Raw genomic sequence first — 72089 nt, forward strand, 5'->3', positions numbered from 1 at the left:
TAATTAAAAGTCTTGTGGGTGTGCAGGGCGCCCGGGCCTCTGCTCTGCAGGAAATTATGATCGCAAACGTCTTCCTGTCGAGTCCTGCACTTGGCACTACAAAGTGACGCGGGCCGCCATTACCTGAATGGGCTGGAATCAGAGCAGACAGCCGCATCATCCCGGCTCTTAGTCTATCAGGCCGTGCACAAGTGGCCATTGTTGACGCCAAAAACGGGATTAAGGAGGGTCTTCAAGGGAATTGATTTTCATGTGAGAACAATAGTGGGGCGCAGAACACTGGGGCCTGGGTCTGAATCACACGGCCAAAGAGCTTTATGAAAAGGGGTGCGCCGCGAGCACTGAGATTAAAGCAATCAGGTTCTTTACCCCCACTCTTTTTTGGATAACCCTCCACCCCTCCTCCTCCTCCCTCCCTCCCTCTGTCCTCGTCCGCTCGGCACAGTAATTTCAGCCCAAATAATGACCGCAGAGGGGAAGGCCTGTTCAGAAAGTGTGGAGAAAGACAAGTTGTTTACTTTTCCACAGATTTCCTTTTCCACTTTGGTCTGACAAAGGTTCAAGAGCCATCGACAGGGCGGAGGTATGCAGAATCACTATGCAGAATGTCTGAGCAGATTCTGGACGCTCCGTCCAACGCTCCTCAGAGCCGGGCCAAAGGCTCATCTGTGTGTATAGAGAAAAGCTGTGGGGAGCGGGTATCGGGGCTGGGAGGCGACATGGTTCTTTGGCGGGGACCAGTGTTGGGGTGAACATGACGTGTCACTGAGAGGGGATCAGGGGTTACGGATGAAAGGGACGGCCGCCTTGTCCTCTGTCTTTGGCCGACTGCGTGCAGCTGTGGGCACCATTGTGGACATGCTCATTTGCATACGTTTGGCAGGAGCTCCGGGAGGCAGCGCAGGCCAAGAGAGGAGCGGCCCTGTTTAAAATGGAGGCGAAAGGGCGGGCAAGTAGACACCCAGTGTATGCAGATACATACCCATACATTATCTGCACTGCGGCGCACACAACCGCACTGGCCAAGAGAGAAAAAAAGGCTTGTTATTCCAGTGTCAACATGTAAATATAAACAGCAGCGAGGGCGAGTGTAAGTTGTATTTCAGCGGGTGATAAGGCCATGTCACCCTGATGTCATAATGACAGAGTGAGCGACTGAAGGAGTGTGCTGTGTGGGGCTCTTGGCTGGCGGCGGAGGGGTGTGTCCTACCCTGACTAGAGACAGGTTTATTGGGCCTGATGAGTGCTAAGCTCCTGTGCCTAGCCACAATGGAGCCTGTGATCTCCCTTTGTGGCTCATTGGGAAGCACTGGTGCGCTCGGCAGCCCCCGCTCTGTCATTAGACAGATTGTGAACAGGCTGCACAAGGCCCAGCCAGGGATGACGGAGCCACCAGCCACTTCATTAGGGGCATTATGAAGAGGACTGAAGCTTTCTTCTCTCTGCCTGTGTCCAGAATTCACAGGTCTGTTTAATCACATAATTCTCCTCAAGTGCCCCAAGGAGGCTGCAGCACAGCAAGGGCCCTTTAGACCCATGACAACTTGGAGAGATTAATTATATTCATCTTTTGGAATATCTGCAGAATAAGAGGGAATTTGATATTGGCTCGCTTTTATTTTTTTTCCCTCTCGTCTTTTTCCAACCCGCGCTTTGATGTCCTCCTGTTATTGTTGGGGGACGTCTGTGCAACCCTCTGCTGCCGGAGCTTTGATATGCTCCAGCAGGGGTTAAGGGGTTAGCGTCCAGAGGTCCGGGGCCAGGACGTCCTAACTTCTGTCTTGGAGAGGGCTGACCTCTGGACCCGAGGGTTGGTCGTAGAGACTCCAGATTCCGCCTCCCTTTGATGCGCGCTCTTTCACAGCAGTTAATTAGCCAGGGTGGCTAAACGTTTAGCCTGGGCGTGAAAGAGTCTGGGATAGCATGTGTGTCCAAGACATTGCCCGCTTTTTTTTGTGTGTCACAAGGTCTTTTGAAACAATGTGGTTCTTGGACAACTTGTTTGCATAGGATAGTGGGTGAATGCTCGCAGTCTTTTCACAAGAGGCTCATTCACCGGGGGGAAGAGTTCTGAGAGGGCGCTCTCTGGTAATGAAGAGGAGTGCTTGACATTTCACTCATTTCCTCTAATCAACTTACATGATTCCCCTCTTTTTCTGCCTCTTTGTGCGCCGTATGTTAACGGGAGTCTGCCCTTAAGTACGAGTGAAGTGGAAGATCTGATCTGATCTGGCAAGTGGCAAGTTTGCAGCCCGTGAATCATTTCAAGCCACCGCCGCTGCATATCTTCCCCCTAATCTTCACGCAGTCTTTGGGGGGCGTTTATACATATTTCTGAGGATATGGCTTTCATCAAGTTTCCAGTGAGTGGTCAGGCTTTCAAGCGTGATCCAATTTTTTCTCTTCCCTCTCCTCTAACAACTGCTATGTAAGCAGGCATGAGCCAGACTGGTAGCCTCAGCTGTAACATGCTGGATTCATCACCGCCTAAGCGTCAGTTCTTTACTGCTGCACGTCAGGGATAATAATTTCCCTGTGTGTCAGTAGGAAAGGGCAAATAAAGCCTGTTTGTTCGATTTGGAGCGGCAGTAAAACTCCCCTTTGCCTTCTGGCCCCCGAGCAGACAGGCCTACAATAACAATGTAATATACTGACGGTGAACAGCGATCGACCTGAATTAAGACGCGGCCGTATCCTCGCGTGCTTTTTCACCGCAGCACCTGCGAGTACAGTACAGTCAGTCATTAAGCCGCCGTGACGTCCTTAAGTTTTCTTTTCCTTACCGAATCTTCTTTAGCCTAAGGCAAACCTTCAATCATTTGCCCACAGAGCAATATCAAATAAAATTTCATTCCATGTTGTTTGCGCCTCGGATAGTGGGAGGAGGGAGCCAGGTTGGGCCCGGTTGATATTGTAGAGATATTGATCTGCTATTGAGTGCACACTGTGTCCAGACAGTTTCCATCCCCAGGGACCCAAACACTAAATCATTCTCTCATTTTAAAGCTAACTTGTGTGCCTGCAGAGCTGCCAAAGCTGTCGGCGAAGACAAACTTTAAAGTAAAATACTCTCATTCTTCTCCTGTGTTCTGTCTCCGGCTTTGCATCCGTCTCTTACACCATTGCACTTTCTATCGATTCAAACGTGGCGTCTTGCCGCGGCAAACTATGATCTTAAAGGCATGTTCCCAAACAAGAGCCTTTTGTCTTAACAAGCATGAAAGGATTTTAGGAGATTTACACTCCGCCTGTGATTTAAACATCAAGGCTTAACCTATTTTCTTTATGAATAAGGATTCGGGGGGGGGGGCTGCTCTCACCATATAACTTGATGATTCACTCATTTGTGGATACGTGGAGAGAAAGAGCTCGAACCATTTTGCTGCTCATGTGTATGATCAGCCGCAACGCTCCTTCCTCATGTGCGAGGGTGCTGTAGTGTGGCCTGTAGAAGGGGGAAGTTCATCTCCAAAATACAGTATTCATCCATTATGACGAAAAAGGGCATTAATAAACAGACCAGAGCTTTATTATACATCATGAATCCCAGGCATTGATTCATTCTTAAGGGATTTCTGAGCGATTACTGGCCACGAAATGTCATAAATCCCCCCGTTTTATCGACTGTTCCTCCATTATCATGTATGAAGTCATCAAATTATAAACCACTCTGTGCGCGGATCATAATGAGCGACTGAATCAAACAACCTCACATTCTCGTAACTATTTTTCTCGAGTCGGCACGTCCGTCTGATCCGATGATTGCCGGAGCGGAAAGTCCCTCCGATGTGCTGTTTTGTTTGTGTCTGTGTTCCTGCGTAGGCAGTTTGCTTGGTAGTCAGGACAGGTTTCGCCGCCGTTCTCCAGCTTTGCCACCTGCAGCTGGGGATCGATCAGCTCTCTGGTACCCCGACCCATCCCCCCGTCGCCACCACCAGCCCCCACCTCCAGAATCCCAGCCCATCCCATCCCTGGATGAATCAACCAGACCAACAGGGGGGCTGCCTGTTTCTTCATTTCTGTGATGCAAGTCAAGAAGACACTCTCGAGTACATCTACTCAGCTACAGTACTCAAGTACAAATCCAAATCCAAAGAGTAAATCCATTTTATTTCTATTCCACTACATCTCATAGGCAGATATTGTGCATTTTACTCTAAACTACATTTATTTGACATCTTTAGTGACCAGATATTTTTAAGATTACAATTTTTCACACACTTTTGATCGTATAAAAACATTTTTTCTCATAAACTGACGGATGACTTTACACATTGAGAACATTTTACTTCTTCTTAAGATGAATACACGAATAAACCCCTGATGGATCAACTGGAAAACACTACTCACACAGTCAAAAATAAAAAACGTCTGGTTTTTTTTTGTTTTTTTTGACACCTTGAAAAGTTGAGATTCATGATTCTCACAAGACAGCGACTCTACAAACACAATATATCATGAACAGTCTTATAGATGATGATGATGATGCGTAACTGCAACAGTAAACACAGCTGTTCAAAACCAGCTCAACCTTAAACATCTACAGCAGTAAAACACAACGTGCACATGATCGGAGAAGCAGTGATAATAATCCAGGATAATAATAATAATAATATTAATAATAATAATAATAATAATAATAATGTTATAAAGCACTGACAGAGACTTTTACGCCTGATTATTTAAAGGTGCACTATGTGATTTTGGAAGAGAAAATCAGACTCAGAAAGCAGTAATACAGTAATTATACATAAATATTAATTTGATAAATTCATAAAAACAAATCATCCTTGAGGGGAATAAGTTCCCCGGTAGAGTGACTGAAGCCAGAAAAAGGTTCCTGCAGATACAAACGAAGTAAAACAGTATGATGTTTTGTTCTCCTTTCGAGGATAATTTGTATATTTGGTTGATTCAGTCATGAAAATCAATCAGTGAAGATGTTTTCCTCCTCTCTTTCGCTCTTCTCTCTTTCTAATCTCCTAAAATCTCTTCCCCAAATCTACATAGTGTACCTTTAAATAAATTCTGCTGACAACACTCACATACTTTTTAGTTCACTGAGTTTAGGTTTTGAATTCAGGACTTTTGTTTGTTGTGGAATACGTTCAAAGTCTAGCATTGGTGTGTTTCATCAAGTAAAGGATCTCAACGCTTGTTTTACCACTGACCTTCAGCGTCGGCGGTTGTATTACCCATTTGTGTTTACGTATGTCTTCAAGGGAGAGAGCGCAAAAAGAAAAAGAACAAAAGAAGCTTTGGGGTGCTGCGATATCCCGATATTGACGATAACCATGATATAAAAAATACACTCATGATAATAGATTTGTAGATGTTCAGATGTTCAGCTGTATTACAGACTCTCTCGCCACCTCCCTTCACTTGTATTGAGTGTAAAAGGTGAATTTTACCGATAGCATCTTTATTCATTTACATTTTCTGCAGATATCACACGTAATATCGTTACCGTGAATTCATTTGGGGACAACAATCGTGTAGTGGCAGCCCGGCCCTCCTCTGCACCATATTAAACGTGCCATTTGATTTTTGAGTCTCAAATAATGAGCGATGAATGAAGAAAATAACATGTTTTTCTCATTTATAGGACCTTTAGGAATCCTGACGACCTCACTCTGTTTGCGACTGAACATATAAGAAACACTGGACATGAGAAAAAAGAGAACCGTGACACTTGATAACCCTGTAAACATGCTGCGTCTGCTGCCGTTGTGCTGTGTTCCTCGTCTCTCCTTCAAAAAAATGTGTATGATTTCTCTCTTTATGTGTGAAATCACCAAAGTATTATCAAGAAAAATAAGAAGGCACCCACATATACTGTTTTTCCAAAGTGTTGCCTATTTATGTGCTTCCCCCTGCGAAAGATGACATGAAATCAAACGAAATTTGATTGAAAATAAACACACGTGCGCGTGTCCATTGGCAGGCAGTCGCTCGGTCACACGTAAACATTATTACTCATTACTCACAGCCGCTCTGCAGAGCTCAAGTTAACCCTGCCCGTCCTTGTTCATTCCAAACACGGGAACTAAGACGGAGATTTGGAAGGCTGCTCACCCCCAAATCCCTCTTATTTTAGCACTCCTACACCCTCGTCAGCCCCGTCGTGGCACATGGGTTCTGACAAGAACAAACTGGTCCTGCTGGAGAAGGCGAGCTTGTGCCAGACCCTTACAAGGTGCTCCCTGCTGCAGAACCAGAGGAGAGAAGTTTTCTATCATCAAGGACTCTCCCTTAATGATGAAAGTAAACAACGTGAACAAGAGTGTTTAATATTTCATGGCCCACCTACAGGTGCAGCGGGGCACGGGGGGGGATAACGCATACGTCCACACATACCAATGCGGGTCTGATTAAGACGAGGGTAGTGTCCCTGCTGCAATTGGCCGGATCCCGTGTGTGTGTGTGCGTGTGTGTGTACAGTAGGGTCTTGAACATATTTGCTGCCTCAGTCCTTTTTTTTTTTTCTCCCCCCCCACCTCTCCCTGCTCTCCCTCTCTCCCCCGCCCTCTCTCTCTCTCTCTGTGGTGATATATGGAACATATGGGAAATTATTGCGGGGTTATAAAGGGCTGTTGACTTCAGCAGACATGCAATAAATTAAGCTGTTTGTGCAGGGGAGGAAAAACACGAGCTCTTTAGGAACACTTAGTGCTGTTTCCTGTCCTCTCTCCTTTCTCCCTCTCTCCTTTCTCCCTCTCCTCCTTTTTCCCCCCCAGCTCCTCCTCTTACCCTCCAGCCGCTTTCCCTCTGTCTCGTCCCGGCGTCCCTCTCTCGCCGTTGTAACGCAGGCCGCAGCACAATCTCATTCTGTCCTCCTAGTTGGTGGTAACACAGTGGGATATATCCACACAAATTACACACATAAAACTCGTAAAGCCTGGAAAATATTTTAATAGTTTCCGCACCCCCTTAGTGGCAACAAGCTGCATGTGCAGAGCTCGGTGAGCACCACCGGCGTTATTGGTGCAATTAAATGTGAAACACAGGAGAGGAACATGGGGGAGTGGGAGCCCAAAATGGCTGTAAACAAGGAAAATGACACTTGACAAGTTGTAATTTATGGACGTCGTTTCAAAGGCGAGAGACTCACCGTTCCTGCACTGGCAGAGGGGGAAGAATGAGGCACAAGGATCCAGGCATTAGGGGAACTATGCACAGAATGTTAGTGCATCAAAGCCACACAGAGACAAAAAAAGGGAAAGAGAAAGCTGTGACTTCAAAGTGGAAGCATGATGAGCAATGCACAGAGAGAGAGAGAGAGAGAGAGAGAGAGAGAGAGAGAGAGAGAGAGAGAGAGAGGAACTAAGAGAGAGACAGGAAGTGTGTGTGTGTGTGTGTGTGTCAGAGTGAGAGAGAGAGAGAGAGTGCTTTGCGGGATGATAGTACCAAAAGCAAGCACGGTATGGGGGGCTGTGAGGTGGGGGGAGGCCCCTGGATACAGGCGTACTCTGCTCATCTCAAAGAATGCTAAATCACACACACACACACACACACACACACACACACACACACACACACATGCAGGCTGTCTGGGAGAAGCGACATCATTAAACAGAATAGGATAAGACTTGAGCTCATACCCAAAACCCATCTAGAAACAAATCAGCGTCACCATTTACGTGCCTCACTCTTCTCCCCAAAATGAGGACAAAACTGAACCAAAAACAGTCCCCCGAAAATAAGCGCGCCAAGAGGAGCTGAAGACGTCGTCACGCCTGATGAAAGCCTCCGATGCATTCTTCAGCGGCGGCAGCTGGGGCCAGATGTTTAGCGCGATAGCTACACTTTGTGCTTTCGACGCTTAACTTACTCAGCATACAGTACAGGGGTGTAATTTTAGATTCTGCCGCCAACACAGCGGTTTTAGGCGGCCTATTTAATTTGTTTTATGCAACAGTGTTATGAGAAAGTGACATCTGCTTCGAATGTGAGTCATCTGAATCGATTTGAACTACTCTGGAACTTTTTGCAACACAAAGAGGTTCCTTAAAGCTCGTCTTTAAGTCATTATCGTCTGTTATTACGACTGAATCCCTTTTTCCACACGGCACCCGACCACATTATTTAACAGCCCTCCAGTTTCTTATCTAGTAGGAGCGCGGCGTAAGCTTCTTCCTCAAAGATGTCGGACCTGCTGGCGGCAATCGAACAGTGGAAATTGTTTAATTTGAGCAAACTGCAATCACTTTACTTGAAAGCGCTCCTTCTCGCAAATGCGATCCATTTGTTTGCGCTGAATTCCACAGTGGACCGAGGGAAGTGCCGAAGATTAACCAAAATTTGAAAGCCTCCGCAGCAGACATGGAAGCCCCTTTGCCACATAAATACACAAGTTAAATTTGCAGTGTAGATATCCTGTAATTTGCAAAATGACAAGATGCTTGTCTGATGCACCAAGCACCTCCAATTGCAGCTCATTAACTCAGTCAGGGGGAAGCGTTCTACAAGCACGGAGCGAAACTATTAAAATACTTCCATTAACTGGAAGAATAAATATCCCGGTTGCAGCCTAAAGTGTCTTCATTTGGGCTCAAATGTGAGATATGCCGTTGCTATGGCAATATGGCAATGGCTGTAGCCCTCCTCCCAGCTGTTGGTGGGTTTTGTGTGTGTGTGTGTGTGTGTGTGTGTGAGAGAGAGAGAGAGAGAGAGAGAGAGAAAGAAAGAGAGAGCGACTGTGTGACTGTGTGACTGTGTGTTTGTGTGCGTGCACGCATGCATTGATGCTGCCTCCGTGCTGTGTTCCCCCTTTCAGTCTTCAGAATAGTGTCTCTACTAATCCGTGAAAGTTGCGGTGCTCTGAACCAGTGGCCAAGCCTTTTCCCACTGAACCAAGGCCCAGGGTCTGCGCTCTGCTTTACACTTGATTGGTCCCTCCCGTGGCAGAACTCCCCTCCCTGCTGGGCGTGGGCCCGTCCCCCTCGCTGGGCTGCTCAGCACTGCCTAATCGCCTTCTCCCCACCATAATTACCAGTGCTGAGCCCAGGACTCACCACCACACCATTAAAGTCTGGCCAGCCAGTCCTCACCAAGCCTCACACATCCAGCACTTAGCACAGGCCCAGAGACGGGCCTAAAACCAGGCCCAACTCCACCAACAGAGCACCTGTTCATGCCTGCGATGCCCCGCAGCACTGTGGACTTGGCTGGTGCCGCTGCTGGGTCGGAAAAAGAGAGGGGGTTGGCAGCTGTGCTGTTGTCCTCCTCCCCCTGCAGTGGAGGTGATGTGTTTATTTGGGCTGGGATGCTGCAGTGAGAAGCTGTGAGAGGTAACTATCTCCTTGTTGTGCTGTACAGAGTACCAGAGAATCCACCCTGCAGAGACAGAGCCCTTTGATATGTGACCACTTCAAACCCACACATACAATGGAAGCAGTCAGTTGTGGAAATAGCCCAAGTTGATGTTGTGTGGCCAAGGTGAGACAAATTTGCTTTGCTCAAAACCAACCCTGCACTTTATTTTCACCAGCCGCCGTGTTCTTCCAGCAAAGCAAACACAAAACATATTGCACATTCCGAACACCGACAATCCTCGCAATGTGTGTAAAAATCAGAAATAGAAATACGCCCTCTTTCAATTTTGTTTGCCCACGAGGGTTTTTTTTTTAAATTTCAGACTATTGCACCATTGGTGTGAGCATATGGGACAGGCCAGGTGAAACGCAGTGACCTGGCAAACAGTCCAAAGACTGATGAGAGTCGGGTACACGTCAGAAGGCACTGGGAGTGCTGGCACAAACAGTACCCAGAATGTGGATCAGACAGACACCCAGCACTCGTTAGCTTATTACTCTCTTATTAGGAACATTTTTGCCTTGCATGGATTGGCAGAGTCCCGCTAGCCACCCTCTTCACATGGCCCAGGCTCTGTCAGAGCTGATCAAAAGACATTTCTTCACATCTCCAGACGCCAGGGAAAAAAGGAGAAGAAAAGAGGGAGAGAAGAAAAGAGCCAGAAGGGGGCATACTGCTCTCTCTTTACTCTGGTCTTTTGGTGAATGAGGACTTTTCACAATGCCCTCTCCCTTTTTCTTTATTTTTTCATTCTTTCATTGGCAAAAAAAAAAAAAAAAAAAAAGAAAAGAAAGAAAGAAAGAAAAAAAAAAAACAGTATTTCCCATCGCGTTTCGCCAAATTGTTTTTGCCATATCAAAAACAATTCTCCTCAGGTGAAGAATGCGCCTGCAGAATTACAACCATTCCACGGGGGAGAAAGAGGTCTTCACAAATCTGACTGGCTTCCAGGCAGCCAAGACCCCCTCGAAGTGGTAATGAAAAGTGTAACTTTAGCCTCCCAGCTGTACGTCTCAATCCATAATCCTTCCCCAAAAACCTCACCGTAGAGCCGCCTACCACTCCCATGGCGTTCCCAGCCTGTGCCGGGCTGGGCCTGCACTGATTTATGTGGCAGTCCCGTGTCATACTCTCAACCTGAAAGGGATTTGCTCTCTTATATTTACCAGGGTGGTCAGGGCAGCTCTCTGGAAACACAGAAAGCCCAGTCTCCGGGCCTCGCTCCCAGCCAGTCTTTTCTACCCCTCCGTGCCAATAACGTGGACATTTTGGACCTTACCAGAATCAACCGAGGCTCCAGAGTTTCCATAGTGGTGTGTTTCAGCAGTGCAGAGGTGAGTGTCTGTGTGGGCATGTGTGTGTGTGTGTGTGTGTGTGTGTGTGTAGAGCTGACAACATACAGAAGCTTAGTCAGAACCTGGTACGTATTAGCGTTTGCAGTGTTCAGGGCCGATGGCTCGGCCTGTGGAGTGACAGTGGGCCCATAAACCTCTGAAGTGAAGGGGACAGTCAGCACCTCAGCGCTGCGTTTATTCCCCCTGATCTTTGTGTGTTTGTGTGACCACTTTGATAAACACGCTGGTATTTGAAGAGAGTTCGTGCGGGGATGAAAATGGACCGTCTTCCTTCGCAAACACGACTTAGGCGGTCATTTCTGTTCCGGGGCTCAGAAAAAGTGTTTCGCAGTGCTCTCGAATCAACTTCTGCTCGATTAAAAATGGATCGATTTCCAGAGAATTATTCTGCCCCGAGTTGGAAAAAGGAAGACGCTAATTGGTAGAGCTATAACTTATTGATGACGTGTGTGTAAATCAGGGCTTTTTCAAAGAGGTTGAAGGACATTAAGAGAGAGCAGTCTATCAGCAGGTCTGTCCATCACAGTTCGTGTCTCTGTGCTGCAGCCGACTTTGGGTGGAAGAAAAGTACAGATTGTGCTACTTACCAATACAGTGTGACTAAGGATCCAGCGAGAGGGTTGAGAGCTGTGTTGGTTGTGGATGGCGCTGGTGGTCCACTCTGCCACTGTGCATCCACCGCCGTCAAGTAAACAAGCCAAGGTGACCTCTGGATCGCCGGGTTTACACATCCTGTGGTTGGTTGTCTATGTAATGTGGCGGTGGGAGCAGCGGGTGGTTGACGCAGACTCGAAGGAAGGGATCAGCACGTCCTATTCTATGTGTGTGTGTGTTGTGTGCGTGCGTGCGTGCGTGCGTGCGTGCGTGCGTGCGTGCACACGTAATGCGTGCATGACTGTGTCCCGTATGCATGTGCATTTGTGTAACAGCTATGCGGTTGATGCTACAGATCGTCTGCAGCCTTCTGAGCAGGAAATGAAAGCTTTACTGTTCTGAACACGCACGATTTAAGTCACTTCTTCCACCGTACGTCCTGATTACAAAAAAGCACAAATTAAAAGATGTCAGTCCTGCAAAAACACCTCGGAGATCTCGTCGTGAATTTCAAATAAATGCGGCATGACCTGAGAAAGACATTTGGACCAATGCAAATGCAGACAAAATGGCTGCTGTTGCTAAGCTAACTGGGGGTAGGAAGAAGATGGAGCTGAATGCTGTTTGAAAAAGCTGCATGCTCATTTCGCAGCAACCAAAGCGCAAAAACACACACAGACAATCGCAGAATTTCTCACATCTCGTCCGGGTCGCTCGAGCCGCTAAATCTTCACTTTTTGCTTATTTTTTAAAATTCTCCAAGTGCATTTTGTTTCGGATGTGCCGCATTTGCTGTGTTGCGTTGCTCTCAAAGGTGTCCTGACATCACACCTTCAGACTGACTTTTTTTAAAAAGAAAAGTGTGTGATTTGGTTTTATTAGCATCAGCTTGTGTGGAACTCGTGCAACTTCCGCACAACATTTAAGAGCAGAGGTTGTAGCAGATTTCAGCGTCAGAATCAGTGCGAACGTAAATAATTTCAGCCCCGAATCGTGAGTTACGAGTTATATGAGTAAAATGTGACAGCTTCATATGAAAGTCTGTTTGAATCGTTTGCAGTTGAAAGCCCTCATAGTAGGACACAAGGAAAGCCTTCACATTTTTTTGCTTTTTTTTTTTTTTTTTCTCTCCCTATGTGTTAACTTTGGGAAACCATGTGAGAGATAGATAAGACTGATAACTTTCCCTCCAAGTATACTTTCCCCACTGATCTCAGATTTTGAAAGTTTAGATGAGGTGAATATATTCAGCTTTTCTTTTTTTTTTTTTTTTACAGTATTCCCCATAATGTTTAAAGTTTCTTTGACAGTTTCTTCGGGCGTAAAGAAAAAGAAAACAAAAGGAAAGAAAAGAAAAGAAAAGAAATCAAGAGAAAAAGGTTTTAGAAAATAGTAGATACTAAAGTTATTATTTTGCACATAATATTATAAATATTATAAATGATAATATAAATAAAATCTGAACAATACTTTCAGAAAAAAAGCACATGTGTATTGTTTGCACTTTCAGCACAGTTGACCTCCTGATGTAAATAGAAGCACAGAAGGTTGCTGAAGAACTGAATATATGTGTTGTGAGGATGTGTGAGTGTCCTGATGAGTAGGAGGGACTCTGCTGACGGTTCAATGTCCTCCCAACATGAGCACCACGAAAAACAGATGGTGGCCTTTCATTCTGCAAACTGAGAGAGAAAGTTTCACATTTCCGTCTAAGAGCAAACAACTGATTTGACTCACAGTTTTCTGATCAAAAAACCCTGCTTCTTATTTATCGTCGCATATTATTAGATTATGATGAGAGCCTCGCGGTCCCCTTGAAGAAAAACAAAAAAGACTTGCAGTAAAAAAAGAATCTTCTGCCGGTTAGATACCACCTTGAAATAGAGAGCTAATGAATTTCATTGTCTTTTGATGCGGCACACAAAGTTCCAGCAAATGTAGAAACAATTAAAAACAAAAAGAATTACAAAGAAAACTTACAAACAGATGGCTCCTCCAACAAAACAGCTAAACGAACACAAAGTCTGGCATAATCACTTTTTTCCGATTGTTCCCTCAGATTCCAATTTCTATCTGACATAAGCTGGAAAACTTGAACAATTATCGCGTAACTTTCTTTTTCTCCATCTGCTGGAATTAGAATAAGAAACTTTTACTGTTATTTTACAGCTGCTTCTCGTCAGTGTGAGTGTAATTGGATCAAAATCAAGTTCATGCAAATATGACAAAATACAGGTTTTTTTTATTTCACTACATCTTCACTGGCAGTTCGATTTGTACAATTTAATTTAAATTTAGCGATGTTTTTGATTTTTACGGACATATTTTTTTTTTAACGAGCCCTGTTTCTTAACCTATATATCAATATTGTTTCTTTTTTACTTTATTAATGTATTTTTAAAATGAGAGTAAAAATAACTCACACTTTATTATCACAAAATAGTCTCGCATTTTAAATCCACTTCTAATTATTGAATAAAAATAGTCTTCAATATTGTTAATTCACAAGTTAATTTTTTTGACAGCAATTACAAATAAAATCTGATCAAAACCAAACACGCCGCAACTTTCTGGAATTAAATAACAGCATCAAATGAATTGCCATGTGTCCGCTTAAATTTCACCTTTATTTTAAAATCGATGTTTTTTTTCTCACGTTTCGGAAAAATTAAAAGTTCAACATCGTACAACATTTCGCTCATTCGCGTAAAACAAGCTGTCGTCTTATTTTGGTGTTTTCGTTGATAAATAAACACCCTCAATTTTAACGCTTTGAAAATGATTATTCATCTTTAGTAAAAGTTCAGATTCAGTAAATGGGAAAAATAGAAAAAAATAGGAAAGAGAGGACAATGATGATGATGATGATGATGATGATGATAATGAAGATGATGATGGTGATGATGATGACTGAGAGCATTGTGGCTGAGAGGACACAGTGTGCATTGAAAGGAGGGGGAGGCCTTTGCTTATATCACAGAGGGCCCCCAGTTTTTCATTTAGTCGAGTTAAATTGATTCACCTGAAGGTTCTGGTCACGTATTTCTTTAAAAGCACCTCAAATGAGGCCCGACCATAATTTTAGTGTACAAAAGGGACGTGTCAGAGTCACACCATTGAGGAGAAATAAATAGGCAGTGGGTTTTTGTGGATGTTCTTCAAAGGCGCTCCAATTTCACACCGTCAAATTAAAGCACCCTTATATTTTAGTTCCATGTGTGTTCTTCCTGCTGTTTGGTCTCCAGGCTTTTTTTTTTTTAAATATTATTTATTTTTTCAACCTAATAATTTCAGGCAATCTGAGGTTTGATATTTTGGAGTTAAATGAATCAGAATGATATTTTTTTTATATTTTTTTCAAATTAAATAAATAATTTCACCGTTTTCCTGTATGACATTTAAATACTGTACATCATTTTAACCTACATTCTCACTCGAGTATTGACGGATTGACGCCTCCTCATAACATATCCACTCAACTTTGTCATATCTGGGCTACATCTGGCGTCACCTCTGGCGTCTATCAGCGCCCTGTTTTGACTGCTGATGTATATTTTGGTTATCCATGTTGTTGAGTTACCTGCGCTGCCACCGTGACACATCACATCACGACACTTGTCTGAGCTGAACGCTGCCACGCGTCACTTTTTTTTTTTTTTTTGGTTGTTGTTCTGGGAGTATCTGCTGCATGTCACTCAGTGTTTGCACAGGTGACACACATGATGTGTGACCCGTAGCACATGCGATGCAGACATTTGAGGGACTCTGACAAGCAAGTTTTGAGAGAGGAGCAAGTGCGACTGACAAAGTGAGGAGAGTTCGGTAGCCCTTTTGGCCCGGCTCCTGTTTACCGTAAATCACCTTGGTGCTAGACCTCTGCTGCAAAAGTGATGAAAATTGAATTGTAAAAGCAGTGAAACAAAATGGCAAAAAAAAAAAAAGCGATAATAAGATTGGGGGAAAATTCAGGAATAGCAAACAACATTTGGTTATTTCAGAGTTTAGATTTGTGCGGGACACTTGAGTGGGACAATCTTCTTTTCAGTAAAAAAAAAAAAAAAAAAATAGGTCAGAATTATATAACCAGAAAGAGTTGACTGCCAGCGTCCTGCAGCTTGTTTATGGTGACATCTCATTGCTTAGTCGGCAGGGTCCTACCAGTGTGCATCTTTATTAGTTTCTATGCACTGCTGGCGTGGGCACCCCGGCAGCAGCAGTGACAGCCCTTATCCCTCCTCTGTGCCCCACCTCATACTAAGCCCTGGATTTGAAGGACAGGCAGCTCAGGACAGAACAAGTGCGGCAAAGCGGAGCGCGAGCAAAGCTTTAGAGCGAAAGGCCACGTTCCACTGTACCATTCTTGGACAACAAGCAAGACACACTTCTCTGCTTAAAAAAAAGACATGACACAGTTGATGCTTCATCTATCAGACAGATGGGTTTATCCAACGACAAAAAAAAACAAAAAAAAAACGGTAAAGGCCAAACAGTAGGACTGGATCCTGTTAAGCAACATCAATGCAATTTCAGGACGTTTATATGAAAGAATAATGAATAATAAAAGATTCAGACGCATAGCGAGACAGATCGCTGCTATTACCTTTAAATCTGTCGGCTGAATCCTCACTCCAAAGAGGAAAAGTTTCCTCCTGTGGAGCACCAGGAGGTGCTGTAAAGCAGTTAGCCTTTGATAGCACAAAAACCAGCAAAAACAAACATGGCTGATGAGGAGGGGCTGGGCTGACAGTAACATATACAGGCGCAGAGAGCTAATGCAACATTTATCGTCGGAGGAGCTTTACAAGCCCGGAGAGTATTGACATTATTTAAAAAGATGCCCCCCCCCGCCCTGCCTTCCCCCCTCTTCCCCTGCATGCATGCCTTCTTACCTGAGGCTGGGAGAGGAGGCGCACACCTGCCACGACCTCAGCTGAAAGAAAATCAAAGTCATGGAAAAGCTGCAGTGCTGTGGTTAGCACGGTGGCTAGGAATGCTAAGCACCCCACAATGCTACACTGTGCAGCTTTGTCTATTTTCCAGGGAAGCAGGCGTGCAAACACTCACCACCTGTGCTGCTGAATGTCACAACTTTTTGCACTTCTTTCACTTGAAGCGTCGGCCGGTTACCTGTATCTGTAATTTTCAAGCATTTTAGACGTTTCACCAAAGGGCCTAAAGCGAGGTTACGTTCCAAATCTGCATTTATTACCAACATATCACTGGATCTGCACCGGCTCGATCACAGGTGGATCTCTGCTTAGGAGGAGTGGATTGATTGACATCAGTAAAACTGTGTTAAAGGCTTGTTTCATCGAGTTGCAGATTAGGCCCAGGCGGAAAAAGTGATAAACTAAAAGACGAAGCGAGGCGACCTGGTCCTCCCTCAGTCCTCGTCTGAAGTGCTAAACCTCACCCTGACTTTATAACGCCGAGGCTTGTGAGTCACAACTGTGAAGATATAATGTTGTTTGAACCCAATCTGTCACCAAATGGAGCGAAAAAGAAAACCCTGCTTGCCAAGTGCACAAGTCTGACATCACCACTCATGAGATACACACTCACACAGACACACACACACACACACACACACAACACACACACTCACACACACTACACACACACTCACACACACACACACACCTCCCTATCTCCATGTCATTACACCAGCAAAATCGCCAATTAATAAAAAGTGAATTCATGCAGTTGTCATTAACACGCCGGCTATCAAAGGTCAGCGTAGACATTAAGCAGCGAGTGACAGAAGTATCAACACTATCATGTGACTTATTATGACGCGCTTATGTGAAATAATTAGTCCCCATCACTGCCAGGTCATTTCAGTTGGTAATGAGAAAAAAAAAAAAAAACAAAACGAAAAAAAAAAACCTGAAAACATTTTCTCGCCGCGATAACATACAGTAATGAATAATTTCTCAAGCGACGAAACGTCGCGGCGTCCCTCGTGGGTCTTAAGTTGTTGCCTCGGCGCTTGACCTACTTTTTTTTAAACAAACCAGAAATGTCGCTAATTTTGACAGCTCACTTCACGAGAAAAACCCAACCCTTAGCAAGTCTGCCACCTTGGTGACAGACAGGGAACACTGGCATGTTGGTGCCCTGATGGCGCCCAGGTGGTGCTCATGGTGCTGAAAAGAAAAAAAAAAAAAAAGAAAAAAAAAAAATACGCATGCTGCCACATGCCCAGACTGGATGGACGGACACTCAAGCCAAAAAAGTTAGTTTTTGCTAACTGTTTCCGACCCCGCATGTACATATTGACAGTGGTAGACGAGGTTATCAGATCCTTTAAGAAGCAAAGCTGTAGAAAGACGTTGTTATCTATTTAATTTTTTGTCAAATTTGTATTCAGGAGCAGCGTTTTAACAGTGTACCTGCACATTCAGAACTATGTTTACCTGCCAGGTAGTTAAATCTAGAGCCGTAACAACAGCAGACTAATCGACTGGCCAATCAGAACAACATTTCTCTTTATTGACGCATCTGGTCGGAGCAAAACGCTGCTTCCAGCTACACTTATTTCCTGTTTTTCACCAAATTTGAATGTGAAAACTTTTTTTTTTTTTGGACTGTTTGTTGATGACATATTAAAAAAGCCAATATATGGACGTCACTTCAAGGTCTGGCAAGTTGTGATGGATGTTTTTTTAATACTTTCTTCCGATTCATAGACTAAACTATTTATCTGTTAATTGAGGAAAAAATCAACAGATTAATACATCCATCGTTTTATAAACTGACAGTAACATGGAGAGGAACTAGCAGCTGTAGTTGTAGTAAAGACGTGCGGTATTTTCCTCTGAGATGTCGTGTAGTAAAACAAAATGTAGCATAAAATGAAAATACTCCATCGAATTGCCTCATAATGATACTTAAGCTCTGCACTAATGTCTCCTGTATGTGTGTGGCACATCGAGGCACTGCGATACCGACCATTTATTGAATTAAAGTGCAGCATCACAAGTATCCCTGCTGATAAATTTCACATCATTGTTCGTGCTGTTATCACCGTGTTGATGCAGCACGTTCATCACGAGGACGTTCGCAGATCACCTGAAACCAGACGTCCTAGCTAACGTGACACACTTGGGAAGGTGTGTGTGTGGATATTTTCTAAAACACGAACCTCCTGTTCATTATTCTGCAACACAGAAGAGTTCGCCACAATTTGGAGGCATTGTTACCGCTTTGTGCCCGTGCGGAAGCATTTCAGGGGAGCTTATGATATTATGTAACCGAAACTATTCAGCGACGGTGATCCCTCAAACCTGCTCGGTTGGTCTGACTTTGTCTTTCTGAAGGTCAATGGATTCGGTTGAATTACTTTGCGTCAGTTTGTTTAAATCAGCAGGTCTGCGGTATAATAGAAAGGGACTAACCTAAGTACACTCGGGATATATCGTTCGGGCGCATGAATTCAAATTGCTGAGGGGAGCGGTATTTGCAACCTCAGGCCACTTTGAGAACCCAAATCAACATGGCTGCCGGGCTTTGAGAGAATAATAATAATCTAAAAAGAAAAAAAAAAAAATTATATATTGCCAAAATGAAACTGGCAAAGAATGCAGGGTGTGCACGTGGCAGTGGGCTGCTCTATAAAGACATCTGCTGATTACTCAGTTTGGGGAGGCCTGGTAGAGAAGGAGCCTGGCAGTGAAACGTGTAAAGAGATTGAGACCACACGACGACTGCTGAAAGAACACGGCGCTCAGACCCTCACAGCCAGTCACTCGGAGCATGAAGCCATAAAGACGTGAAGTGGAAAGTTGTCTCCTCTCTATTTTACACAACAAGAGAACCTGGGCTGCCACGGGTGGCAGAATAATATCAGGCCCCCGGAATCCAGTCAAGGGCTTTCTCATTTTGTTCAGGCCCACGACTCGGCAGGCACACAAAATATCCAACATGGGCCGGATTGAATTTTTTCACCGCTATTGTGAAGTGTTAGCAGACACCGGCAAAAAAAAAAAAAAAAAAAAAAAAATCCTCTTTTTTTGATGGTGATGGGGATGGTGCGGTTTGGAACACGCTCTCTGCATACATCAGATGTGTTCACCTCCCCCAACATGGCTGCAAATTGGTGTCTGTCCCGGCTGACGCTGACATGCCTGTAGACAGGTCTGCCTACATGCACCCCTGCGTGGTGTTTTGCTAGGCGCTCTGCGTGGCAGGTGGAGACAGACACTGGCTTCAGGTGCCCCCCCCCCCCCAATGTGCTGCAGCGTGGCTCCCCGGGGGAGCCGTGCTGCAGATGTCTTTTCTAGACGTGGCAGCAGGGGCCACAACGCAGCACCTTCCACCGAGACAGGGGCCAGATCTCCGGACTTAGACAACGCCCACCGCCGTCTGCCACGCTCCTTTTTAGATCCAATGTTGAGTCAGCAACCGCAACTGCCACCTATGTGATACCGCTCGTCAACCCTGGCACGCCATTACGCATCCGAGTTCACTGTGGAGTCAGTAAACAGGGAAACGTTTGGCTCCGAAAAGTGCTGAAAAATGAAAAATACAAAGGGCGGTGCAAATGTTTAAAATGTCAGATCGTAGCTTATGGAATCCAGGATTAAATGCTTACAAAACATTCTTCTATAATGTGAAGTCCACATGTTTATCTGGTAAATTATCGCTGCGGGTGCATTTGAGGAAAGGCTTCATGAGAGGTTTTGTTTGGATATGTTCCTCTGGTTAGTTACACGCAGGCTCTGCAGCTGACATACAGACTCAGAGAAGAAACAGACGGACCGGTGAGAGTCAACTATCTGTTCTTTTATCTTTGTTCTTTTTATCACATGTCTATAAATATTGGCTGGAACAACCCTTTCCTCAGTGGGCTTCAGGTACTTCTGTTCAGCGAGAGGGCTCATTACGATGGAGCTCGGTGTTATTTTGAGAGAGCTTTTTAATTTGTAACTGGGCAAATGTAAGTATTTTTTTTTTTTCCCTCGTCTTTTCTTTTTTTTTTTTTTTTTTTGTATCCGAAGATAACCAGATAAAAACTGTGTTATCGGCTCTTAATTGAAGCTTATCGCTAAATTATGCAGAACTTAAGCGCGGTCCGTACCGAGGCGAGGTGTTTATATTGAGCTCATGTTTCATCAGGACTTCTGAGGGCATCTGGTTCTACCTCAGCCGAGCCATATGTGTCCCTCTGATCGTGTTTAGCCAATGCGTCCTGCGTGTGTTTTCCCTAAGCCTCCTCTCTCCTCCTGACCTCTCACCCGGGCTCTCTCTCTTTGCTTTGTTGTGCAGGTCAGAGTCCGTGCACCCCGCGCCCACACAGCCGCATGACCACGTTTTGGTATGCAGATACGCAGACACAGGTAAGGCCGGTCCAGGTGCACCCCACGGTGGTGCTGACCCGTTCCGAATCACCCTGCAGCTCTCGGGTCAGGCCTCGGGCCCAGCAGGCTCCCAGCGCAGGTCACAGAGGGCCTCCACATCCCAGAGATGAGACTCCAGACTGGCATGAGGAGGAGTGTTTGATGTGGCCCCGAGCCGGGCTGTGTTACCGTGTTACTATGCCTTTAATTAGCTCCAGCAGCTGCCACTTCCTGGTTGACAGGCCCTGGCAAACTCCACTGTCTCTGTAATCTCTTACAGGTGACTGTCAGTTGCATGTCAGCTCGTTGTACAAGTGACAGGCTGTGTGTTCCTCTGTAAGTCAGGTCTTAGAGCTTTGGAAAGTAACACTGATGTTACCAAGCTAATTAACTGTGAAGTGACTGTAGACAAGATTCAAATGAGGAAAGAAAAAAAAAACAAAAAAAAAACAAACAGCTCGCAGTGCTATAATGACCACAGCATGTATCCAAATATGTTATGCAAATATGTCTCCGAGCGCCAATCCTCTGCCCATTGTTTTTTTTTTACAAGTTGCGTGTCTGTTTCCGGAGGATGCAATCACGATAAAGAGACAGCAAAGTTCTCCTGGTGACAGTAAAAGTGCCACTCCGCATTCTTTATCTGGATTTCCAGCTTGCACAAAGACATCTTAACCGCTGGAAATTGCCCTCTGAGGACTGACAGCGAGAAATTGATCTCAGATTAGACGAGCGCACCTCGTTGCCTGCTCCCCTTTGTCACTCCCAAGTTGGTGGATCTTTCCTTAAAACTGCACCAGAGATGAGAAAAGGGAGACTTCACAGCTGGCTATGGCATACTAATACCCTGGACTCATTAAATTAATGGGGGCCAGATTCCCCTTACTGAATGTGCACTGATGCCCTTTGAGTTTGCCGGGGCTAGAGGGTGTGCAGCACTTTGAAAGCCCTGACCGGCATATTGAACGTGTTTTAATAGAACTCTTTTGAGACTCTTGGTAGGATGCACGCTAACTCTTCGCCTTTAAGTTCCCGCACCTCTCCGTGTGATCTTGTCAGATAGCCACTCTATCCTCGGATTCAGGCCTGGAGAGGGGGGAGGGGACCGTGCACGTTAAATGAGGCCAGAGGTGTCCACATCTCAGCAGAGGCCATTCTTTCCTGGAGATGTGAATCTTTGAGACGTGGTGCGCTGCGAGCTTTGATGTGGAAAGGTGCTCGGCGCGGGACTGAAACAGGAGGCTTTGCAGGCCGACGTTCAGCGGGATCCCCCTTCAGGGAGGAGAGTCTGGCCTCTCGCTTGGACAGCCGTCCACACAAGTGTTGATTTAAATGATGTATTCTGCGATTCACCTGGCACTAGAAAATAGATTTGGTCCCACGTATGGCCATTATGACTGTCGTCGCCCATTTAATGTGAAGACACCGCTGCGAATCCCTCCATAATACAGGCAAGCCGCGGGAATTGCGGAGGATCCAGCAAGGAGGTGGTTTCAAAGGAAGCAGTGGCAGGATTTCAAGGTATAAAGAGCACAAAAAGAGATATTGTTTTTAATGACAATAAATTGAATAACTCCCAATATAATGGGAGGAACGGAATATTAATAAATGCCTTTTTGCATATTTGCCCAACAGCAAAAAGATGAATTGATAAGAAAAGAAAGAGGGTGGATTTGCATGACAAAAAAAAAGGAAAAAAAAGTCCCTTTAGAGCACTGATGCGTCACCCTGATGGTTTAAAGAACCCCAAAGTACCAGATGTGAAGATAGGGAGACTTCCTCCTCAATGAAATTAAGACGTGACGCCATGAAGCTGTATGGCTCTCAGTGCTTCTTTATGTCGATATTGTTGTTTTTAGGGGAACAGCGAGACGAAAAAACACGCACACCTCTCTCTGCCCCGAGCCTGAAGGGACGTTGTGATATAATGATAATCTTCCCTTCAGTTCTGCTCTGTCATCTCGCCCATAAGCTCTCGAAACGCCACGAAACAGAGAAAACGCCGCTGACAATGACGAGATTATACGCAGCCAGGAATGAGGCTTGCAGGACTGAAAATACCCTTTAAGACGGAGGTAAATAAGACAAGTGGCTGTCGTCTGCCGTGGGATGCTGACAGGGAGACGGCGGCGACAATGAGGCTCGGGCTGCTGAGCGCGGTGAATAAACAGAAATCCGGTCGAGCTAAAAATGGCTGACTCAGGTGCACAGCAGAGGAAGCATCTCCCTCTCTCTCTCCCTCTCTCTCTCTCCTCTCTCTGCCTCTCCACCTTAGCCTTTGCGTGCGACAAAACAGCGCCATATACCTCTTTCAGAAATCCGTGTCGGGCAATCATTGGATTTTCATAGCTAGCTTTGACAGTAATGATTTCACGAAGCCTTTGATTTTAGCTCGATCACCATGGCTGCAACATCGGCGGGTACCGCTCCTCATTAGCGATTCCATAAGCAGCGAGCAATGCACCGCTGTAGCGCCTGATACTTACATGCCTCCCACTCTAAAGTGTGCTGGTAATTTATTCTCTCCCCGGTGCTCATCATCCTGATGCAACTCACACAGTGACAAGAATCCATCGCTGTGGTACCTGGCAACAAAGTGGGAGGACGGGCAGAGGGAGGGGAGTTTGCTGGTGGTGGTGGTGGTGGTGGGGGATCACATATTTTTGTGATCGCAATCAGAAGGGAGAGGACGGTTATTAGGCAGGTTTCGAACATTCAGAACAAGCACCAGAACATCCCGGGAGCAAAACGAGTGCGAGGAGGTTAAAACAATTCGGCGGCTAAGATCCGATCTGATAGGGGAAAAAAAAAAAACATCCTCTCCTGCCAAAGGTTTTTTTCTCAGAGTATGGCTTAAGCACTTCAAAGTTAAGTACTATATAGAGAGTATGATTCATTTGGCAGCTCATATTGTCCAGCTTCAAAAACCTAAAGCTAGCCAGAGACACACTGTGGGCTGTTTTCAGCTTCAGAGAAGAGAAAGAATTTGGCTTGAGCTTAGGCCGCCCATCCCCATCCAGAGATGGGCTCTTTTTCATCTTATCGTAGTCTTAGCGCATTGGTGTGGTGACTATGTGCTTCACAGGTGGGAGTCTGCCTCTGTCAAATAAGCCAGTTCACTAAGGACGGGATTTGCCGCTGTTATTTTTCTATTAGGGAAGAATTATGCTAAGCCTTTAGAGGCCATCTTTGTGTTGCTATGGCAGCCCATATTTCCTACCGGGTTGAGACCTTGAATGACTACAGTGCAAAGCCAAGTAGCCCCAAAACCCTTTGAGGATTAGAACCCGGGTCTCATAGTTATGCAAAACACCTCTGATATGATTGAACCTTGAATAGTTGAATGACAAAGTTTATTGAGATTGCCTCTCTTTTCATCTGATTATTGTCATTTGATTATTCCCAATCACTTGGCATGGCTTCAAACGCAGCTTTTTTCAAATGGCCATTGTTTAGGACAACACTGAGGGGAGCACGGCCCCCCAAAACCTTCATATCTTTGACCATTATATCAGCGAAAACAAAATAAGGCACGATTCATGGTGGTAGAAATGGCGTACAAAGGCATTCACGCCACACAGGAATACAGTAGAAGCATTACTGCTGTGGGCCGGGCTGCAGCCAGTGGCTCTTTAAGTTTCACCTGTTGATTTCACTGCACAATCTTTTTACATTTTTATGAAAAATTCCCATTTCAAGCTCATATAAACCAAAGCATCATCTAAAAAACGTTTGTTTTGTCCGACAGATAGGATGTTTGATTTTGAATTATACAAGCAAGGGGGGTGACGGGATATCGCGATATTCACGATACAGGTGATATCGTGAAAAAATTGATATCATGTGAATACTACACATTGATATCGTCTTAATAATCCAGAGATGTTCAGCTTTATGCATCTTTTGTTAGTAACTGAGTAGTTGATGGTAATTGTTCTTTTCGTACACGTTTTTAGTGGTTATGGTTACTCGTGCTCATAATTTGACAAGTAAAGAGACAAAATCACAGGGAACTAAGTTTTAAGTAATTTCTCTAGATATCGCGATAATATCATTATCGTGTGAGAATCTGTTATCGTGACAGCTCGACTATGAACGAAGACAAGCAGAAAATACTCAAATATACCAGCGGATGTTTGGTGTTTGTGCCGCCTTGGACAACACTCGATAATCAGTCTCGTCAATACGTTTTCTGTCTAACGACGACTCGATTAACTCGGCAAAATCGTCGATGACGAGCATGACTCTGCAATCTTTTTGGAGCGTCTCCCACCACAGACGTCTGGAGCTCCGGGTGTGATGTGTGCTTCACAGCTGCTTGGGAATTTCCCTTCCTATAGCTCCCACAATGCCTTTCAGCGCGCCCAACTGAAGTTTCCCGCGTTTGCTGTAACCATCAAACGCATTTTTTTCCTGGTCATGAAAGCAATTTCACAAATCTCAGGTCAAATTTCATGTGCAGCCAAATCAATAGGAATACTTTTTCCTCTTTAGATTCCGTCCTAATGCTCCCAACTGTTTCAGACCAGCCATCAAAGCCTCGACTCTATTCGGAGACATGTATAGACAGCTACTCAAAGCTGACACCGAGATGAGGCTTTGAAAGCGCGAGATTGACACTATTGTGGTCACAAAGCACAACAGGAAACTACTTTGAAGGGGAGAGTGCTTTGAGTATCGGATTTCACTTTCGAAATATAGTGGCCGAAGACGAGCTGGAAGTATTAGACGTGTTGAATTGGCGTACATTAAACAACAAGTCGAGACATGTGCACCAGAGGCCACATCCGCGCCTGTAGAGCAAACAGGAACATGGGAAGGTCAAAACTGCCCGAGTTTTTTTTCAAACCGCACGTAAATATGACGATCATTTTTTTTTTTTTTTCCTGTTTTATCTGGATTTTTCTACACACTTCTCTCCTGCTTCAGTATCTTGGGATGTGATGCCGGCTTGTGCTGCAAAAATAAAAAATAAAAAGTTGACAATATATCCAAGTGAACAGTACTTTTTCTTTTTTTTTCACTTCACAAACTAAAGTGCCGCTATCAGAGCCACGTCTCGCTGGCAGTTTGGGAATTGATCAGTCTCAATCCCAAGCTGCATCCTTGTCAACTGGCAGGTCTGCTGAAGATGACACATTTTACTGACAGTGCCTTGTCAATGACTGTGCTTGAGTGAAATCCCCCAGCCATGTTTGCTCGCCGCCAAAGTGATATCTATCAACTTATTTTTGACAAATTCGTCACACCCATCTCTCAATCTAATTGGTCTTTGAAGCCCCCCCTGTAAGACAAAGACTGCTAATCTTAGTGTGCGCGTTTGAACAGCGCTTGCCACCGAATGCTTCTCAAGTCTTTTTGAGCGCCCTCGTGCTCGGCGAAGTTTGAAAAACATGACAGTCACATTTTAGGTGCTCTGATGTCACACAGTCTTTCTGGCTTAAAAGTTCACTCAATATGAGGTTTGGTCTGCTTTGATGTGGGGTCTCTAGTGATGCGATTTTAGCATGCTATCTGCCTCTGCTGTTCTCTGTCACCCACTCCTGCAAAGACTGACATGGGAGCTGCCAGAGCTGAGACTCAGCCTTTTTATTCCCGGTGACTACAAATTAAAGATATGGGATGGGATGGGACGGGGGGGGGAAGGTAAATTCAGGCGGCACCATGACAAGCAGAATGTACAAACTTCTGCCATGGCATTCACTCCTGGCACTCTAGAATTTAGATTTCTGATGCCATCCATCATCTCAACGTATTTATTGTTATTAGAATGATAAAAAAAAAAGTTATTTTCAATGAATGCTGAGCGCCCGATTGCGTGCACAAGGCATGCAAAACAAAGATATCAAGCATCTGAATTACATCCCATGACACTTGTACATGAACGAGCTCACCTGGCTGCTCTGGGACGTTTATTTATAACAAGAGAAGTTTATTTACAGCCATAATGATAATTTTAAAAAAAAAAACTCCAAGATTCCCAACACAACAACTAAGAATTCCTTTTCCCTTCCCTCATTATGCAACAACAGCCCCCCTATTTGAATCTCAGATTGTTGGGAAGTTTGCTTGTTCTTGTTCTGCGATGGTGGGGTGGTGGTGGGGGAGGGTGGAGGGGATAAAGATCTTCGTAATCTTGTTTTATGCTCCTGACGGTGAGAGGAGATCCTCCGCCCCCCTGCGACGCGCCGCTCACCTGAAGAAGCGAACCGGAGCTCCACAGGACTCCTCGCGCTGCTCACATCTCCGTGTCCTGACAATTGGGGTTTTAGGGAGGATTAAAGCAGAATATTTCAATTTAGCGCCGGAATTCACCTGACTGTGCCAAAGTAATTACCTTACCCCTGCTGAAAGAAAGAGAGAGAAAGAAAAAAAAAATGCAATTACGGAAACAGTAAAAAAAAAACAAAAAAAAAAAAAAACAGAAAAACACACACCTACAGACGAGAACACACAAAGAGCTCTAAGACGTCTAAACAGGAAATCTAGGAGTGTTAATGAAAGCAATTTAAAAATCGTCGCAGCAGCCGGGACTCTTAATTTATCGCCTAAATAGTGAATGAGCTGAAAAGACATAAAAATAAGACAAAGCTCCATTCAGAGGCTTCTGCTGTTGGAAGAGAAATAAATTAATTTAGGAACGTTTGGCAGCAGATATTTCACTCGTTTTACTTAGTTTAGTTTTAGTTGTTTTTAGGGGGGAGGTGCGTTCAAGGAAAACAAAAAAGAATCCGAAACGGAAACATCTGTCTTGAATATGTATTTATAATTATCAGGATGTGAATACATGTCATTAAATAACGGTGTAATCACGGGACAGTGAGGAAAAAAAAGAAAAGAAAACAATGCTTTTTTTTTTCTAGCAGAGCCGTGTATTTAGTCTGTCGTGTTTTTGTAAGAAATCCGCTAAAACAGACGCAGAAACGTGCAGAATAATTGCGGGCAGAAGCGTTTTTATCAACAGGGTTTCTCTTCAGACTGGCTGTAAAATGTAGGGTCACGTTTTTTGTTTTCCTGGTGATGCATTTGAAGACCTGCTGGAAAAAATAATTCAACCAGTTTCGCCGTCACTTGAATCTGTGTTGCACACACGAAAAACCAGTAATTTCACCTCACGTGCGTCAAATAACGTGATCCTGTCGGTCAGTTCCTGTTTTGTTCGTCTGCGTGATGCGTTCAGGTGCTTCATCAATAGCTGTGTGTTTGAAGCTGTTGTCTTTTTTTAGAAGAGGGCCTGAACAAGAGGCAGTAAGTGTGTAGTTGTGTCTATTCGTTAGTCGTTTGTTGTTGATGTAAGTGTGTGTGTATGTCTGAGGGAGAGTCGTACACACATATTTGTGAATTTCCAACAATTTCTAGTAGAATTTGATTTATTTTATCCCGGGAAGCCTTTTTTTCTTCCGCTTCTTTGAATTAAACAGGTGAAAACAGGCAGTAGGTGAAAGATGCTGGTTGTGCCTCTTTTTGAAAATAAATCACGCCTGTGTTGTCTGTGCTCTGGTTTTCGCTTCACATTGTGCCAGAGTTGATTCACTTTGCCTTTCAGAGAGAGAAAGCGAGAATGCGCAGCGCTGTCCGGTCTGAAACGCATTGGAAGACGAGGCAGAGGCCCTCTGTGGGTATATCCCATGTAAACAGGGCCCTGTGCATTGTGTAAATTAGGTGGATTAGCCCCTGCTTTTGTTGGACATGGTGTGTACACATGGACACTGATTCAGCTCTCCTTAAAGCCAGTTTGGCCCTCAGAAAACTTTAAGGAAGTCTTACAGCTCCCGAACCTTCAGCCTGGAGATGATCTAAAGGAGCAGGAGGAGGAGGAAGAAGAGGAGGAGGAGAGTCCTTCTTCATTCAGCGTCGTGTTGGTCCAGCTTTTTGTTTCGGGGCGAAATGCAAGAAAACGCAGCTTCTTCTTCTTCCTCTTCTTCTTCTTTTTTTTTTTTAAAGAGAAGAATAGAAAAAAACAACAAAAGAAACATCCTGTTGCTTTTCTCCAAGTCTCCATATGAAAACTCAGGAAATTGTTTAATAACCTCCCGAACCACAGACCTTTTGAGTATCGAGTCAGGGGAAAAATTAAAAAAAAAAAAAGATTTACGCACGCCAGAACAAAAAACGATTTGAGTGACGTGAAATTTTGTCAGGAAATATGGCAAACACCCTCACACAGACACACACACACGCACACATGCACACACACGCACGCTTTCTTGCCACACACTGCATCCCGGCCCACCCGCCGCGTGTGCACGTGTGCGCGCATGCTGTACTTGGAGGTGTAAATATAAACATTTGCACATATTTCTTAATAATTTCAGCATTTGGACCAATTAAGGCGGATAATTTTAACGGCTGCTTTATTAGCTGCGTCTAATTAAAACGTCCCCTGAAAGGATCTTTTTTTTTTTTTTTTTTTTGTATCTTTATATCAATTATCCGTCATGGATGCGTCCAACTCGTTTTTTTAAATTTATTTTTAAAGGAAGCGCGCGTCTCTCGGTCACCTGTCGCTCATCCGCCAGGTGCTTGTGAGAAGGATTTTTATTTTTGATATTTACTCACACTCTAAATTTATGTTCGGTGCTAAAACAGAGAGAAAGAAAACAGCCCCAGCTTCTCTTTCTCTGTGAATCCTTTTCTTTTAGTCGCTTTCCGTGGAAGCGCAACAGATGCCAGAGAAGACAAAGAGGAAACTTTATTTAATCGGACTTTTAATGTCGAACAGGCCCAAAATCTAACTGCGTGACCCTTTTTTATCATTCTAAAATTTAAGCTGCTTGGAAAATAGTTTTAATTTAATTGTATTTCAGCGAGGGGATGAGTAACCAGTGTGGGGGCCGTGAGGAGGCCTGTGGGCCCGACGCACTCCGGGGGGAATGTTTCCAGCTTTGTCCGTCCACCTGTAGCATCCGGCCTGCTGCTGCCTCCGCTCACACGTACAGACGGAAACTTTCCCCTTATATTTAATAGTCATTTGTTGAAGCTACCTCACCTCTGTCAGGTGTTTCGTTCGAGTATTCTTATTATTTGGATAATAACTTTGCTGATTATATATTTCAAGGCGTCTAATTCAGAATAAGAAAAAACATGAAGGCAGCAAAAAGTGTATTCAAACGCTCAGTTTTTATATTAATACCCGTCATAAAGCTTTAGTTATACACGTATTTACAGCTTTATCTTCGTGCCATTATTACGCACAGTGAAAATCAATTACCATCTCCTCATCCAAAGTGTGAGCGTCATAACTCGATTTACAGGAAATCTCCTTTTTCTTCAGTGGCACGTAATTGTCACAAAGAGGATTCAGATCAGTATTAGATTGTGTTGATGTTGTTGATATTGTGGCGTAATTAATGGTGTATGTGTGTGTATGAGTGCGTGTGTGTGTGTTATCTCCTGTAAACTCGCGCTGACAGACTTTGATTCTGCCTGATGGAGAAAATGTGTTTTTGTGTGGAAGCGGATTAGGATTGGAGAGAAGAGCTTCAACATTTGGTGGTGACCTTTTTGAAAAGGGGAGCATTTCAACTTATATTTCATTCAATGCATTGTTTGTTCTTTGTTTGCTGAAAGTTAATTGTTAATTGAGTTATTATTCTTAATAAAGTTTCACACTAATGTTTCTCTTTTTCATGGAGGAACAGGTTTTACAATTCAAACAAAAACAAAAGTCAAACAAAAAATATCTATTTTCGGAGACCCTCTGTAGTTTTCCCAGTTAAATGTACAGGCGTTAAAGAGTTTTTTGTTTTTTTTCATTTATTTTTTTCTCTTGTGAAAACTGATTTCATATGTGCACAGATGGCTTTTCAAAGTAAATCTGCCTCATGTCTTTCCATGTGTTGGAAACATTTTTATTTTACAGCCCTCTCTGGTCCTCAGAGATATACATACTGCTCTCCAACACCCAGGAAAAAAAATCAAAGTATTTTTTTTTTTAAAAAGAGCAAAAAAAAAAAACCCAAGACAAAACAAAGCCAAAAAAAGAAGAAAATTGCATCTTTTGTAGGCCTAAATACTGTTTTCTTACTGTGAAAAGTAACATTTCAAAGTGGGAAAATATTTTTTGTTTTCATGCCATCAGTGCCCGGCTGAGATCTCCACCTCTGTCAACAGATGTGAACAGATGTGGCGAGCAGAAGGAGCCAGGAAAAGAAAAGAAAAAAGCCAAAGTTGCCACAAAAGACTCGTCCTCGTGCCTTCCCTCCTTCTAGAAGCCGCGGTAAGAGAAGTATGATGAGGAGTGTGTCAGATGCCATGTAGGAGTGAGCTGTTGAACTATACAGGGAAGAGCTTTACGTCCAACAGATGACAGGGGACGATGACTCACATGTGTCTGTACGTCTGATAAATGAGTTTGAGTATTTATCAAACCATTTTCCTGCCTCCACATCTTAATGAACTTGTTATTTAAAGGCAGGGTCACTGAATTCGTTAGTGTGCTGAGTCGTTGTGTTTTTTACGCGTCTCGTTTTGCAGCGTACAGTATGTCTTGTGGAGTTAATTGTGCCTAATTGTGTGTGTCCTGGAATGTGTGCGCGCACCATAGTTGTCTTTTTGTCTGTAGCCTCCGTGTGCCCGTGTGCCAACGCAAGTGTGTGCCCATATGTGGGTGTATGAGTGCTCCCCTGTTACTCTGTGTCTGCGTGTGTGCCCATGTGTGTTGTACGCAGCCTATTAGTGGAGTTTAACCCCTGTGTTCAGGGAGTCACATCCCCTCAACACACCAGTCTCCATTCTTACTGCAGCACGTTAACATTTTACTCTCCTCCCTCCCCACCCACCCCCTTCACTTTTGTCCTAAGAGGGCAATTAAGGAAACAAACGTTTTCCCTAAGATAAGCTGGCTGCCAGCTTTGCATACTAATGCAATGCCAAGTGGTTACAAATAGTGAGTGCTCTAATTACCGGCACTGTTTTCAATCAGAAATTGCTCAATTTCCCAGGATGAGGTCTCATGGCTGGAGAAAAAAAGCACAACCTGACAGAGGCAAGAGACAATCATCTCTATGTGGAGTGTGGCTGATTTTGCCTCCCTATGCGTGCGTGTGTGTGTGTGTGTTCCCACATGTGTGCACACGTGTTGGTGCAAATAAGCTCATCTGCTTGTGTGTGTGTGTGTGTGTGTGTGTGTGCGTGTGTGTGGACCCCGGCACAGCCCTCTCTATCACCGCTGCCCTTGACAAGTCAAGAAATGGATCCTGTCAGCCGCTGCAGCATTTAGCACCACAATTATCCCTCCTTTCACAGCCCGGCTGCATTAATGTAAACCACACCAGGCAGTAGTTGCCACTCATTGATGAGCACGATGTGGTGCACCATCTCTGGGTGAGCAATTTGGCGCAATTGTGTTGCTGTGTGATCATCAGTGCAAATCAGGGCCTTGCTCATTTATTAAGCAATTTCTGCTGGAGAAAATTAGAAGGAAGGCTCTTTTTGATTTGGCAGCAGATCTTAATATCTCTCAAAAAGCAACAATAATGCATAATGTGGCTGACATCAAACAAAAAGAAGGGACATTCGGGTGAGTTTTTGCTCCGCGTCAACCCATCAGGGAGGGGTCTACTATTCTGAGAGGAGCGGCCACATCGTCATGTGGCCGCGGGAGCAGGGGGGCGGCACAGACCAAAGTGACAAGGACTCGCTCCCTGGGTCTGAGAATGAGTCGCTCCATAGGATGCGCACGCAGGACCCATCCGTTGGCCTTAGCTGACCTTTAGCTCTGACAGTGGCTAATGGAGGGCTGGCCCTCGATCAATGCACCGAGAGACTGGGCTCCCCATCCCTGCCCTTTCACCGGGCCAGGAAGGGAGGGGCGCTGCCAGAAGCCACGCCACGGAGCCATCGACCCTGCCACTTTCCCATCCTGTGGGTGACAGCTGCAGTGCCAATGAGCCTGGGGACGCCACGCTGCCCTGCCACGTAGGAAGGACAGCCAGCAACTCTATCTCTGTGGTGGTCGGAGAGAAAGTCACTGATGATCCGCTTGTGAATGTCAGATTCATGTAAACAAGCCCAGAAAAACACTTCTAGTGTTGATGATAGCGCGGCCTGAATACCTGCACAGCAAGACGACACTTGATCATAGTTGCCAGATGTGTTATTATGTGGCGGGTGAATTATGTTCTGTTTTCATCTTAAAACGTTTTCTTATTTATTAATTTATTTGTTTCTTTCTTTATTTCTTTGTTTGTTTGTTTGGTTGTTTGTTGCCACCCTCGCCTCAACCTGCTCATGCTGCTGTTTGGCAAAAGATACACAAGTATTCACAGCTGTACCTTCGGACAGGACAGCAGCTTCGCTCCTCAGGTACAGCCGTGAACTCATCCTCCACGTTCCACCATGAAAAGATCATTTTTTTGTGATTTGATTATTTATTCATTTGTTCATATAGTTTTTCTCTTTATGTGAACATATGGAACTACAACTGTGGTTTCCTTACACAGTCTTGAATCCAAAGCTGAGACGGTCAGAGCTCTTCCATTGCGATTTTAACGAGATGTAAAAATGCACAGTGCTGGTTAAGGTTGGTGTTGAACCTACACAGTATCGTGTAAACATAACAAAAGTCGTCATGCTTCGACAGCTTTGTTTATGAAGGCAGGTTGCACGTAACTGCTTTAAACTAAGGCAACACTGTAACTTTTAAAGCAGTTCTGGAAAAAGTTGACGTTTGGGTCCAAAAGCCAACGACCCAATTTGGAATTAGATTTCGCTTTGGTGTTTGACAATCTGGGCATTAGAGAGTGGCGTACCCCGCCACGCGCCCAGCGTTGGCTTGGATCGACTCCATTCCCCTGTGACGCTGCAAAGGATAAGCGATTACAGATGACGGGTGGATGGATGGAAAGAGACTCAACAATCGACTTGAGTTCTGCAGAAAGTTAGATAACATTGCTTTAAACTGAACACAGATGGACCTCCCGTGACCTTCTGTCAGTAAAAAGTTGCACCAATAAAGCCCGACTCCTGCACAACCCTTGTCCAATGTTAGAAGTTGCGTTTGCATTTTTTTTTTAGCCTTCTTTGCATTCACTGTGCACTTAAAATGCTACCGTGGGGAATACGCCTCCTCGTGCAGCACCATGTCTGTAAGATGTGCCTGATGTTGTTCTTGGCGGATAACCCAGATGGTGCACCACTGTATACCTTTTATCAGAGCAGCCTTTTGTCAATACGCAATGCTTGCATAAAAAAAACAACAAAAAAAACCAAACACAGGCAGCAATATTTACTGTGCATTTTAATTGCACGCGCTCCGGTTCAAAAAACATTTAGAGACATTCAAAAACAACAGCAGATAAAACATTACTTCCATATGGGGAGAGAGAGGAGAGGACATCCAAGAGGTTTAGCACAGATTGTTCTTTTTATTATCATTAACAGTAATGTGATTCTGAAGCCCCCTGTGACCTCCTCACAGCAGCACCTCATCTCAGAAGTCATTCATTAGAACAACCAGAAGGCAGGCGGAGAGACAGCGCGAAAGAGACATGGGGAGAGAGCGAAGTGTAAAATAAATTAGACTGTTCTTATGAGCCAGATGAACCTTGATGAACCAGTTTGAGAAGGGGAAAAAGGAAAACGCGTGCCTCGGAAATTCAAAGGAAATCTAATGGCGCGGCGTTTGGGAGATGAAGATGTCACACGAAGCTCCGTGATCCAGTTGTCGGTGCCGCTATGTGTGTAATCACTGCTACACTTACTGTCCACTTTGGATTGTAGGGCCCACGGGGAGTCTCGGAATATGGGTGTGTTTGGACTGAGATTGGGCTGTTTGAGACCACGGGTCTGATGCTGGCTGTGGTGAAACTAATCAAAAAGCTTCTTATGTCTTCTCCCTCTGATATAAATGGATTGTACAGTCTTTCCCCTCCCCATGATTTGTCCCAGTGTTTACTAAATAAGATTTCTTACAGTGGAGGGAGAGTAAAAGGCCACCTCTCTCAATTAAGCCGCTCCGTGAGAGCAGTCGAGGCGGCGTGTCTCCGTATCTGCTCGCCCCGCTGCCGCTTCTTATCTCACCGGGCCTGTAAAGGTCTGAACGACCCACCTCTATACGCGCTATAATGTGCGAAAGTATACGCACGCGAGGATGAAATGGAAGGAATGCGATGCCAAGCGGTCAGAGGCTCATGTTGGGCCAGGGCGGCAGAGGAGAAGCAGGAGATGGGGTGGCGTGGGGGCTCGGAGGGGAGGCGGTGGTGGCGGCAACGGTGGTGGTGGTGGCGGTGGTGGTGGTGGGGAGCCGTGTGGATCCTTGGAGTGGTGTGACAGACTCCCCAGCCTCCTGGTAGGATTTGTTGGAATGTGAGAGAGGAGGATTTTAGCACCAGGCGAGCCACGCCAGAGTGCTGCAGACTTCATGCCATCTGTCTCAGCCTCCATCCTCTCTTTGCCAAACTCGTCAGACCTTTATTTCCTCTCCCTCTATCTCCTTCTCATCCCTGTTCACAAGAGTAGCGGACATACTGAGATCTGCTAATGTATTGGAGGGGGGGGGGGGGGCAAAAAAAAAAAATGGCTGGGCTTAATAAGCAGATTCAGAGAATTTGCGATTGATTAATATGTATTCTTGGAGCTAATTGTCCAACAGCCCTCGTGGAGATAAAATGTGTGTTCGATAGCCCTGCCATTTGTTACTTGACCAACGGGGAAGGAGAGATAGAGATTTTTCATACCATAGCAAATCTGTTGATCAGTTAATAATGAAACATGTTTCAAGTGGGAGCCAGGAAGTTCACTTAATTTAATGCATCATTATAAACAAGCTATTACCTTTATTAACTTTTGTGTCGTGCTGTATGCCGCTACGAATAAATGTCCGATTAAAAAATATGAATGGATAATAATCTGCGTCGAGGTGGCTCTTCTGTCCCTGAACTGAGAACAAACTGATGGAAATCAAAATCACAGATTAAAGTCCACTTGACATCTATCAGAACCATGTAAAATGTGATTTGTAACCTAACTATTAAAGGACCAGATCACCTCCGTATAAGCAGCGATGTGTATCTTAGGCCGTGATTGAATCAAAAAAACGGATTTTCACATCAAATGCGCGTGTGATTGTGCGGCGTCTGAATGGGTCTGATCCCTCACCCTCTCTCCCCGTGTGGGCGACTGGGGAGGAGGCTGAAGGAGATCACAGGGAGGAGCTGAGCCGGCTCCATGTCCTTAACCTGTTCTCGGGAAGGGCAACCGAGGGTGGAGGGAATGGAAAAGGAAATGTACCCTTTGTCCGAAATAGAACACCAGGTGGCAGGAAGTGGGCAGGAGGCCTTTGAAGCTGACCCCCGGACTCTGCGCTGAGATGGCCTCGACGATCGATCGGGGCCAAAGATGGCAGGGAGCGGAGCCAGGTGCCCCCTGAGAGCCTGCAGACCGAGCAGACCTATTAGGGGCGAGGAGGAGGAGAGCGCTCCCATCGTATCGCTGTTCAGACAGCCGGAGTCAACTGGCTGCATCCTAACAAGCAGGCGGACACTGACAACAGTCTGCTGCACAACAAGCTCAACAGGCTTCATATGGAAACTTTAGGGAAGGGCTTCCACTGCAGAATGCTGTCAGATCTGTGTGTAAAACCTGGCAAGGCGCTGATTCACTGGTGTGAGTGTGCAAACATGCTGCGTGACAAATCAAACACACGCAGGTCAACGGAGAGCATGTGGAGACGCGGCCGCAGTGAGCACATCAAATCAACGGCAATGAGTTCGTTTAGTGTATCAATGTATTTATTTCTTTTACAGGAGACAAACCAAACATTGCTTTTTACTGACTAGGGGGGGGGGGGGGGAACTGCTGCAGAAGCTGTGGGCTGAAATTATAATACGGCAGCACATATCGAGATCCAATTACGCCACCTAACAGAAAGAAATATCAAACAGGAACACAAACAAAAGGAGAACACAAAAGCTGGAAAATCAAATCAGCAGATGTTTTTATGCGCACGCATGTACACACACACGCGCGCACGCACACATATGAATGCGGGCAGCTGCTAAGTGATCCAGTAAATTGCCAACATTGCTTTGAAATTGTCGGAAAAAGAAACTATCAGCAAATACTGAACGGCCCATTGTGTGCTCTGGGATACCTTTTTCCCGCAACGCTAATGAAAAATATCCCGTGATGAGGCTGAAATAATGATGGAAATCAGTGAGAAGTCTGACTCTCCTCAGTAGGTTTTAACATGAATCAGGCATCCCATTCACAGGGAACGTGCTAGGTGACAAATCCGCTCCAGCGTTTGTGTTTTTGGCCAGCTTTTTTTGGAGGAGGTGAGTGCTATCGGTGTCTCCAGGCCCCATCCCTCTGTATCTCTGAGATGTTTACTGCATGCAACATGCGAGCAAACACACATGTGCACACACGTTTAAATGCGCAAACAGAAACTCTAATCCTGACCCCCCACCCCTCCTCTCTCTCTCCCTCCCTCCCTCCCTCCCTCTCTCTCATCTCTCTCTCTCTCTCTCTCTCTATCCCTCTCCCTGCTTCCCTCCCCGGGCGTGGAAATGAAAGCTGGGCACTTGGAGAGGATGGTTGGAAGAAATGAAGACGTGTCTGATTTCCAGAGCAGCCAATGATGGTGCAGCGCCCCGCTCTCCCTGCCCTCCGATAGGTCTTTGTCGCTCTCTTCATCTCGAGGCCCGTGTCAGTCCCCCTAATCCCCCCCCCCCCCCCCCCCCCCCCCCACCACCACCACCAACCTCCCGAACGCGAGCTGGCCAATCCCGAGACGAGGCTCAGGGGCTGGGGAGGGATGAAGGAGCCGAGGCATGGAAGGAGTGAGGGATGTAGTTCAGGAGGAGAGAAAAGGAGCACCAGAAGCTGATGTTGGTGTGAGAAGGAGCCAATGTGTTATTATTAATAAAGCATTAAAAAAAAAAGTGAGCACATCAAAGCATACAGGGGCTATGCTATCATACATGAAAGTAATGCACTATGGCTTAATGTTTCCTAAGGCGTGTTATGGTGACGCTGCTTTGATTTGAAATGCATTGTGTGGAAAATGGATTTACAGGAGTGGGGAGAGAAAGCCTGGTGTGGGCGCAGACCATAATTTAAAACCTGACCTCATAGGCTCTTCAAAGTCTCCTTGAGTGTGGATATTTAGGATTTAGGTACAGTATGTGTGAGATCCCGAACCACAGCGGCAGGGGGAAAAAAAAAACACATAAATACATACATACAAGCGAGAGAGAGGGGTGATGAGGACACCTGCCAAAACAGAGAAAAGAGCAATCAGTGTCACAGCAGAATTAGATTCACATTTTGATCATTAGAAATGTTAAGAACTCATCCCTTCTTTCCTTCCCGAGCCAAAGGTGACGCACCTGATTATATTGCACTCCCTCCGATCGGGGAGGGGGCCCGCAGGAAGTGAGACATCTTTCTCGTCGTATCCCCCCGTGGCCAGGTAATTATCCTAATCTACCTTCCTCCTGCGCTCCAGCTCCTGTGCCACACTGGCTCAGACCACCTCTGTGGCTTCATTATCAGTGCTGGGACTCGCTAATGGCTCGGCGGTCTCACTGTGCAGGCTGCTGGCAGAGACAAACCAGGGGGAGAGGAAAAAAGGAAGAAGACGAAGAGGAAGAGAGCAGGAGGAGGAGGAGGAGGAGGAGGAGAAGAGGGGGTGAAAAAATTAGACACTAAAGAGCAAAAGGGCTGCCCTGAAGGTTAACATCTCAATCACGAGGGACAATGCTCTCCAGTCCGACGGCTCCCGGCTCCTTAAAAAAGTCATTGTTCACTGATGGAGGCAAGGCGGCGTCAGAGTCAGGAGATCGGCCCAACGAGGTGTGTGCGCGCTTGAGGTAACAGGTCGCCATGTTTCACGTGTGCGTTCCCCCCCCTACACACACCCGCACCTTGCATGTTCGAAGCAGCAGTAACCTCACAACATACAGAAGGACTGGGGGTGGCAACTCAGTTTCACTTTTTTTTTTTCTGACAAATGACACCCTGACAGTTGGAAAAAATGTTGGGGTCCCTGAACAGATTTCTCAGTTACAAAAATAAAATGTGTTGGAGTAGACAAAGACAGACATTTTGCATTCTACTTTTGAACCCCAATGAGAGCACTGACAAATGCCACCCCACCCCCACTCCGTCTGTGCCATGATTGTTTTTTTTTTCTCTCCAGAAATGTCATAAACTTAAGAGGTGACAAATCTATATGGCACAAACAGACACCGGCTTCTTCCAAGTGTACATAGCATATAGGCTGACACAGATTGAGATGGTGTAACGTGTCTTTGCATCACTCTAAATAGGCATGCAAGGGGCTCCGCTCGGTTCTTTAACGTCTCCGGAGAGTCCAGCCGACTTGCTTTTTTTGTTTTTTTCCGAAGTGGATGAGGGAAACTCAAAACGCAGTGCTCCCGAGGTGAGAAAAAAAAGAATATTCAGAGGTTAAAATGACTGCAAGACCTCCGTAAAGTGCGAAAAATGTATACTACTCCTGTTTCTGTGTAGGCGTTAAGAGCCTACATTTCTGAAAAACTCCAGAAATGCGAAAAAACTGATCGATAAACAGCATATTAAATACGCTCTGTAGCAACACCCAGCACATCCATGTTAAATGCATGTGTAAAAGATGCTGATTGATGCCAGTTTTAGTATCTATGGATGCAGTTCTGCTCCCAGCACTTTGAAGAGAATCTCATTCCCCATTCATGTCATGTCATAGGCTATACTCAACTGGAATTAGCATGTTCGAGTGCGCCGCGCTCCACGCGTAAGGACGAACCGTTCTAAAGAGGTGCTTCAAAAACCACGGCTGCCACCGCGATGGTCCACACTCGTGTTATGATGAATTGGGACAAGTGTAGGTGGGCCTGCACCAGTCGAATGAGCAAAACATTCTCCTTAAACACCTCCACAGTGAAACACGCTCCCTCACAGATGGAAATTAGACGGTGCTCTTTTTGCAATCTGGTCGTCGTGTGACTGGGACCAAATGATCTGCAAATGAGCAGGAACATTAAGGTAACTCACAGGACCGCAGGAACAATACGGACCCTCGCCGAAGATTAATACACTCGTAGGGGTAAAAAACGAGTCCATGAACTTGAAGAGAGAACACAACAAGTTATAAAGCAAGTGAGCTGTTTTTCGGTCAAAGGGTCAGTTCACCCAAAATTACAAACACAAAACCTGTTTACTGACATTCTTCTAGAGGCAATCGGCAGTGAAGATTGTGTTGTTTTAATTTGTCAGATTCATCTCTGAGAGTTCTACCTCCAACCCTACATGCAAACTTCAGCGTATAAATCAAAGGGGATCTGTAATAAGGTAGTAAGTATAAGTAAAAGGTAGATTTTGGTCATATAAACTTGCTTTAGTTTGCTTTTTCGTTTATTGATTACAACAGCTGAATGTCCTATAACTAAATTACATTTAGTAAAGGAGTGTACTTCAGGACAATTCTGAGGTCCTTGACCTTTACTTGAGTATTTCCATTTTTTTTTTGCTACTTTATACTTCCACTTGACTACATTCTGGAGGCATAAATTGTACTTTTTACTCACTACATTAATTTAACTTTAGCTACTAGTTACTTTTCAGATTAAACGCTGCACCAGAGCCAAATGAGTGCATGTTTGAATTAACTTTTTTAATCTGCAATGAGATTAAAAAAAAAAACAAAAAACTCTGATTACTGATAATGAAAAAATGCTCGATATTGGACTTAAAAACTGGCCAGGCTGATAATCAATCAACCTCCACTACACAGTTAATGACCACATGTAAACGTTTACTTATACGTTTTGCTTTTTGTATGAGTGACTTTCACTTTTACCAAAGTAATATTCAAACATGATATCTTTACTTTTACTCATGTAAGATTTCTGGGTACTTTATACAACAACAATAATCTATTTATTATCTATTTACATTGGATATGAGTTGTGTAAATTGAAAATGACCGAAAGTAAGCAACGACCGAAGTGAAACTAAAGCTAAGCTAAGCTTAAATTCGGCTTGTAAACAACGCTTAGTAGAAAAAATCTGGGGGCAATACAAATAAAAACAGTGTGTGGGCGTATTTAATGGTAGTTTTAAAGTCACCGATTCTGCATTCCCTCAGTGCAGCTGGTGGAACAAAATGTGCAGCAAATGTGAAATATTAAGATGTATTGAGAAGGAAAAACCTGAGAAATACAGTTGTACTCACATGATGAAATCTTAGGAATATCCAATGTGCAAACAACATGACCTTATGTAATTGCTGACCTACATTATTTATGAGAATCTCATTATGAAGCTCACCAGAGGCGAAGTGAGGGAAATGTTACAGCGCAACACTCTTCCCAGTTACTATGCGAGTATATTTCAAGTGCCTCCTTCTTTAAAGTGATGTTGTTGTTACTCGGACACACCACATCGCCACAGCGGTGTTATAAACCAGTTACCGGTTTCATTAAAAAGGGCCTGTATGCTCAGCATTAGCGAGATGATGCTGCTTTCAGGCAGCATAAACGTCCTCGTAAAAGGTAGGAGGCCCACTGTGAGTAAGCCGTAAACTGATGAATTAAGGTGACAGTAAATGTGCATGCTTAGGGCTCAGGAGGATATTAATACATTCCACACCCCAGCATTGTTTGTCAGAGTCAGATGGCACATGCAGCCATCAGAGGGGCGCGACTCTGTGTGGCGGCTCGGCGCAGACAACCATGAAGACATGCTTCAGTTTTTTTTTTTGTCAGGGGTAAAATGTGACGATGCTCGGCGCTCAGGAGTACTGAATCAGAAACATGTCTATAAATAAATATGCTAAAAACGGGTTCCGGTGGGTTTTTGGTGGAGAATGAAAAAGGCGCGCTTCAAATGTTTTCTTTTCTTCTTCCGCTTTTAGTCGGAAAGGAGTTCTTGAAGGTTGAGAGGTAAAAGCAGATCTTTTTTGGGGGGGGAGGGGCCCTTTTCAAGGTCACCGACTGCATGAAAGGTGAGGGTCTGCTTATCCGAGCACGTCTTTGTAGTAGATCACAACCTTTTGTTTATAATCCCCGTGCCACGCTGCTAACGGCGTTCCCTTCTGTTTTGGGTCTAGTGCTGAGCAATACAGCGTTGAATATCGTGAGGCAGTAAATGTGCGGCTCCTCGGTGAATGCAGGGGAGGATACAGACGGTTTGAAGGCAGAGGTGGGACCCAATTTTTTCACAGTTCTTTTTACATGTAACAACCCAAAAGCATACACACTTCTATAAAAGGATGATTAAGGGATGTAAAAAAAAAAAAGAATCTCCTTCTGCAGCCTGAAACTAAAATAGGTCCCAGCTAGCGCTCCTCACAAACAAGCATCGGTGTAACGGATGAAATGTGGGGCTTCTTCTCTCCAAAGGGAGACGGGGAAAAAAGACACAAATAGCACTCGAGCAGAATTTACTTAACAAAACACAGTCATTTTGAAATGTTTTGCAGTATTTTGATTAATTGCTGTGCTTTTGTTTACATGTACTTTAACAGAAATGGGACAAAGTTGCTAAATTGCAGCTGAGTGTTAACTAGTGTGCAGGCAGGAGCAACAAAGACAGACAAGAGGAAAAGGCTGTAAAAGTTCATTCTTCAACTTGACCGATAGTTTTACAAACTTATTTCAATCCAAGGTCAACTGATGAGCTTTTTTGGAAAAAGGCGTCAGAGCTTCCAGTCAGAAACAGCCACCTAACAGATGATCCGCATCAATATTATACCAACTCACACGTACCAGCCACCAAAATACATCTTGTTTTTATTCATCAGGATTCATTTAGTTTTTATTCTTCCCTGAGAAATTAATGAAAATGTCTAAAAAACACCGTGAGACGCAATGTTAAAGAAACCGAGGACAATTAACCCGATCCGCACCAAAAGTTAAAGGGGTCCATTCTGGGTTGAGGTCCATCCTCCATCCAAGTTTAGTGGAAATCCATTCAGTAGTGTTTGAGTAATCCGGCCAACAAACCAACAAACACACAATGAACACGGGTAAAAACACAACCTCACAGGCAGACAACATGTGTCCTAAAAGCTCACCTGTTTAGTGAAGGAGGGAAAATTAACCTTGTGTCTTTCTGATCCTACCTGCCCACGTTTTCTTAATGTCTGTTTCTCATCTCTCCGTTTGTTGTTCAGATTTTTACACTCACACGACACACGATCTTGCACCAGTGAATGGGCCCCTCCACACATCTGCTTTATCTCTTGGCTGTGCCAGCTGTAACGTTGGCCTCCTCTGCCATCATCGGATGCTTCAGCTTGGCTGGGAGCAGCTTTCTTGGCTGGCTGACAAAAAGTTGGTCATTATTACTTTTATATTTGGGTCTAAAGCCCCCGCCAGATCCCTCTCTTTCCTTTCCTTTCTTTTCTGGCGTCCCGATTTATGTGCAGTTCCTGGCACAGCAATAAAAGTCGCCCCAGTATAAGCAGTTACTTTGGATCAGCACATTTCTGAGGTCATGTGGCAGCAGTACAGTTCTGACATTTGGATGTAAAGAAACATGGAACAGGCTATGTTTTACTAAAGCAAAAATAAAAATGTTAATGTTATGTTTATTTCATATAAATGTATTTACAAATTCATTAATTTATATATGCATTTTTGCTATTTTATTAAGTAATGGAGAGTTATCTTGTTTTGAATAAAAATGTGGTTTTCATTTTCATACATTCATTTCGTTGCTCCATTCGACAATGTGATTTTCTTCTTGGTACTACAGTTGAATGTTTATGTGTCACTGTGCAGAATGATGTTGATGCTGTTTTCACTTTAATGAAAATGTAAATGTTCTCTGTGCTCTTTGGAATCAGACGTTTAGAGGCGGGATCTGTGACATCACAAATTGTTTGGAAAGCCAATCCTGTGGAAGGTGAAAGCCTCCAATGTTCAAACACTGCTGTGCACAGTTGAACTTGTGAAATGAAAATTCTATTTGCATATTTATATATTCTGGGATCTTTAATAAGAGGGGGAGGGGTTGATGCCATTTTAGGGTTGTCAATGTGGCAATTGTATGCTTTTGTTTTTTTCAAAACCCATGTAAGACACAAGATCTTTAAAATGAACATGATTACTGCTTTTCTGCATGGCCCCCCCGTAACAGCTGGGCCCCCGCAAAGCTTCCCCTCTTATGACCGGCCCTGTGCAGTGGTGGAAAGAAACTGAATACATTGACTGACATGCTATACTTTAATAAAAATGTACAGGTACTTGTATCATATCATAATATGTCAATTTTGTGCAACTTCATACATGTCCTCTGCTACATTTCAGACGGTAATATCATATTTTCTGCTTCACTACATTTATTTCACAGCTGTATCTTCGTAGATATTTAGCATGAATGTGCATATAAACCATATGACGACCTGATTAAATATCTAAAAATGAGCTCCACCTCAACTGGCTACGACATTAAAATGCATCTTACATATTATTGCATCAGTATGAACCATCTATAGCCGGGCGTCGCCATACCAGCGTCGGGTTCACAGGCTCAAATATCTGTCAATATGAAAATACAGTCAGATAACACTCACATGGGCCATTTGTCAGCACATGAAGTATTTTAACCACTTTGGCAGACAATACTGCATGACATGATTATACATGTGATGTTGCTACATAACGTATATTAAAGGATGTGAATACGTCTTCAACCACCGTGAATATGGAATCAAATTAAGCCACTCATATTGATACAGAGGGAATCATTAACTAAATGACTTGGTCTGCCCATGCTGTTCTGTACAGGTCATATCTTAACGAGGTTATTGCATTTCAAAGTCAATATGCTCAATCAAACAGACATTACTTTTTTTTTTCCTTACATAAAACTACAATTAACTCTGAAGTCCACATGAGGAGGGTTTGTGCCTTAAAACAGGATCATAAGCGCAGATAAAGAATCAGATTAGGAAGAACACTCTGACCCATTCACACCAAAAGAAAACTTCTTTATTTCCAGTTCATTGCAACATCGTAAAAAAAAAAAAAAAACATGGACCTGATCCCCATCTTAAGCAGTGTGCAAGGTGTGCTTTTAGCTATACAGAGGAGTGTGTTAGTCAAACAATGGGAGAGCATTAAAACATGCCAATAGAGCAGTATTAGTCAGTAGCCTGAGTCAATACACCCCACTGGGCTGCATGTCTTTCTACAAACACAAGCAATTGCTTTAGAAGGCCTCGGCACCAGATAGAAACATCAATTACAGTAAATTACACCAAAACAGTGTGTAACACTTCAATTTGTTAAATCTCCTGAGCTGTCTGAGCTGTTTTGGATGAAAGCAGAGCAGAGCACTGCAGAAAGATAACATTCAGTAGCTTTAAGATACGTTGCCCTATCTATCTTTGGTCGCGAATATAATGAGGGACTTATGTGTATTTTTGATATTTAGAAAAGCATTATGAAACACGAGAGAAATTAGATTAAAATATTCCATTTCCTGTTTGCTCGAATGTAGAATTCAAAATAAGAGCGCTCTGTGGCAGCCCCTGTGGCTTCATAAGACCCACTGTGTGTGCCCACTGTTCTGTGGGCACGGTGGCTTTTTATGGGATAAAAGTAGTACTTTCACTTCGGTCCAAGTTCATGAAGTTGAAGCCGTTTGTAAAGGCGGGGTTAAAGGCGCTGTTTATTGTGTTTATCAAGGCTTTCATTTGGAAGCTGTGGGACACAGGTTGATAAATTCAACAGCGAGACGACACTGAGACAATGGAAACAAAGGATAAAACACCACCTTGGTTCGCACGCTCACATTTCGCGCACAGAGGAGCCACAAATGACAGCCTGATAAAGGTAGCAACCCTGCTCCGACGAAGACGAAGGAAAAAAAAAAAAAAAAAAACGCTCCAATTTCGACTAAACTTTGTAGTGCTTCAATGACTTCCTTTGCCATGGTTGATTATCCAGGAGGGGTGTTGGTTGCTGGGGACAGATGAAGATTTGGCTGTTTCAGGGAACATTTTGGGAGAGGGACGGGGAGGGGGGCCGGAGTAAATGAAAGACAAATGCGAGTAGTGCCCACTCAGCTATTTTCCCAGTCAAGATCAAAGGCACGCCGGACTGGCCGCTCCACGGGAAACTTGAGATGGGTCCTGCCTTTGTTTGCTGTTGCTAGGAGACCTGCAGAAGGCTGAAAGTGTTTGCAGTGGGGTACAACATCAAAACCATTTCCAATATAAATTTTTAAGACAGCCATGTATTTGTGTCCCGGGCTTTCAATTTACCGAGTACGCTGGAAAACGCTAACAAATAACGGCTCGCCCCTCTCTGTTGGTCGTGGAATAATTTCCTTGCTGTTTGTTTAAGAAAAAGAAGAAGTCGTTACAGACTGTTGTGCATGTGCACACGTAGAAGGGGCACTCGTCAGCAGTGTGAGTACTACGTGTAGCATCGTAGCATGCACACATCGCCACGTTGGCGCGCGAGCTAAAACCACCAAACAGCCGTAAAAGCGGGATTAATTCGCTTTTCCTGGCCCCGTGCAGGAACACACAGCATGCGAACCTGCGCACACAACTTAAATATAGTTTGATATATTTATAAGCTTAGGTTTGGCTTCCCAACGAAGCTAATTATGATGCTGTTATCCATTAATGGGCCCCATGATAGTAAGGGTGGCTAGACATGTGTCACAGAGAGCTCATTACATATCATTAGTTCAACACTCCAATAATGTCTACACCTGCTGAGCAGAAGATAATGACTTGGCCCCTGATATTTGCAGGACTATTGTCTATCGAGCAAAGCACCACCAGGAGGATAGGTCCACAGGCTGGAGAGCTGCGGGAGAACTGATAAAGCTATACAATAAGTAAAGATGCACACGTTTTTTTTTTTTTTTTTATAATGGTCGGAAGCCACGGCGAATGCAGCACGGCGAGGACGAAAGCAGCGTTTGTTTGGTTTGTAGCAGAAGAGGTGAAGAGTTAAACACATACAAATACAAGATCTGCCTGTGAGCAAACATTCGTCCTTACATCTCTATATAATGCCGTTGGAAAAATATCCGGGCGGAATGCGGCGGAAAAATATGTGATCACATATTTACCACTTCTGAATGCGGCTTACATCTTCATAACACACTTGTGCTATTCCTGTTTGCTTGATCATCGGAGAGGATCTGGCTCACCCGGTGTTACATAACACGGCACAACATGTCTGAGTAACTTGACCTCAATCTTTTCTCCTTAATTCAGGAGGAAAAGCGACACTTTAATAGGGCGTACTGGCTGAATCTAGCGCTTAACTCGTGTAAACACACTCGTGATGAAAACGCAGTCAGGCTTCCAATCTAACGTATGTGGTTATATGGATCCGTACGTAGTGCGCGGGGGTCTGACTCGTGACTAATGGGCTGCATGAAAACTGCAATCGCCACAGAAGTGACCTTCGTGTCTGGAACGATGAAGATTAGAATCGTGCTGTGTCTGCCTTGTGTTTTCACTACTTGAGCCAACTGGCACGGCGCTGGCGTCCTCTTCCCCGGCTCCCAGTCTGCCATGATGACAATGGCAACCAGCTACCGCATGGCACGCAGAAATGACAAAGCATGCCAAGGGGATATTTGGAAGATACGAAAGATAATGCAAAAAACAACTGATCAATCGACTCCTGTTACGAAGGAAAAAAATATCCCAAACGCTGCTACCGCTAACCGCTTTTGCGTTTCTAGGACATCCTCCTCGTCATTCAAGTGGAGAATACAGTGTGCCTTCAATGAGCTTTAAAAGAGGCGATTTCCAGCTGGAGAGAAGAAATTAGGTTGTTTGAGGATTCTAAGTTTGTATCCTCTAAAGGGCTCTGAATTTCTTCTAACCAACAAGAACTAAAAATGGCCTACATTCAAGTGTGCCATGAGCTTATGTGCTGTGTCCTGCTGTAACCTGCCACAGTCCTTAACAGTGTGTGTGTGTGTGTTTGTGTGTGTGTGTGTGTGTGCCCTAGCATGCTAAAGGGAAGCTTCAGCAGAGCAGGCAGTGTACGGCAGGCAGACAGTGACAAGACAAAACACATTCAAACATTTGTTTCACCGTTTTTTTGGGGGGTTTTTTTTGAAGCAAAGCTAATTCCTGCTGTTGTCGACTTCAGCGGAGGAAGACGGAGTTGTCTCCTCCTGTCACCGCAGCCCTGCGTGACATCACGGGCGAACACGCCGCTGCCAAATCCCTCATCAGCAGCCTAAATACACTTAAACTGGTGTGTGAAAAGCTGTTGCATTAACTGAACATCGTGCAGATTTGCGACCGCTGAGCACGCGTCTGCACCGCGCTCGCTCGAATTGGTGTTTTTTCATTTTTTATTTTTTTTTTTTGACTGAGAGCGACTTTGTTCATTTGGCTGCCACCTGCCTCTCAGCTATACAAATACTTCACTGCAGCTATCAACACGGACTCGTATTGGGTCTAATTTGTTTGCCAAATCTCCGGCTACATTCATGACTTCACTGCCAGCAGGCTGCTACTGTGGCGGGTTGAAAAGTTGTTTGATTTCGAGACTTGAGTTTTTCCCACCACAACATAAATCTTAAAAACCTATTGTTCTTCGGTTGTCCTTCTCCGCAAGAAGTGAAGAACTGCAATTAATAAAACATCTAGGAGAGAACGTATAAATAATGGAGACTTGTATAGCCATCAGATGTTTGCATGTATAATAAGCATGGAAACACAGAAGGAAAGCTTTGAATAGAGCCATGAAAAAATATGAATAGTACAAATATGTCCTAGTTCTGGGGCCTGGTTAAATCTTAATTCATGGTTCATTTGGCGCTGATTGACAATCAATGCTAACGTTTTTGTCTCGATGACCATGTTTACTCTCTTCATCTCTTCAAGGTGAATATTTTAAACTTCCACCTGAGTAGCATGGTTGGTTCAGCTCTATTCAAAACACTTTATTCGCCCCTCAAGGAGAATTTGTGTTTATTCTGTCTGCACACTAGAATCTACAACTAGTTTACAATGAAGAATCCACCCTGTGTGTGTGTGTGTTTTCTGTCCTCCTTCAAAGCCCCCTCGACAGGACTGAATGATAAGTTAGCACAGTAGTCGAGATGCTTCCCCAAACAGTTCACCTCTGTTTTTTGGGGATGACTGCTGCCTGAACTCTGTACCCCCACTGAGACAATAAAACGGCTGGATGACTGCGGGACTAGCAGGGAAGACAGACAGTTTATAACTCAACAGAGGCGAAGCTATGCAGCCTGTGTGAAGATAAAGATTTAGTAACGGTAAGAGATTGGAATTCTCTCGGCCTGAGGTCAGAGGTCCAACTTTACCTTTCTAAACCCCCTCAGGGCGTATGAAGAGACCCCGGACAGTTACATCCCCTGAGCTGCAGACAAAGGAGGTGTCGCAGTCAATCAGAGGGCTCATCATTCCAGCCAATAATTGCTTACTTTGTTTGTAAATGAGATGTGCTATCTTTGGTTAGAAGGACAGAAGAGTCAGTCTTCTCTCACTCTGCTAATACGAGCACTGTTGTTATGTAAGGAAGGAATAGTTCACGTAAATGAGCAGATAAGCCACAGAGAGCATCTTGATTTGCTTTACATTATTTGTTATTCTGTTGTGAAGAGTATATTCTACCAATAATCACAACTCATAATAATGCCACTGTCTATAATGCATTAAAACCACACTTATAACATGTTATAATGCACCTATGGCACTGTATAATAATAAGCACTGTTGAACATCCAAATAATCATCATATTGTCAATGTTCATTATTATAAACATACTAATAATGTGTCATAGTGCACCTATAGCACTGTATAATCAAAGTTATAAGCACCGATGGATATTCATAATTCTTTATAAAAACAATCACTATCACACCAATGTCTATAAAGCATTACAAACATTTATAATGTGTTATAATGCACACGTAGCACTGAATTATGTTAGTTATAAGCACTCGTGTTTTTTATATAATGCTTTAAACAAATAATCATACTGCCAGTGTCTATGATGCATTATAACACACAATAAACCATCTTACAATGCATTATAGTGTAGCTATAGCACCGTATACTGTTAGTCATAATAGTCATAATACTTTACACAGATAATCATTATATTGCACAAGTCTATAATGCATTAAAACACATAATAAACACACATGTAATGAGTTATAATGATTTTATAGCACAGTATAATGATTGTTATAAGCACTCATGAAAACTAATAATAATAATTTATACGAATAATCATTATAATACCAGTGTCTATAAAGCAGTATAAACATACTTATAATGTGTTATAAGCAATCATTAGTATTCAGATTGCTTTATAACAATCATAATAAAACATTATAACATATCTTATAATGACTTAATAGGTCAGGTATAAATACTTAAATAATTGCTGGTCACTCACTCACTGTTTTGGGTCATTGTGTATATTTATAACTTTTTATAATCACTGTCATAATGTGTTATAAAATGATTGTGATTAAGTGATGAAATAGCCGCGTTATAGGCAGATGTAATATGTTACAAGCTGCTTATGAGTCATTATAAGTGGCCATTGTTTGCTTTAAGTGTCATAAAATTAAATAAGATTAAGTCAATGCAGGAACAGCACACAAAAGGCTGTACAATTATTTATTTTTTTAACAGGCACTAACAAACAATGCACAATGTAAAATCGGATTAATCCATTAACTAATATTATAACACATTATAAACTGTTAATGAGTTATGATTACATAATAAATCATTATGAATAGCCAAGAGTGCTTATAACTGGGATAATACAGCTATAAAGAGGCATTAAAACCCATTATAAGTATGTTCATTATATTCTATAATGAATTATGGACATGGGACAAGGTTACCTTTAATCTAATCTTAATTTGAGGTTAATTTCACTGAGATAATAAAGAAAGTCCTTAACACCTTCAACCTTTCTCCAATCCACTGATGTTCCAAATAATAAACACAACAGAAAATAATCCATTTGTAAGAAGCGAGAAATGAATAGAACCTAAAACTGCAAAGCTTTTTCGAAGGGAGATGCACCAGTTCAGATTTTTACACTGGAGAAATGCAAATAAAGCTTTAATCGCTGCATTCAAGTTACTCCACATCACAAAAACAAACAAGAGCCACTTATTACAGAATGTTTTCACTATTTCACCTTCTAATCTCGACATGAAGGAAACTGATGAGAGTCTTCCAAAATGGACAATGTTTACTCTCAAGTACTGTTTAAATATTCTTAAAAGAATAATATTAAACACTGTAAATATGTAACTTTAAATTGTGTTCAATGCATCCAGCAGTCGTATCTTAAGAGTGACCGGTACATTATAATATAGGAGTATGTTTAAAAGTCTTGATCTTTTCACACTCTCAGAGAGAAGTGTTATTGGAGAGGATTTGCTGTGAGATTCCCTTTTCACTCTAACGGTATTAAAAAGCGTAAAGGCTGGAAGACAGAGGAGTGAGGCTGACGTCACAGTCCAAGAGTCACCCGCCGTGTGTTCGGCGTCTCCAAGTAAAGACTTATCTGCGGAGGAGTTTGGACGGACAATGTGGGTGGACAGGGCGTGAAACTACTATCATCATCAGTTCTGAATGAAAAAAAGAAAACATATCTTCCACAAAAAAGGAGGCTCATTCCAATTCAGCTGCGTTGTTAGGACAACGAGAACCATCCCTCAGATGATTAGTTCCACTTCAAAAGAATTTACTTTCCGCAGTGGAAACGTCCCCCTTTTGTGTCCTTACACAGGGTTTTCTCAGCCCAAAAGAAGAATCGTATGTTTAGTCAGCCTGTTTATTATTCCTTCTGTTCACACTACAATTGTATTAAATAAATAGAGTACTACTAACAAAGGCCTATTAGCCCATAAACATGTCCTGGTACAGACACAAAAAAAGGCTGAATCACAGCCTCTGCATAAGATTTAAGATACTATAAATGCTGGTAAAGGCATAAACTACATAGCATGGGTACGTGGTGCCAACTCCGAATGTCTTGTCGCTGACTTCATGAAACATGCATGTTATGTTGCACATGTTTTGTCTAACCGGGGATTTGATGTGTGGCTCCGTCTCAATCTTGAAAAGAAGCCGCCCCCTTTGCCAACCGGCACTGGTGATGCTGTGAAGCAGCAGTAGGCTGTACTTTTTTGTGGCGCCAATATTTTCAGATGAATGAATGAATTGTGCTCGTTCACTCCCGATAAAACGGCATGACGAGGCCGCGCAAGGCTCATTGTAACGGCTGAAAGTGATAATCTTTGCATAAATAAATAATAATAAACACGGTGCGCACACTTTAAATTCACATGTCGTCTTACCCCTCGTGCTTTTAAGTTACTTTAATGTGTAATATGAAATAATAATCACCCAGATTTTGTCGAATAGTGAAGTGCAGATAAAGAACAAACTTTAATGTTTGGTGCAAATTACAGAGTATTAACGTGTGGCAGATCAAAGAGAGTTACAGCAGTTAGCTTGATTGTTAACCCGACTTCCTTGAGATGTTGGAGACACGATTTTGAATGCCAAACAGGCTCAGCAGAAGTTCTGCCGGTGGTTCAGATAAACAGACATCTTGCCTGAATCAAAATCCCAAATGGGGCGGAGAAAAACACAGTGCGCACACCTTAAACGCAGATGAGTGGAAACAGGATGAAAGTTTCTCCTTTCCTTTTTTTTCTATTTTTTGTTTGACGCAGCCTGCAACTGGCAGCTGTGACATCCTGGTTACTTTTATTGGATTTTTTTTTTTATTTATTTATTTTAATGTGAGGTTTATTTCTGAAGCCGAATCCCCACAAATTCAGCCTGGAATACAAATCTGTCTGCAGGCATTTAGGCAACATGCAGGCAACAGTCTGCCGACAATAAGCAGAGCTCAACTTTTCCAAACAAATAATCTGTATACATGTCAAAACTCGGAGTACAAATCATCTTTTATTTATTTGTTCAGTTGCTGCTGGAATGGATCCCTCAATCAAACTTGCGATGTCTTACTTTTTTCTCTTTTTTTCTTCTCCGTGTGTCTTGTTTTTCTAAAATTCTTCTACTGTAAAATCCTGGTTGAAGAAAAAAAAAAGTCTCACACCACTTCAATCAGTTCAGCGGTCCACTACTGCACTGTCTTTGATGACTGTTATGTTCCAGTATGAATATTGACTGGAATCACGCCTGGCGTGGCTCAGGAGTATCTCCCCTTCCCTTCATGATCAGTGGTGATGAGCCTCCTTGTGACCTACAGTGTATTAATATGCTCAGCAGAAAGAAGCCTCTTGGCACAGGACACACCAGCAGCAGCCCTTTAATGTTGGCAACTGTCAAAGCTTTGATTTCTGATTGATGAGTAAGGTCGGCGCAATAACACAACGACACCACTGGTCATCTCGCCCCACTTTTTTTTTTTTTTTCCCACAACAGGAAACGTATTCTTTAACAGTGCAAAGCAGCCCTGCCCCTCGGACTCCGACAGCCGCCCCATCATCCGTTTGAAACTGTACACCCCTGAAACAAGTGCCTCGCGGCTAGAAGACGTACAGAATAATCAGTGTGGATGCAACACATATATCGACGGAGCAGGACGGAGGCCAACAAGTGGGAAGAAGGTTTCTTTTTTCTGTGCGCTAGCCAGCACGAAGGAGAGAAACTGAAGGGGTTGGCTGTTTATATACGGTGTCATCTATACTGCACTAAGTCCCATGAGATGTCTGAAAATGGAGGACTTCTCACTTCTCGCTAAAACCTGCACTCTAAGTTATCTCAAAAAGGAGCACGCACACTCGGATGTCACTCTGCTAGGTTCAAACTGAAGCAGTAAGACAGCAAGAGATGCAAACTTCACCAAGGTTATGGTGTCCAGTTTTTTAAAAGAGGAGTTGTGGTCGTTTTTGCCGCCTATTTAGAAGACATAAACAGTGTATGAACATTTAAATAAATGGTTCGTAAGCCATCATGCGAGCAGATGTAATGCTGCATTCACATAGATTCAGGCAGACGGTAGACGGCAAACCAGATATCATCTAGGGGATGCCAACAGGACGGGAAAAATGACTGACAGTGAGGCCAGAGGAGAATATAGGCATCGGAAAGAATGACGTTCAACGTTATAATGTGTTATATTTTTGTTGTCCAGGAGGAATCATGGAAAATTGCCCTACGCTAAAGACAGGGAGAAAAAATAGCAAGATCCATCCCTTTTTCTGGATCAGCACCAAAAGCTAGTGGGGTCTATTCTGGGCCGAGACCCATCCTCTATCCAAGATTCATGGAAAACTGGTAGCTTTCGTGTTATCCTGCTGACAAACCAACCAACCAACCAACCAACCAACGCAGGAACGCGGCTGAAGACAGACACAACCTCCTTGGTGGAGGGAATAACACTAATAATAGAACAAAATAACTGTATTTAATAAATTTTATTCCATTCCTCATAAACACTATGACATCAGTATATCGCGATGCCGTCACGCGTGTTACGTTTTGCCGCTCCAGAAGTCGCTGTCCGTCTGCTGTTTACCGCCTGAAATCATGTGACTCATGCATGTATCACTACTCCCACGAGCTCACATGAGTGGATACGGGCGTGTAAACAGATAATGAGCGGCAACACAGTAAACATGGTTGTAAGAGCATCGAATCGCAGGCGAAGGGACAATCGTGAGCAAAGATCTGCTTCTAACTACATCATAGTGTGTTATAAACATTCATTTAACGTTTATATACTGCTTATAACTGCTGCATAAGGTGACTTAGAGGAAACATTAGTGAAATGCATTAGTTTTAGCGAGATGCACCTAATAAACTGTTGCCGGTAAGTTCGTATCTCTGAATCTAAAGCAGCATTGTTTGACCTTCTAACCTCTACAGCACAACAGCAGAGAGATCCATCATCACAATAAGAATAAATACACTTAATGGCTACTTTAACAGACACACCTGTACAGTCTAAAGCAATGGAATACACCTGCACTGCCACAAAGTCGACTCACATGATGCCTATAATGTTCAGGTGTTATTTAAATAATTTTCTCCAGACATTTAAAGGGATATTCTGGAGTAAATTTAATCCATGGTTTAAATCACCGTGAAACTGTGTTAGACTCCCTCTCGAGAGATCGGGTTAACAGACCGCTAATTTACAGAGTTTTATCAACCTCAGAAACGACCGCACGACAACAACACACTGTAGTAAATGGATCCAAATATAAACCGCCACCAAAAAGCCACAAATAATGCTCAGAACAGCACCAAACTTCCAACAGGAAGCTGCTGCAGAAGAGTGGTAAATTTAGTCAGCTTTTCAGTAGAAATCCAGCTAAGATAGCGGAGGTTAGATGCCCCAGACTATGTGCTGAGACCCTATTTGTACTGTTGCTGAAGTTTGGTGCTGTTCTGAGCATTATTTGTTGCTTTTTGGTGGCGGTTTATATTTGGATCCATTCACTGCAGTGTCTTGTTGTCGTGCGGTCGCTTCTGAGGTTGATAAAACTCCGTAAATTAGCGGTCTGCTAACTTGATCTATTGAGAGGGAGTCTAACACAGTTTCACGGTGTGTTAGACCATGGATTAAACTTACACCGGAATATCCCTTTAAGTCATACGTGTGATGGTACCGTACTGTACTGCATTGTATTCGGAGGTGTGTATAATATCAAGGGAGGACAAGAACTAACTGACACTCCTGGTGATACTAACAACCTCTCAGTACGCCATCTTTAACTACGTCAAAGAAAAACATGATTTTCCGTCGGCGTCAGCAAAAACCTGAACATGATAAACTTTGCAGCGGCGGATTTCAGATCTCACAGGTGAACCTAATGAAGTGGCCACATTAGTGCAAATAAAGTAATTTAAGTCAGAAATGTTATGACCGAAGAGAGTATCGTTAAAATGCATTATTATTATTATTTCCCCCTTTTTCATGATAAATGAGGACAAGCTGACTGAGGGAAAAAAAAAAAAAAAAAAAGAACTTAACTCAACTGCAACTAATTGCTCCTTTCATCTATCCAATTAAAAGCAGAATTTTAATCCGAGTACTCTATTTCTTGTTTTGATAGCTCATCACGTGCCGCAGCCTTTTAATCAGCACAAAAAAATGTAAGTATTGCATATTAATTCTGCACGGAGGGATGAGCCGTTATTTACACTGCTGATTTTCATCACTCTCTCCCCGCGCTCCTCCTCCAGGGCCGCTCCCCCACAATGACTGGGCCTAATTGACGACGGTATGTGTGTGCTGGCAAAAAAAAAGAAAAAAACGAAAAAAGAAGCTAGCCGCTAACTGCTAACATTTTCAATCCATACCCGCTCAGGTGTGCATGTGTGAGAGGGTGTGAGGAGGTTGTTAAAATGGTGCGGCGGATCAATAGGGATGTTGTTGTTAGTGAGAGACCTTTCAAGGGAAACATCAGTAAGGTGGCATCACAAGTTGTCATGTGTGATGTTTGTGAAATGCATCCGGAGCGTCTCTACCTTCAGCCGCCCGTATAAACAGTCAGCGGCGACAGCTCAGCCTCCCCACCACCACCACCCTCCATCCCTCCCTGCCTCCATCCCCACCCTCCCCTCCATTTTCTGTGATGAAACAGCTCGGTTGCATGAGGTAATCTCACCCTTACCCAAATGAGATGGTAATGCCTTCACTCAGGGAATTCGGCAAGCACAGAGCAGCACCTAGAAGGAGGCTGTGCACCTCAAATGGGACTAATAATAGAGCCTCCATTCTCTTTACTTGGGAATCTATATTATACGCTTTCAAAAAAAATGAGATCAACTATATGGGTCAGTGGGATTTCTGTGTGTGTGAGAGAGAGAGAGAAAAAAAGAAGAAAATAGAAAAGGAGCAACCAAAAGAAAATACGCTCTGCTGACAACAGATCTGAGGAATGCGGCGGCTAATAAGAAAATTATTTGGGCAGAGTAACAGCTCAGAACTTTAATTAACAGAGCCGGTTTTTAACTGATTGAAAGGGAATACATGTCCGCACTCATGTGCACGCGAGCCTAATTATTTTCAACCCCTTGATTGTCTAAATAGGCTTTATAAATAAAAGCACGAGTGACTTGAAATGTTCAAAGGAAATTATTTTAGAAATGGAAATGATCAAAGAGCAGTCTTTCATAACTTCTGTGATCTGTGAGCCTGAATACACGGGGACTTCAGTCCTCCACGCTGCTGCGGCCTAGGTTTCATTTTAACTTTGGAGGAGATGCACACACACACACTACACACAACACACACGCACACACAACACACCACCACTCCGCCCCCAACATCTGGCTTTCTCAGGGGACTATAAAAGACATTTATTAGCCTCCATCCTTGCTCAGGCTGCCCACTAATTAAACTGAACCAATAAAATAAAACTCCAGCATCAATTAGCATCAGTCTGATCAGATCCGATCGATCGTATCACATCTCATCCATAGGCCTCCTCTTTGATGGATTCGCGACGTGCAACAACAGCGAGGCCTGTTTTATTACCGGGATGAATAATAAAACGTGTTTAGATAATTATGTCGGTGACTTCACGTTGCCTCTGGCATCTTGTTCACATGTGTGTGCTTTACCGACAGCCCACGCTGCCTCCTGATTCGTTTACACTGTGTTTTCCTGTTACATGCTGGTATCTTTACTTTATGTGTTGATAAAAGGAAATAAATGTACAATATTTCAAAACACATGGAGAAAAGAAAAAGAGCGCAGTTTGGTACTTTGCAGTACAGATGTGTGGTAATGAGCTGCGGGGAGGGGGTTTATTCATGGCCTATCAGATGGAGTATATTCTGGATCAAGTTATTGTACAGAGCAAAGTTAATGATGTGTTTGATCAAGCGGTAATAATAGCAGTCAAGTACAGCCTATGTGCAGTTTTAGTGATTAATTTATAGCTGTGGTTTTCATGCTGGTGCTAGTTTATCATTTGAGATGTCACAGTTTCTACAGTAAAGTCTTCTCTCCTCCCCGTCCACACAAACACACAACTGTTTTCTATCTGAGATTAGATCTTGTTTTTGGCATTGACCCGATATGTCTCAGTGCAGAGCGGTGAAGTTGTGTTTGTTACGCTGAAGGCGCTGCATTTCCAAGGGGATGTGTTCTTTTTTGGTTGCAGATTAAGGTTTCTGAGGCACACCCCAGTTGCACAGATGGGTTGCATAATTCTGTCAATTACATAACTGAAGGAAAACAATGGCATCCACAACAGTATCTGCAGTACAGATCATGTATCAGACGCAGGAGTGAAGCTGAGGACAAGAGCTGACTACCTCAGCCGTGTCCCACTTTATTAACGGACCCGGAGGAACTGTAAGAGACACTCTGTGCAGACGGGGTTGGATTTTTGATTCCCTGCCTCCTCCAGATACCTAGAACATAGGATTATTCCCCACGGACTGAAATAGATGCAGGCAGTTGTGACTTTTAGAAAGTGGATGGGTGCAAACTCGACAGGTTTCAGTCGACGCTGATGCCCGTATAGTGCCGGCGCAGCCCCCATGATAAAATGTTAGGAGTTAAAGCAACATTAAGCAAGTTTTTCACCTTAAAATAACAGCTTCAGAATCATGTTGACGGTACAGTGTCTTGTAATTGGGTGGATTCTGTCTCTGTCTCAGCTTCTCTGCCCTCCCATCGCTTGTTTCTGCGCTGTGTAACTTCAGTGAGAGGGTCGGATCACAGCGTTACACACGTTTACTTCAAGATACAAGTTTTCAACACATTGCATTGTTATGATGTCATGAGTCTTGTTGGTCGTTAGCACCTATGTTACGTCAGACAGATTGTTACAAACCTGGGATTTGTATTCACGACAGAGGTGTTGCGCTGAGCTAAAACGCACAAAATGCCAATGTCTACATAATGTTGCTTTAATGTTACAAACCACAGTTCAGATTTGTGCGGGTCGCAGGCTACATGCTGCACTGACTTTTCAGCAAAGCGCGTCACATCACGTTCACATTACATGTTTGTTAATCGGACCGTCATATCGGTATGTGGAGGGGATAGCGGTGGATTTCAGCCAGCGACCACAGTTCGAGTCTGCGTTTCAAGATTAGTAAAGGTGACACCTGTGGGTACTTTTAAGGAGACCTCAGTACAATTTCAAGCCATGTTTGTGGTGCCAAAAAAACGTATATTTCTGACAAAAAGTTGGGCCATCTGCAGCTTAAATGGTTGTTTTTAGACAAAAAAACAATGTTTCACTGAACCTAACCAAGTGTGTTTTGCACTTAAACCTAAAAAGAGCATAAACACAGCACTGTGACAAGAGAAACATCTAAAATTGAACCTTAAGAAGGTTTTAACTTATCTGTGGTTTTGCAGAAACGTACTTTGCCAAAATTTATTCTGGCGATCGGGTTGATCACGGGATTAAAACACTGCAGCTGTTATTGATGCTGAATGTGCGTTACTGCTGGCACACACACACACACACACACACACACACACCTACACAGATACACACACACACACACCTACACAGATACACACATTGTGCATCCCATTACCATATCATCGTATATGTCCAATACAAGGTTACGCTGCCTTATTGATCATGTAAAAGATGAAGGGACCGTCAATCACTTTCCCTTCACCACTCTTAATTCCGTTACCTGGGCTCCTCAAAGACACACCACTGGCTTATTACTCTCTCTCATGCTCCCTTGTGCTCCCTTTAGCTTGCGGCTAATGATAAACTATTTCCATCAATAGCGCTTCAACTTCAGAGGGACCTAAATGACACTTTGGTCTGTTTGGATTATTGGAATTGATGGCTGTAAATAAATAAAGCGACAATGGGTTACCCCGCATTTTCTTCCTGTTGCCGGCGCACCACGAGAGCTCTTCTGTCTGAGTCATGCACTTTGGGGTCAACACCACACCAAATCACATTTGTCCCCTCCATTAATGTCACAGCCTTAAAGCAACATATCATCACAGTGTGGAGCTTGGTCTAACTGTAATTGAAAAGGCCCAAGGGGAATTCCTGGGTTGTGTGTGGGCCCCCCCCCTTAACCCCCGCCGTCCTCCATCCATCATTGTAGAGTTAGGCCCTGGGGTGTTCTTGTAACGCTGAAGGTTAACAGCGAGATCGCCGCGCATCCCCGCTCCCGGCTTTTCCAAAAAATGCGGGCCCTCAGCACTGCTACACACATCGACTGGAAACTATTTACAGCATCACGTGAAGTACATGCATTAATTTGACGGCCACATACCAAGGAGAGCAGGCTCAAGTGTGTCAACACATCCGTGTTCAGCGATGGATGGACTTCAATAGGGGTGTGATCAGAAACAGAATCCTTCCTTCAGATGTCGAGTTCACAGGCTTGATTACACAGCCGCCTTGCAATGCATACTGCAACAGATAAAATTAAACACTCGCGATTACTCTTTGCTTTGAAACGCCCTGGACCGCGATCAATGTGGTCCCGGTTTTTTTTTTAAGTTCGACCTCAAACGACAGAGATTTGAGAAATCATACAAAAAAGTATTCAAATGCAGTATCTCGCCGCGCAACCCAGCCGCCGCTAATGAAATGTGATTGTTTTGAGAGACGGCAAAGACAAACAGGCACTTAGGGTCTCTTTTGCGCTGTTTCTGTACAAATCTGAGTCGTTGTGCTCTTTAGGCTTCGTGATCAAAGCCTTCTAAACGGTTCCTAACAAAAGCTTCAAATGCATCCTGTAAAATGTGAATCATTAATCAGAGGCTCTCGAACGTAACTGATGATTTTCTCACAGATCATATGCTGCAGAACTGTTAAGAAACACAGATGAAGATAAAGGCAACAGTTCCCGCTCAAACACGCAGATTTAAGCATATTCATCTGGCTCTTCACATACATGAAAGCTCCCAGCTGCCCTTGCCAGCGAGCTGAGGACATTAAGGCTCAGCCCGGTTGATCTCTGATGACAAGGGTCTGGAGGAGGGATTAGAAGCACGGGGACCAAAGTTATGGTCATTCCCTTAAAAGGATGGCATTGCATCTCATAGGCCTGGAGCTTGCAGGAGTTGAAAGATCTTCAAAGGTCGGCTCACCCCACACAACCTAACTCACACACACAAAAAAAAAAAACCTTGGAAGCATGAATTTTGAAACATGTGGACTTCTAAAATATTATTTATTTCTCCCTTTTTGCGTTGCGACAGGCCACAACAAACCACTGCAGGCCACGTCTGAAAACTTTCTAGCTTGTTTTTTTTTTTTTTTTGACTCTTCGTATGAGATAATCATCGTCAGTCGCGCGGTTACCTCCCGAGCTCACCAGCTCGCAGGAGACCATTAAAGCCTCCGTGGTCTCTCCGAAACTGGCTCATCAGAAACTGTCAAAATATCTGTTATGTAAGGCATGGATAATGAATGAATGAAAAAAAAAAAAAAAGTAGAAGAAAAAAAAAGACATCTTTTTAAGAACCATCCACAGGGGTAAATTGCAATGCATCAAAAGACAGATATGCATTAGATATGAGGAGAGGCGGGGCCTTTATCTCTATCCCGCTGCATATTGGCTGTTCAGCGATACCCAGTTTTTGGGCGAAATTCTGCAACAATAGTCGAAGCGCTGAGCGGTCGAGGGAGCTTGGGCTTAAGTTGACAGTGGAGCGACCGTTGGGGAGAGTGAATGGGAGCCTAGTTTAATAAGCCCTGGTACAGGCTGGACTTCACAGGGGGCTGGCACCGCTGAAATCAGAAAAGAAGTGCGGCGCAGATGAGGATGAGAAAGAAATCTAAAGGATCAGTCTGGTTAAATCATAAGAGCACAGCGCTGGGACTTGACATTCCTGTTCACCATTTTGTGGTTTGTAAACACGTAAGAATGGCAACGATTGCATTGTCTCACGCAAGAGCCGAGCTTTCTGATGGTGTGTTTTTTTAAAAGCCGATTAATTGTCAACCTGTCAGATTACGAGAAATAAAAAGACTTTGACGTGAAACAGATTACCTTGCTTACGTTCTCAGAGAGGAGCTCCACTTCCACTTCACTCCACTGTTTCATCTTATTGACACTCGTGTTACATATTGTTAAAGCGTTCACTTAGAATCAATCACTTTTCATTGTTACTATTGCCCTCATTATTCATTGTTAGCTTCACTGATGCCTTGATGCCGAACCCCCCCCCCCCCCTCCCTCAGTGGTCCTTTTTCTCCAACTGGAAAGAGAATGCGAGAAAAAATATTAAAACAGCAGTGCAGCTTGCATCCAGTTTACCATGAGGGGTTGCAATTTTCCATGGAGAGAAGGGCAGGGAACAGGGGGAGAAAAAAAGAAGATGTATGAGTCGAGCTCCATGCATGTTTCTGGCAGAGCACTCCTACTTACCATGGAACCACACTGGCAGAGATTAGGGGGCCATCATGAAGGAGCCATAGAGGGTGAAGATAGCCAGGAGCTGCAGGGGTAGAGATAGATGAGACGGAGGAACAAGAGGACCTGGCGAAAAAAAAAAAGGGGGGAGAGGGGGGAGCACAGAGGGGTGGATGAAAAGAAAGCAAGTTGGGGAGCACCAGCACCACTGGCTTGACCTGGGGAGGATGGGGGGGGGGGGGTTGGAGGGGGGGAGAAGCCAGAGATCCAATTAAAATCACACTTTGTCAGTCGGAGTCAACGCTGACACAGCCCGAGCCGGCTGCTTAAACCTTACTTGGGAAAGTATGGGAGCCGCGCAGCGCAAGTTACGCAAGATGTCATACACGGTTATGATGATGCATAAAAACCAAAGACCTGGTGTGACAAAGCAGCCCACCCCCTGGTACACAGCTGGGGCTCAACCCCAGCATGGCATAACAGCGACCCGGGGGGAGGGCGAGATAGCAATTCAATGGAACCCAAGGTGAAATGGATTTATTTACATTAAATTGATTTATACCCCCTGTATACCCCCTGTCCAAAATGGCGCCTGTGCTTGTTGCTAGGCAGAGAGCGCGGGAGTAAAGATGGCGGCGGACAAGTGGCAAACTGGGAAGCGGAGGGCTAATCAGCTGTGATTACTGGGGGGAAGGGTGTGGCAGGGTTCAGTGATTATGGAATATTACCACGGCTCGGACAGAACATACCACGTAACGCGCACGCGATGCAGTTGCGGACAAAAATCCACGGCTCGGGTCGACGCCTTTTGGCTTCCTGCTCGTTCTCGTGCGGCGAACGGAAAATCAGTTTTCCATATGCAAATCCAGAGGCGTCTCTGAGCACCAAATAATGTTTGATCACCTCTATTGTGTTTTTTCTGAGGCGGGATTTACTATTTTTGGAAAATGGAGGAGAATAGGGCAGAATGTGACAGTGCAGACAAGCGTTGGGGTTTAGAGGATGAGCTCTGGAGATAGAAATACCGAGTACGTTGAGATTACTTTGAAAACATCGATACTACAGTAGCACCAGAAAGCTTTTGATGCAAGCTATTGATAAGGTTGCAATACAAGAGAGGAGCGATCTCAGAAATTTCAGTCACCGCATCATTAAAGTACGCGGATCAAAGCCAACCCAGTTCACCTCAATTTAGTGGAAGAAAGGAGCACTTGACAATTGAAATATTTTTTACAGAATCAGCCACTTTAAATGATCCATCTTAGGCCACGCCATACTACTTAGCACAGAGTCTTAAACTCCCTGAATATGATCCTCGGTATCATCCCAGGGTCGTGCTGGTGCCGATTCACAACCGCTGCTCTTTAGCAAAAACAAATTAGAAAAGAAAATGACTGAAGCAGAACCTGTCCACCGCCTCTCGTCTAGTTTCAGCTCGGTTCGGCTCTCGACCCCAAACAATGTTGCTGGTGGATGGAAGGTTTGGTTCAAACTGGTTTCAGAGTCCAGATACTGCAACTTGTGGATGCTTTTCACATAGATGCCTCGTGGAACGCTAAAAAAACCCCTAAAATTAACTGCAGCCAAACTCGAGGGGGAGGACTTTTAAAGAAAAAGCATCATCAAAAACTATCCGACTCTCCCAAAAGATGTATCCCCACGAGCAACATGTGCAACGCAGACTTTTAACCGGCACGCGGAATGCATAAACAAGTTCATCACAGTTTTGCACCAAACTCAAAGAACAATTACACTGTAAGCACATAAAAACACAGCCGCTTACTTTGCATGTTTTCACAGAGGATTAGAGCACTTTTATAAAAAGAAATCGAAGGACGAACGCTGCAACAGAAATAACACGAGCGGCTCGGAGGTTTATATTAAAATGTTGCCGTACACACAACATCCAAACAAGAGACACCGCAAAACCAACGTCTTCTGAACTTTTAAACAAGCTAAAGCGTGTAAAAACTAAACGGTCGACACTGGCAGGAACACACAGTCGTTCACCTCCATGTGTTTTCTTTGTGTGTGTGTGTGGCCATCGAGACGACTGCCCCTCCATCGAATCTGTTCGCTGGAATAAAGAACATCCTTAAGAAAAAAACAGCTAGTTAGCCTTCAAATCACTGTAAGCATAGAAAGATTTCAAAGAAATGTAAAAATGAATGCACTTTTGACCTGGCTTCCTTTTGATATGCGAGGCGGAAATTGGTGTATAGAAAGGCGGTCATCTTAAATGGTATAAAATGCTGACATCTATACATGCAGGTGCAGGGAATAAAGCTTTAGCTTCCGGCAGCAGAGCCTTTATTACCTTATTCATCATAATTGAGACCCGTCCGACCTCCACAATAATCAAGCCATCGCAGTGTTTTTCTCGGGCAGGACGAAGGACGGACAATCTCCTGTGTGCATCATCTTTAGCTACACACGATTACACGTGCCATTAACTGTACTTCAACCTGGTCACTCAGCAGGTGATTTTGTCAGAGAGAGGTGTAATTTTTGACACAGGGAGTCAAAAAAAAAAACAAAAAAAGAAAAGAAACGGGCAGAGTAAACCAAGAGTGAGCTGCATGACAACAACACTGACTAGAGATGAATTCAGCTCTGCACCAGGATCAGCAGCGAAAAAACTTAATTTGAAGCTGTGCCGAGGCTTCAAACTGAAATCTTCTCAGCTTATTTCTCTACAATAATGAGGTGTTGGTTGAAATTTGCATTCCAGAAGGTACAAGAAAGCAAGCAAACATGAACAAATGTCAGCAGAAGCTGTAACTTGGGTGAAGTGAGGCAAAACATTATTTTTTTTTTGCTGTTATAGCAGCAAGGGGCGTCCAAAAAAAAAAAAAACTAAAAAAAAAAAAAAAACTAACATGTCGTTTTATGAATATCATTTTTTTTTTCCTCCAACTTTTTCAACTTTTGTCGACAGCCAAAGGAAAAATGAACACCACATATCTGTCCCCTCTGAGCGGGACTGTGATTTTTGAACTGTGAAATCCAAAAAATCTGTTAATTCAGACTCAAAGTGAGGAGCTCGGAACACTTTGAATGTACGAGCCTTCACAGAGGAAAAATAAAAGCCTTTCTGTTTGTGCTATAAAATAATGACAGGAATACTAAATGGGGCTGCATCAGTGTTTGCACGACGCAACGTTTTGGAGGCTCCATGGGTCAAATTTGCGTTCGCAGCTCGCTGTGACCTTCAAGGTTAGAGACGCTTTTGGAGCTTGTGTGTGTGCGCACGACATAAAAAAAAAAGTGAATCAGGGGATATAAAAATCTCCAAAAGTGACTCGAAGTGGAAGCAGAGAAGTACACGAGGGCGTGCAGAGACAGAATGCGCGTGACCTCGTGCCAGGTACACCTGCGTCCTGACGCGCGCACCCACATGACGTAGTTTGGAGCGTTTAAATCTCGCAGGTTTTGGGTTGAGAGACCGCTTGACTTTTACACTTCAGTCTTTTGTTGTTGTTGTTGTTGTTGTTGTTGTTGTTTTAAAGTAAATTACAGTCGATCACGTGAGATTCACCTGAACCAATGCACGTTTTTTTCGTGTGAGAGGCCTGACAGAATAAATCGTCTGTGCGTCACGAGATCCAGGCGGCGCCGCGTGGGTTTGCACCAAAAAAAAAAAAAAAAAAAAACTGCTAACCTGCAAATATGGCGGACTGGAAATTATATGAATTAACCAAAAAAAAAAAAAAAATAGAAAAAAGAAAAAGAAAGAAAGAAAGAAAAAAGTTTCAGTTCACGATGAGAATACATTGATTGGGTTTAACCACACACGCCTGATCAAAGAGAATATAGACACTTTAATAAAATATAGAATACATAATTAATTATACAGTAGGCTTATGTACAGTAGAACTGTATGCTAATTAAACGTTTTTAATAGTATCACGAACACTGGTTTATGCTCACACTGGTCTTACTTTGCACAGAAATGTGAAATATACATATAATACAAACAGAAATGTGTAATGAAAAGAGGGAGAGGAGCAGAACTTAATCAAGGGATGGAATAATAATAATTAAAAAGAAGAGAAACTTACTGAGCCTCGCAGTATCTTAATTACAGACTAATTACGCTGCAGGCCCATCGCGCAGGCTCGTGTTAGGTCACACATCTTTAACTTGAGAAGAGATCTCTCGGATATTTATTCCGTCGTGCGAAACACATAAAGACATGAATAATGTTTTCTATCATCCCGACACACATTACATCTAGTTTACATTCAGTAAAGTTCCCCAACACTCAGGGCTACATTCAGCAAGACGTTTTCCTTTTCTTTTCTTTTTTTTTTTTTTTTTTTTCTCTCACTTTCCAGTAATATAGCCTGTAAGTTCAGAAACACGCAGATTTCCATTAAAAAGAAAACAAGAAATCGTCTCTCTCATTTTTTTTCCCTCTCGCTTTAAATTGAGATAGATATCTTTAATAATTATGTAACACAGCGAACAATTAGGCATATACACTTTGTTATAGTTCCTCTAAGAAACCGTGGAGGAGGAAGAGGAGGAGGGAGAGGAGGAGGAAGAGGAGGAGGAGGAGGAGGAGGGGGAGATGCAGCTCCAAGCCGGACCCGACCGGACAAGGCCTCACGACGACACATTAAGCTTCGCCACATTTTAAAGTAGGATGACTCAGGAAGTGCCACGAAATATCTCATACAACAATCACAAAGAAATACAGAGAGTAATAGAGATACAGGTGTAAAGTGTTCTATAACATGGAGAAAAAAAAATAGGCCCAGAAAAAAAGCAAAAAAAAAAAAAGCCTTGTTCCTCAGAGAGTCGGGATGTTGCTGCACTGCTTTGGTGGGAAGGAGTCCACGCCGCTGTGGCATGTGTACCATCCGTTGACGATGCTTTTCTGAAAGGGGGAAGTGGAGGGGAAAGTCCTGGAGCTCTGGGCGAACGTGTGACCTGTCTGGCCGCAGGGGTACTGGGAGGACTGGGACCTGTAGCTGCCCCTCTGCAGCAACAAAGGGTCCAGCAGGGGCTGTGACCTGTGCGCGGAGTAGTCCAAACTGCTGTCAAACGTGTGATGGAAACGTGACCTCAGGGTCGACTCGTCTCGACTCTCCGGGGACAGGGGGGCGTCCTGGGTGGAGGTTGGTGGTGGATGCGTGGGGCTGATGTGGACTCCATCCGGGACTCGGGTCGACCTGGCCTCCGCGGCGTGACCCCCGTCACCTGGGGGACGCGCGTCACCGCTCTTGGCGTCGTGGGCCTTGTTGCAGTGCAGCTTCATGTGCTTGCGCAGGGAGCTCGGGTGGGTGTAGCACTTGTCGCAGCCCCTCACCTTGCACATGTAGGGTTTGTCGCTGGAGTGCACGTGAGAATGTTTCTTTCGGTCGCTGCTGTTCGCAAACCTCCGGTTGCAGCCCTCGAACTCACATTTAAAAGGTTTCTCACCTAAACGTGCAGAGAGAGAAATGGCGGCGGGTTATGACAAATGCTTGACAGGCCCCCGGTGCATGCTCTCCATGAACATACATCCTTATTATTACCATCATCTGTAGCATGAGTCAGCTGAGAGCGCATCATGCAACCAGGTTCATTAAAGAAAAAAAAAGAAGACCCTAGAAAACCCCCAAAAATGCACATTCAGGCTCCAGTCGACAGTGTGAAGTGTGTCTGATCCTCAGCTGTCAGTCAGTGACTCTGCGAACACACAGCCGCTCTCAGGCCCTCATTAGAAAATGCCTAAAAACGTCACATTGTTTTAGTTAATTGCTCCTAATGCGCACAAAAGAATAACACACACACACAAAAACGCGCAATGAGTCATAAAACTGTTCAAACCAGTTGCTGAAAAACTTTTGGTAGCAACAAGTGAAGCCACAGTGGAGCAACAGGGCTTCTGGATCAACATGCCTTGGAGTGGCATGGAGCTGAAACAGCAAACGCAAAGATTTGTTGTTTTTTTTTATTCTTTAAATGGAGTTATCGTGAGCAGGATGAATTATGGCCATCGGGGTGATAATTGATCTCCCAGCTCAGAAGAAGCGCCCGCAGCAGCCGCGCAACTGTTCCGCCGGACAGACCAGCGGCCTGAGAGCTGCACTCACAAACACAACTTCAGCAGCTTCAGTTAAATTATCAGCCTGAAGTTTTAATGAAGGACTTTGTTTTAGGAATTTCAAAATATAAACACACATTTCATTGACACAAATGGTGTCTGGTTGAAGACTCAGTACGCATGTGCAGCTGTGTAACAACAACACGTCCCCCTCTCTGTCTCTCTCCTCGTCCCTCTCATTAGTTAAAAAAAAAAAAAAAAAAAACAATTTAAAGCACGATTACACCTCATAAATAAATATTTTTCTGAGGCTCGTTCACTTCGTTCGTTATTTACATTTTGGAATTTAATTGCAAACATTTCGGTTTAACTGCAAATCTGTGACCAGGTGTCTGTGACGTGTGGAAATAAGAATTAAAATACGACTGCAGACTGAATCCCTTTATTTAAAAAGTGTCTGTGCTCAGAAGGAAAAGCCGCAGCAAAGTCTCCATTTTTAGATGAAATGCATGTTTTATTTTCAACTCGATCTCAGCGTGTTTCCTCACAACAAACCGGCCAAACTGATAGAAATAAAACAAAGATAAGGGCCAAAAATAAAAATCTCTCTCTCTCTCTCTTTTTTTTTTTTTAAGGAAACGTGACTCGTTTTGTTTTGTATTGATAATTATTTCCTTTGCGGGCTGAGGTCATCCGTTCGCTCACCTTCTTCTGTCTTTTTTTTCCTTTTTTTTTTTTTTTTATTTCCCACTCCATCTCTGTGTGATGTGCTCTGAGTCCCTGGGAGGCACAGGCAGCGTAACGGCTACGTCACAGCTCTCCGGTGTCCCGGCATTTATTTAATAATTTCACTGAATGAAGTGGGAGAGGCACCCAAACCGCCTGGGCCTGCAGACTATGAGCCTACTCGTCTGTTAACTGGCTCACTTGGGGGGAGTGGGGGGGGGGGTGGGTGGGCTACTATTCACGTGTGTGCGTCCTCCTGGAGCCTGAAACACGCTGCTGCCCAACAAACAAAAAAAAAACAGCACAGACACGGCGAGCAGCAGCCAAGGAAGCTCTGCTTGGACACACCGTTTCTGACTCTGTGGGCCTGGGTAACAGCAGCACCACGTGACGGTAATTTAATACAAATCACAACAATAATAATAAAATTAAGAACAGCGAAAAAAAAAAAACGACTGTGGCAGAATCAGCACACGCCCATAATTCAATTAAATAATGAGAAATTAAAAACATGCTCACACAGATAAAGAAAAGTGATAAATGTCAATGAAGGAGTTTGTCAAGTTGGAAATACTGAGCACGTTTTAATTAAAATAACACACATCAGAATGCATTATTATTATTATTATTATTATTATTATTATTATTATTATTATTATTAGCAGAGGATGGTGTTACAGGAGGATTATTAACTGACCTGTGTGAGTCCTCTTGTGGATCTTGAGATTTTCTGACCTCGCGAAAACTTTCTCGCAGCCGTGGAAGGGGCAGGGAAAGGGCTTCTCCCCTGTGTGCACCCTGACGTGGTTCACCAGCTTGTATTTGGCTTTGAAAGGCTTCCTGTCCCTCGCACAGCTCTCCCAGTGACACACGTACTCGGAGTGCTCGGGTCCTCCGACGTGCTCCACTGTCACATGGGTGACAAGTTCATACATGGTCCCGAAGGCTCTGGAGCAAGGCAGCTTCCCAACCCCCTCTTGGCCGTCACTCCACTTGCACACCAGCTCGTGCTTCACTGTCTGCTTGGAGCACCTGAGGAAAGCGTCGCCTCCGCCACGCTGGATTGCCATGTTGAGGGGCTTGTAGAGACCCAGGAACTGTGTGACGAGCTGCTGGCTGTTTCCCTTGGGGTTGATAGCCTGGCTGTAAGGGTGAGTCCGGTTGAGGAGGTCGCCAGGTAGACCCAGCATCATCTGGCTGCCGAGGTCTCGGGACGCGTCGGCGGAGGCGTGGGCCTGCTCCTGGTAACTCGTGAAAAAAGCATGGCTCCTGTTGTCCCTGCAGCCAGGGAAGTCACGATACCTTCCAATCCCGCCATGTTGGTTAGCTCTTGATGCCAGTTGATCAGTGACGGGTGGCATGCCGGCTCCAGAGAGATTGGCTCCAATGATAATGCCCCTAGGGCTGTGCTCTAACCGGTGGCCGGGGTATCCAGAGTCTGAAAAATTGGGAACCGAATGGTCAACATATGCACTGGACCTCGTCTCGGGGTAGTCTCGCAAATTGTGCGAGGGGCAGAGTTTTAAGGAACTGCCAGTGGGGTGTCCCATGTGCTCTCCTGCCAAAGGTGGCAGCACCACGCTGGGTTCAGTATTGCTCTCCCCGGGGTTGACGCAAGAGAGAGGGCAGCCACTAAACCTCGAAAGGCTTGTCATGTTTTGTTGTGAGTTTGGCTGTGGGTTTGCAAAATCAAACCAATTCAGCACTCAGGAAACACCTATAAAACTCAGGCTCCATGTCCCCCTGTTTGTATATCATCTGCATGTGAAATTCTTGGCCGTGAACTTCGCAGAAGTAGGAACCAGACTCAATTTCGTTAAAGTTGGTGTGAGTCCCATGCCGTTCACTTTGCCCTCTTGATTTGTGGCAATAACCGTGGTAGTAAAAATGCTTCGAAACAGGCCATGGTGCAATATAAAAGCACAGCAGGCAAACCTGCTTTTAAAAAGGGAGCTTTGGGATTGGTTGGAATGCGCCGTGATTGACAGGCGCTGGGTTTGTTTTAAAAGGGACACGCAGGCGTTCACCGCACGACTCCGTTTTCAAATATCGCAGAGAAAATGCTTTGAAATGTGCCGCGATACCCGCAAATATTGTTGCCTCTTTAACTTTAAGGCGCCTTCTCCTAAAGACCCCCTTTCTCCAAAAAAAAAACCCCTCCACGTATGAAGGGGAAAGAAGAAGAAAAAAAACACAACGCAAAAGGTTAATGCTGAAATACTTAATCATGTGATGAAAGTCAAGTGATTAAATGCAGACATGAGCAGAACACAAGACAATCACAGCCCCCCCTCCCATCTAACCGTCTTTTATTCCACTGGAAATCTTGCCAAAGCAAATGTCCCACTGCTGCCCTGCACGAATAATGGAGAGACTGGCCACTGCGTGTCCAGGCCAATTATTGTCAAAGCTCGCGTTTTCTGAGTTTGGAGTGCCACATGTGAAAAACAGCGAAGGGCTGCAACTAACTCTCACAATTAAAGCAGTTATTGGACATGATTTAAAATGTGAACAAAGCGCGGCTGCATGACGGGAAAGTTTATTTACGGCAGCGTTTTTAGTTTTATGTAGCACTGAAGTATCTGAGTATCTTCACATCAGTGTTTTATTTTAAAGGATTACACGCATTGACTTGTTGGCATCGTGCCCGAAGAGAAATATATATAAATATATATATATAAAAAGTTTGATAAAAGCAACAAGTAGCTCCACGTGACGCACCGGACCGGCGACACGTCACAGGTCTCAAATGGAGACACTTTATTCCAGAGGAGCTCTCTGCAGCAGTGTCACCGGAGGAAGACAACAGAACATGATGTACTATTTTACCTCTGAGCCTCAGTGTGAGCCCGCTCTGTCTCTATACATGGAGCTGCTTTTTTTTCTCCACATTAAGGCCAAAATAAATTAATAATCATCATCCAGCGTGCGCGCCATGCGTCACGCGGGCAGGCCTATGGCAGATGTAAAAAAAAAAAAAATAGCTAAAATAAATAATAAAAAAAAAATCGTTATGTAAAAATGTAAATCATGAAACGTGACCAAAAACCCAGTAGTGGATAGGCTCGAGTCTGCCTGGGAAACTCAGATAAACTTTCTTACTCCGGGGTGCTGTGAGGACAGCAACCTAAAGGCTCTCCATTCTGCTCCAGTGCTGCGCGTCTCCTGCGCTTTGGTTCTGATTCTATCAACGCTTCTTCTCTTTTTTCTCCTTCTCCTTCTCCTTCTACTTCTTCTTCTACCTGCGCCAGTTTAGCCAAATTCCTTTATCTGCTGCTTTTATTTAAATCTACATGACGTGGCGTTGGCTCCAGACTGCAGCTTATAGATTTAAGGTAAAAACCCTCCTTTAAAAAAAGAAAAAAAAAAAAAAAAAAAAAAAAAAAGGACTAAAGCTGATTTAAAACGCTCAAATTATTATTTAATTTTTTTTAAA

General features: G+C 43.9%; 1 protein-coding gene and 2 long non-coding RNA genes across 5 annotated transcripts; 2 read left to right on the forward strand and 1 right to left on the reverse strand.

The window, feature by feature from the left end:
- The first annotated feature begins 10084 nt into the window (after window positions 1–10084).
- On the forward strand, window positions 10085–37274 carry LOC115569355 (uncharacterized). Of its 3 annotated transcripts, XR_003981537.1 has the most exons (5): window positions 10085–10289; window positions 10485–10649; window positions 20532–20602; window positions 30716–30821; window positions 37121–37274. It is a non-coding gene; the product is annotated as an uncharacterized LOC115569355 (long non-coding RNA). The 3 variants fall into 3 exon arrangements; XR_003981536.1 differs by lacking the exon at window positions 10085–10289 and having other exon boundaries at window positions 10301–10649; window positions 30684–30821; XR_003981535.1 differs by lacking the exon at window positions 10085–10289 and having other exon boundaries at window positions 10301–10649.
- Window positions 37275–37914: 640 nt separating this feature from the next.
- On the forward strand, window positions 37915–43805 carry LOC115569354 (uncharacterized). The gene is made up of 2 exons (XR_003981534.1): window positions 37915–38018; window positions 38142–43805. It is a non-coding gene; the product is annotated as an uncharacterized LOC115569354 (long non-coding RNA).
- A 21889-nt stretch (window positions 43806–65694) lies between these two features.
- zic6 (zic family member 6) lies at window positions 65695–70784 on the reverse strand. The gene is made up of 2 exons (XM_030397391.1): window positions 69351–70784; window positions 65695–67320 (listed from the first exon to the last, which is right to left on the reverse strand). The coding sequence occupies exons 1-2, from the start codon at window positions 70306–70308 to the stop codon at window positions 66689–66691; spliced, it is 1590 nt and encodes a 529-aa protein (XP_030253251.1). The 5' UTR covers window positions 70309–70784; the 3' UTR covers window positions 65695–66688.
- Between the last annotated feature and the right edge of the window lie 1305 nt (window positions 70785–72089).

Source organism: Sparus aurata, chromosome 18, assembly GCF_900880675.1.
Source record: "Sparus aurata chromosome 18, fSpaAur1.1, whole genome shotgun sequence".
Taxonomy (NCBI): domain Eukaryota; kingdom Metazoa; phylum Chordata; class Actinopteri; order Spariformes; family Sparidae; genus Sparus; species Sparus aurata.

What these genes read in the sequence shown, in the direction of transcription:
- zic6 (XM_030397391.1), bottom strand. Translation starts at nt 70,308, where the DNA reads ATGACAAGCCTTTCGAGGTTTAGTGGCTGCCCTCTCTCTTGCGTCAAC. An exon ending in CCACAAGAGGACTCACACAG is followed by an intron (nt 67,321 to 69,350) that starts GTCAGTTAATAA and finishes CTGCACGTTTAG; the next exon opens with GTGAGAAACCTTTTAAATGT.